At 37.3% G+C, this 70,170-nt stretch overlaps 5 protein-coding genes across 5 annotated transcripts; 3 read left to right on the top strand and 2 right to left on the bottom strand.

Annotated features, from left to right (window-relative positions):
* Positions 1 to 1,067: 1,067 nt before the first annotated feature.
* On the bottom strand, positions 1,068 to 2,381 carry LOC130591687 (uncharacterized). The gene is made up of 2 exons (XM_057395357.1): positions 1,497 to 2,381; positions 1,068 to 1,385 (listed from the first exon to the last, which is right to left on the bottom strand). Exons 1-2 carry the CDS (start codon positions 1,644 to 1,646, stop codon positions 1,083 to 1,085), a joined length of 453 nt encoding a protein of 150 aa, XP_057251340.1. The 5' UTR covers positions 1,647 to 2,381; the 3' UTR covers positions 1,068 to 1,082.
* Positions 2,382 to 3,824: 1,443 nt separating this feature from the next.
* Positions 3,825 to 9,328, top strand: LOC104893020 (hypothetical protein). The gene is made up of 2 exons (XM_010679059.4): positions 3,825 to 4,181; positions 8,599 to 9,328. The coding sequence occupies exons 1-2, from the start codon at positions 4,051 to 4,053 to the stop codon at positions 9,080 to 9,082; spliced, it is 615 nt and encodes a 204-aa protein (XP_010677361.2). The 5' UTR covers positions 3,825 to 4,050; the 3' UTR covers positions 9,083 to 9,328.
* Positions 9,329 to 13,166: 3,838 nt separating this feature from the next.
* Positions 13,167 to 16,500, top strand: LOC104893021 (dolichol-phosphate mannose synthase subunit 2). The gene is made up of 3 exons (XM_010679060.4): positions 13,167 to 13,323; positions 15,920 to 16,058; positions 16,141 to 16,500. Exons 2-3 carry the CDS (start codon positions 15,969 to 15,971, stop codon positions 16,291 to 16,293), a joined length of 243 nt encoding a protein of 80 aa, XP_010677362.1. The 5' UTR covers positions 13,167 to 13,323; positions 15,920 to 15,968; the 3' UTR covers positions 16,294 to 16,500.
* Positions 16,501 to 22,662: 6,162 nt separating this feature from the next.
* LOC125497847 (uncharacterized) lies at positions 22,663 to 23,163 on the top strand. Its single transcript, XM_048645547.1, has one exon. The coding sequence runs from the start codon at positions 22,663 to 22,665 to the stop codon at positions 23,161 to 23,163; it is 501 nt and encodes a 166-aa protein (XP_048501504.1).
* Positions 23,164 to 44,260: 21,097 nt separating this feature from the next.
* Positions 44,261 to 48,634, bottom strand: LOC104893022 (probable plastid-lipid-associated protein 3, chloroplastic). The gene is made up of 3 exons (XM_010679061.4): positions 47,766 to 48,634; positions 46,854 to 47,049; positions 44,261 to 44,845 (listed from the first exon to the last, which is right to left on the bottom strand). Exons 1-3 carry the CDS (start codon positions 48,500 to 48,502, stop codon positions 44,534 to 44,536), a joined length of 1,245 nt encoding a protein of 414 aa, XP_010677363.2. The 5' UTR covers positions 48,503 to 48,634; the 3' UTR covers positions 44,261 to 44,533.
* Positions 48,635 to 70,170: the final 21,536 nt, after the last annotated feature.

The raw sequence follows: 70,170 nt of genomic DNA on the forward strand, positions 1-70,170 counted from the left end.
TCCAATTAAGGTGGGACCAGGGAGGCCTAGAAGGAATAGGATTAGAGATCCATATGAGGATCCCAAGAGGCCAGGACAGCTAACAAGGCATGGCATGAAAATGACATGCACCTTGTGTAGGGAAAAAGGGACACAATAAGAGGGGTTGTCCTAAAAAGGATACTGCACAACCACTTGAACCCCCAGCTAAGATCAAACAAAGAGGAAGACCTAAAAAACCTACTTCAACTCCTATAGAAGCATCAACATCCCACCATTCAGTCACTGCACAGCCTACACAACTAGGCAGGGTTGGGAGGATGATATTAGGTGGGATAGGAGCTAGAGGGTCAACAACTGGAAGGGGCAGAGGTGGTGGCTATGCTGCAAGAGGGGCTACAATTGGAAGAGGCAGAGGGAGAGGAAGAAATCAGGTATAGCTGCACTAACTTCTTTTTTGTCAATTTATTAATTCATTAACTGTACTAACTCTTTGTTTTTTTTGGCAGGTACCAGTAGGTGTTGGTCTACTGACTATGGATGATGGAGCCCAGATCATTAACCCAACTAGATCAAGAGGGGGTGGAAGAGGCAGGACTGGTGGAAGAGCCAGAGGTGAAGGGAGAGGCAGATCCGGTGTGAGAGGCAGAGGCAGGGGTGCAGTTGGTGGAGGAGGCACAGAATGCACCCAGTTAAGCCAAGGATCCCAAGTTGTTGACCCAAACTCAGTAGAGTTGCTGCTTTGTGGACAAAGTTGCAATTTTTTGGAGTTAAATGTACTAGTTTTTGAACTTGCAATTGTTAAATGTATGAATGCTATGAATTTGCAATTGTTGCAATTAGTTAGGGATGAGACAAATTTAGTCACTTATGGTCTGAATGCTATGAATTTGCAATTGTTGCAATTTTTTTGAACTCATGTAAGTACATTTGCAATTAGCTTCCTGCTGGAAATTGAAGAAGACTTTCAAAGCAAATTTGAAGCACTACAATATTGTTGTCTAATTATCTATGCACTGAAATTTTGAACCAAAGGTTATCTTTATTAATACCATCCAAAATCAGCACAATAATACAAAGTACATTCATCCATCCACCAACCTCTACTTAAGGTAGTAAAAAATACAAAATAACAAGCACAACACAATGAGAGCAAATTTCAGATTCTTCTCATTTGTGGCACTTTGCACCAAGTTACAACGCAATTGAGCATTTTCTTTCTTCAATGCAGAAATTTCTAATTCCAAGCTATGCTTCTTTGTTTGCAATTTCATGATTTTATTGTCCTTAAATGTCTGAACAACCTCCAACTCAGCTATGCTAGTATCCTTCTCAAAAATCTGAAATTGAAGATCTTCATGGGCAGTGCTATCATCAATGATTTTGAACATTTCACATTTAGTATCCTACGAAACAACAATAGTGAATCAGGTTCCCAATTGAAAAATTAGGGAAAAATTAAGAAACCTACAAATTGACAAAATTAGGGGAAAAAAATTGGGACAAATTGTACTTACTGGCCATAAAGGACAACCATAGAATCTGGAACCAACATTAGGCCCATTCTTCACTGTTCGCACCACTGCATTGTTCCCACACTTGCATTTAACCCTCCTTGAATTGGAGGAGCATCCTGAGCCAAAGGAAGCTTGCTTCCTTCCTGACATAATTTCGAGGAAAAAAAGGAAGACAGAGGAGAAAAAATGGAGGGCGGAAGAAAATGGAGAACCGGAGAAAATGGAGAAATGAAGAAGAAAGAAAAAAAAAAGGAGAGAGAAAATGTTCAGTTAAAGGAGGGAAGGGAGAAAGGAGGTAGAAGGAGTTAAAAAGAACAAGAAAAAAAAATTAAACCCAACGGTCATGGACACGTCAGCATAATTACCGGATACAACCTGCATTTCCAGGTTAAGTAGTCATAAACCTTAATTATAGTTAATACTAATGTAAGGTGAACTTGAACATAAATAATCAAAAGTTAGACTTAAAATTGGAAGACCACGAAAAGGTTGACTTATTTAAAACAATTTTTCCTATTAATTATTAATATTGGTAAGTATTATTAATCTTGTTGCTACCATTATAAATGTCATTGTTATTATTATATTAAGTTATTTTGTTGTTATTAAATAATAGAAAATTAAAAGTCACGTGTTAAGAACATAAGATTGACGCAAAAATAAGAAATATATAAAATATGATATCTCAAATTCATGACAACGAAACTACTAAGTTCGGATTACATTCAAAATAAGCTAAGTGTGAGATACAAATTATAAATTTAGATTCGGTATACCTCTTCCTACCGAATTCCAAATCTCTCTAACTATTTGAAGTTGCACGATATTTATTTCTTTTTTGCTCAAGTCATAGTTGTTTGTATATCTTATTTTATTTTATATGGAAAAAAAGAGTTGAGTTTGCCGACTTCTCAAGTATGAAACATGTTTTTTAAGGAAAAGTGTGAAACCTTGTATAAGTGCTCTTATAAATTAATGACTTGAGTTATATAATTATTTTTAGTAATAATAATAATAATGATTATACTTATTATTGTTGTTCTTATAATAATGATAATAATAATAATTATTATTAATAATAAAAGTTGTGTAAAAGCTGTAATAGAAATAAAATGATAATAATAGTAATACTATAAAGAAGATCTTATAATGTATTGCATAATAATGATTTACAAAGTAATAATATAATAGTAATAATATATTTTATAAAAGATAAGATCTTGTAAATCAGATCATATCAGATCAGATCATAAAAAATAAGTTCAGATCAAATCATATAAGTTCAGATCAGAAAATTTCAGGTGAACTAAACATAGCCTTAGTGAACTTTGCCGCTAAGCCAAAATCATATTTGTATCCGAAAACACAGTAGCAATTAACTTATTCTTGATGGCTTAAGTTAAAATATAACAAATGCTTTCTATAGATACAAAGAAAACAAATAGACAACATCGTCGTAGAACTTGGAAAAAGAAATTGTGGCATAGTTTGAACGAGGACTTGAAATAAAATGCTTGCTAGATAATGAAATCAGTTATTTATAAAGACAAGAGGTAACTATCAACGCAAAATATAGCAAGATTAGGGAATGTTTTCATTGAAAACAAATTTGGATAAGAATAATTCCAATTTTACGTTAAAATCAAAAATAATTCTTGTTGTGGTCAAGAATCTAAATACCTGCCTAAGACTATTGTGAATGACTAAAAGGCCTTGTTCAAGCCATCGAGCCCAAAGAAGGGAAAGTGGAAGTAAATGTGCATAAAGGACCGGCCCAAGGCCTCTTTGGCCCTACTCGCCATTATATATAATCCATTTGGCATCAAATAAAAAGGTAACTTTCACTAACAAAACAAACACATACAATTTCACTCCACTCTCTTGCTTTTCATTGCTTAGCTGATTGACTTAAGCATCAGAGAGGATTCGTCCGAAAACTCCCGGATCAGTCTTCTTGTTTTGCAGATGACAACCCATTTAGAGATTTGATCCATCATTCATCAAACTTATACGCATTTAATAAAGTCCGACTTGCTACTCACACTCACATTGCTGTTTTCAGCCTAAACAATCCTAAATTTAATGAAGCCTCAAATAATTTTGAAATAAGGAAGTTTCATTTGGGATGGTTATGCACACAAGGACATAAAGAACCCAAAACTTTTGGGAATCCCAGTCCATCTTTAATGGAAACAACCCAAGGGCCGAAGCCTAATAAGTCCAATTACCCCAACAAATTGGAGTAATATTTCTAATCCAAACAACCAGCCCAGCAGACAAAGCGGGCCTCCTCTTCAAATAAAAACTAACGGCGCCTCCATCTTTGTTGAGAAATAAAAGTACCAAATACAATAGTACCATCCCAAATTCGAAACATAAATCGTGTTATTACACTGCAGAAATATGCAAGTCAAAAACAACATTTTCGACGAATTTTTCATGGCGGTTCCATTGAAGATTCTTACCTAACTTGCCAAAGGTTTTTTTAAAAAAAACAGTATTAAGCTTCTTCGATCAACCTAGAAATTAAAAAAAGAAGAGAGAGAATAGTAAAATGGTGCTATGGGAAATCACATTAGCGACGGCTTATTTCTTGGGATTGCGACGAACTTATAGGCTTGCTTTGAAGATTCAACGTCGTCTTATTCCTAAAAAGCACCTCAAGATTCGCCAATTTGCTCAAAGGTCTCGTTCTTTTTTTTTCTTTCTATTTTTACCTTTGTTTGATTTCTCATTCGTAGTTTTTATATATATTTTTGTTTATTGATTGAGTTTTTGTGAATTTTATGATCATAAGTTAGTGATGCTGTGCTAATATAATATATATTGATACGTTTTAGGTATTAAATTAGTGCAATTTGAGAAGATGCATTTGAAGTGATTTTTTAGGACTATGCTGCTTTTTAATATGATTTTTTTTATTTGCTTAATTTGTGTTAATGATCTTGATTAGAAGATGCTTTAGGGTTTAACTTCATTAGAGATTGTCTTGGGGTTGGTTGTGGGACCCATTGTTTGAAGGTCTCTATAAAACTGAAGTGTTAATTGATAGGGACTGATGAAGATTGTATTAGGTTTTACTTCAGAATATGCTCAAGGTTTATTGCTGAGGAATTATGAACCAAAGAATATTCTTTAGTTTAATTCTACTTTTCCTTCTTATATTGATTTGTTTGTTTGGTGTGCATTTTTGCTTGCTTAGTTGGATCGTTTTCTGAGTGAAGGAAACGGGATAAGGTGAAAGGCGAAATGATTTTGGAGGTTAGGGAAGTAGTATTGCGGAAGTGAATGGATTTTAAGAAAATGTGACTGCACCTATTCATCTAACAAACAAATAACCGAGCTAGTATTTTACAATCAAATCGGCCAATGGCCCTCAAATCGTAATGAATAATTACAATGAGATGTCATTAGCAAACCAATAGCCGAGAATCATGTGGGAGTCCAATGGTTGGGGTTCCCACCTCCCAACCTCATGGTCGGGAGTTCGATTCTCATCAACCCCATATTTGGAGTGTTTGTGTGGATTTATGCTTCTGGGTATAAATCCTCAGTTTCCAGTCTCTCTAGAAGTTTCCTTATGGGTTGGGATCCCCTTCTTACCCTCTAGCTCATGAGGGCTGAGCCTGCTTGGGCCAGTAAATTACCGAATCAAAAAAGAAAAAAATAGCAAACCAATAGCCTTAAGAAATAAAGATGCGCACATGTGAGAGCTTTACCAATGAGGAACTTTGAAAGGCTAATGTACGATTCTGAAGTAGCAGCATCTATTATATGATTTTGTTTTGCTGTGTAAGTTGGGATTTGGTGGAAATTTAATGATGGGGTTAAGTGCAGTTGGTATATGTTATGCAATTGATCTGCTAGGTAAAGGTCCAATTAGCCCGATTGGGTAAAGTCTAGGGTGCCATTTGGCACTTTACCAGATATAACACATACTCTAACTTTGTAGTCTTTGCCACATTCTTTAATGTACCTCTTTAATACACAGCAAATCATTTTGCAAACTTCGAAACATGTACTGGAATAAAAAATGTGTGCTTCTGAATGTTAAGTCTAAGAGGATAAACTGTTGTATTATCAAAATGACTATACACAGGCTCCAAGTTTTGTGTTCTTATGGAATTGTGGAATTCTAATGTTTTTGTGAACTCACTAATAAAAAATGGAGAGGATGCTTTAATCAAATTGTGCTCGTATGTGGTATGAACTGGACCAGAAAACTTGGAACAGAAAGATAGATTAAGAAAAACCAAGGGAAGATAGATTGTATTCAGCTCTGATGCACTGACACTCTCTAGGGGTCAACGTGTCGCGTTTCCGACACTTTAAACGTTTCCGACACTCCAGGACACTTTCAGACACTTTGAATTTTCCTTTGAAGATAAGTAGTGAATTTAAACGAGATCGGCATAGTTTTTTGTTACTAGAAAAAATGTTTTCTCTGGCAACCTTACTTTTTCCTTTCAATATCTCTGAATCTCTCAAAATATAGCCTAATCTACTATCAAAATTGTAAAATATCGTGTTCTCTAACGTTTCCCCCGCGTTCTTTCACTTTTAGAATTTGCGTTTCCCCGTGTCTACGTGTCAGTGTCCCGTGTCCGTGCAACTTAGGTATTCAGACTCCAAGGGGTAGCCAATACAACTCTCACATTCGAGAGGTGAAATCTCTCCGAATCAGTTACTTCTTTCTTCTAATTTCTGGATACCATTCACCTGACCTCATACACCTATTTATTACAAAATCCTACCACTCAAAAGCAGCCAGCTGTCCTATGGAAAGTACTAGATAGTACCAGCTGTCCTTAAGAGAATTTAACAGTGGACTCTACCTGACTCAGGTGTAACAACTTACTAACAGAAAATAGTAAAAGACTCATTTTCCCCGACTGTTTTCCTCTTGTTGTCCTTGCTTCTTCCTTCTCTTGTAACTGATCAAAATAGGAGTAACGGGCTGATTCTTTGCAGTATGTGAACCTTTTCAGCTCCATGGATGGTCAATGGAGCTGCTATTTTGTGACTTCTTTAAGTTTGGGTGAGTTGTGGATCAAGGAAATCATGCTTCCAATATGGACAGGCACATTTTCATATGTGTTCTGTTGAGCATCAGTGCGTTTAATCGGGAGTTGGTCAACTTAAGCAGATGTTTGGAGCAATGTCTTTACATTATGCCCTACTCATAGTAGGTATATCTCTCTAGTAGAGTGTTTTTGCTGGGGTAGTCCTTTTGTGTGATGCAGTGAAGCTGTTGCTGTAACAACTTTAGCTTGTGATAAAGGCAAGATCTGATATGGGGGATGCAACTTGTTTATACCTAGAGCCAAGTGATGTTAGGGATGCCTCTGGATCTATGATCCATGTCTCACAAGATAAAGATAAAATAACATGGCAAGCCGCAAGTGATAATTGCTTAGATGGAAAAATGTCTTTTGAATGAAGTGTTTGAAACTGTTTAATCTCTCTAATTCTAAAGGATGGTTTAGTGAGCGTAAGGCGAAGAAGGACAGAGGTACAGTAGGTTGTCCGCATCAAATTATAAGGTTATAAGACCACAATCCTGATATATGTGTAGTCGGTTTCACCCTCTATTTGAAGTAAACACTTCATGGAGATTCATTTAGTAATCTAGAGGTGAGAAAGTGTTTGAATAGCCAAAAGTGGTTGACTTTTTGACTCTGGATTGCTGATATGTTACATGTACTTTCTAAGATAGGGGTGGGAGGTTAGCATTTTATATAACAGCTCCTGCTCTGATTTTGCTATTAACTAAATACGATGTGGTTGTAATATGCTACATGCTTACACATTGCTCGAAAATTCTTTGCCTGCTGCAAGCTGACGCGGAGGAAGAAAAATTACTACTAGTGGAAACCACTTGCGTTCATCTGCAAAGTCGTCAAAACCTCATGAGACTCTTTTTATTGCTTGAATTTGTCTTACTTCCACAATGTTATTGTCTTGGGGCCTATGGTGTTCTGCCTGTTCTCTTTGGTAATGGAAAATGTGCGTACCTCATGGTTGAATATCTTTGCTTCTCTCTCGATGGATGAATACCTGATAATCACAGGAGCTGCATCAGTTACCTGCTAGTCTGTTACTTAATTCCAGCTTACTTTGATAATATGTGATTGGAAATTATCATATTGAACATCTAGTTATGTGGTATCCTGAAGCAAGAAGTGAGTACTTTCATGAGCATGTCAGGATACAGAAATAATGCTCTGTGATGGATGAAAGGGAGGCAGTTTGAGTCATATGGCCTTATTGTTTTCTTCAAAGACCGAGAATTGTCTTGCAAGTACAAATATGTTGATTCCTTTGGTGCTAATAGTCCACCTGAGATAGTAGTTCTTGTATTGCAAAGAGACTGACTGCTGGCTTAGAAAAGTTTCCTTTGAAGCTTGACCCCTTTTCTTGATCCCGATGACTAGGTGTAATTGGTTTGCGATTTGCCTGTCATAGCTTGACATATAAATAGTTTTTTTTGCTGTTTGCTACTCAACTCATGTTGTTACAACTAGAGTCCAAAAGGTGTTAACTTGTTATTGGTTTGCTGCTTGTTGTTTACTCTGGTTTTTGGGACCTTTTTCTTTTGTTTGCCTAATTAAGTGGGAACCCAAAATTTAAAGTATTCCTAATTTCGATAGGAATGTTTATTATAGATTACAAGCGTAACTTCTTTAAAGGATATGTACCTACAGGAATGGACTTTGTTTTCATAGGGCAACTTGTCACGGTTTTGTTTGATAATTCTTATCTTTGGACTTTGGGGTTCACTTGAGCTTATGATTGAGTGAATTGGGTCATTACCTTCATAATGTGTGAAATCGGAATAAAAAAAGACTGAAGACCTTCCTCTATGAAAAATTTGTATTGTTGGCTTACATTATAGTTCTGGTCCTTGTGGACAAAGAAGGGGCCGTTTCACCCCAGAATTCACTATGGTTTCTGGTGCTAACTTGGTAGTCTTGCCCTGCCAGGTTACTTAGCAGTTAGATGGCAAAACTGAGGGCGATGTAATCTGCATATGTGGTGCTAACTGCTAACTTCATAACTTGGTGGTTTTAACCATTTCTAAATTTTAGTTTCTTTTATCCAGACGAACGCGCACTGTATTTGATATAGCCCTCAAAGTTCATCGGAGTGTTCAAGAAAGGGACATAGAAGTTGGTCGAAATCTCGGAAACTGGATCCTCAGATGTCTCGACAAGATGAAACCATCAGCCAATATCCGTGGTGCCACCCACGAGTTGCCTCCAGGAAACCGCAACAATGGCGCTAGCATGACAAAACAGACTACAAACTATCAGCACAAAAATGATAGCAATACACAGAGGTCCAGCACGAGGAGTTTCGGAAAGGGTTCTGACAGGCATTTATTTTCTGCTACTAGACCTACATGGCCTACATCATTTCCCTCCATCACAATGATGATGCGGCATCCAAAGGTCGAAGGGAGTACCACAACCCAGTACAGGCAACTGTGTTTCAGCGGGCCTCAACTGTTGGCACCAAGTTATAGAAGTTTGGGCTTTAGAGGAGTTATTAGAGAGGATATTGGGCTGTGGATGCAACGGAAATAGTCTCCACAGGGTTTTTTTTCCTTACCATGCTCCTGTAGTCCTGTTGATATTGGTGTAGCCAGTTTCGCAGTTCAGAGAAAAAAAACTAAACTTTTTATTGCTGGTAAATTTTTGCCGAACGAATTGTTGTCTCAGGAAATGTTTTAACTGTAATTAGGAGTTTTGAGCGTTGTACTCATTTTCCTGTAGTCTATAATCGTGATGTCAATTTTCTCTATTGATATTTTAAGATGATGCTTTTGACAAGGAATTACCTTTTTTTTTTTTTTTTTTTTTTTTTTTTTTTTTTAAGGAAACGTCTCCATTTAATTAACCAAGAGACATTAAGTTCGAAAGTACATATGGGAAACCTCCGAAGGCAGTGGTATTCCCAAACTTATTCGACACCAAAGGGGATTAGTTTGGCAAGATGATGGGCAACTATATTCCCACATCTCTTGACATGAGATCACACAAGAGAATTAAAAGAGCAATTCAGCGATAAAATATCCTCTAAGTCACTATCCAAATCAGAAAAATAAATTATTGCTTTAGAAAGGCGGTTCACAAGAACTTGATTGTCCGACTCCAAGATGATAATGTTATAACCATGATTCTTAGCAAGTTTAATAGCTAGGAGGAGAGCTTTACTTTCCGCAACTTTAGGGGGCCACCATGCACGAACTTGACGAGTAGCCGCAAATAGAACATCTCCCTTTCTCTCCCTTCCGAAGCCGACAATTTGCGGACATGAAAAGTGCAAACTTTGGGGAATAGCAAGGATACGTTGTTGGTCTCGTTCATGAAAGTGCAAAGAAATTAGATCCACATTCCACTCCATCTTAGTCATATCAATGAAATCACAAACCTTATTGATACCTTTAATTTGCGGACATGTAATGAATCTCCCTTCTTTACCAACCACCCACGGATCACTCCAAATATTCACTTGCTTCCCATTCCCTATCCTCCATAAAACCCCTTTCACCAAATCTTTGCACTCCAAATATTACTCCAAGAACAACTCCCAGCACTCCCTAAAGTGACATTTAAGAAAGTTATATTTGGGTAATATTTCACTCGACCCATCAGAGACTCGGCATGCTCAACTAATCTCCAAGCTTACTTGCCAAGTAACGCATCATTTAAAACTCTCAAATCTTTAAAACCCATGCCACCCAAAAATTTTGGAGACGCATTTTCTCCCAGCTACTCCAGTGGATCTTGCGGTTTGGCCCAGATTGGCCCCAAAATAATCTCGCCATTACTGAATTTATCTTCTCTATAATCAGACTAGGCAGCTTGTATACCCCCATTAAATATGTCGAGATATCCTGAATTACTGATTTGAGCATAATTTCCTTCCCGACATGTACGAGACAACAACTTTTCTTTCCATTTATGTAATTTCTTCGATATTCTATCCATCAGAGCTTAAAACATAACTTTTTTAGAAACCCCCCCCCCCAATAGAGAGGCCTAAATATTTATTGTGTCTGTCAACTTGTCTCATATTCAGAACACCCATCAATTCTTCTCGCTATTTAGTACTAACTCCTCTGCTGAATGACACCTCTGACTTTTCATAATTAATTTACTAGTCCGGATGCTTGATCATACTGGTTGAGAATATCAACTATAGTTCTGCATTTTGTCGGGTAGCTTAAGCAAAAAGAAGACTGTCATCTGCAAAGAGAAGATGAGTAATCTCTGGACCATTTCGACTCACCTTAGTTCCATGTAAATTTCTTTCCTGCACTTTCCTCTGTAACGTGTAAGAGAAAGTATCAACAACATGAATAAACAAATAAGGAGAGAGAGGGTCTCGTTGTCGCAAAACCCTAGAAGGGGTAACTTCACCACACACTCTGCCATTTATGATGAATGAATTTGTTGCTGAAGAAAACACACTATCACCAAATTAACCCATCTACCATAAGAACCCACAATCAGTAAGAGCTTCCGAAGAAATCCTCATTCCACCCTATCATAAGCTTTACTCATGTCGAGCTTCAAAGCTATAGTGCCTATGCGGCTCCTACTTCGCTTTTTCATGGTATGGAAAAGCCCATGAGCAATAAGAGCGTTGTCTGTAATCAGGCACCCCGGAACAAAAAGACTTTGATTTTCAGACACAAGAGGAAGAATATGCTTAAGACGCATTACAAGAGTTTTAGTTACTAATTTGTACAACACATTGCATAAACTAATAGGTCTGAACTCCATCATTGTAGCGGGGGACTTAACTTTAGGAATTAAAGCAATATAAGTTCTATTTACATGACTCGGAGAAATTTTATCATGCTAAATATCACTAATATGACTAGTAACATCATTTCCAACTATATGCCAGAACCTTTGGTACAAGATAGCATGCATACCATCCGGCTTGGAGCAAAGCAGTATGAATTTCCTCCTTTAAGTATGGTTGTAGCAAACTCTCATTAAAAGCTTGAGTTATCGAACATGACACTTCCGGGAGCACGTTATGCAACCGAGAATCAGAGGGATTCGCCGTGTCAAACAATTTACTATGATACCGAACCACTACCTCCTCCTCCTCCTCCTCCCAAACCCCATTTTTATAAAGAATTACCTTAATGGTATTACATGTGTCAATTCTATTTTAGTATTTTATTTGGTGGACTCCCTATTTTCATTATATCCAAAATTTACATGATGCCTTTGTGATTTTGATAGCAATCCACAGTTTTGACTCAAAAACTTTTGAGCAATGCGATACTGACTCTTGTGGACCACCATGTTGCTCACCTTATCATAGGTGTTTTTTTTGCCCCTAGCTTAGAGGTTACTTAGCTTGTGGATTTAGCAAAGGGAAATTCTCAAATCATCAATACTACTAATTTTAGACATACGCAGACCTAGCTTTATGTTAATTTAAAATCATACTAGGCATGCTCCAATTGAGTTAACTCAACTTTTAAAGTACATATTAGAAAAGAAAAATGTTTCACATTGTCCAAAACAAATTTTATTGATTAAATTGTATTCATCTCGTCATTTAATGACTAATAATGCAAGAGGTTCAACTCAAATGGTGAGCAAATCCATCTTCTAAAGTTTCATCCAAATGTTGTTTTAGTATACACACTACCAATATACTCCTTTCGGCTGCCTCCGCTAGATTTACCCCTCCTACGTCGTATGGTTCTTACCCTCTTGAGATTACTGTAGGTAGGATTGCCTTTTAACATACTCCTTGTGTCTTTTGATTGTTGTTACGTTTGCTTTTTCACACATACCAAGAAAATGATGGGGGACAACTGTGCAGAGACAGAATCAAGGAAAAAGGAGTGTTATTAATGAGGTTGTAAAACTAGAGTAATTTCTCGTTAAAAAGGAGACTTGTCCCACATATTCCGAAACCGGCGATTCTTTTGAGTGGGAAAATTGTGGGTCCTTTACCAAATGTTAACTTTTGAGCCAAACCAACATTTTATTGGATTTTTATTTTCTTTTCATACCATAGGTGACTCAAGTTTTCCCTTCAACATTTTATTGGTGAATGTTGGCGGTGGTTAGTTGATGTGAGTTGTGATGGTGGTTAGTTGGTTTCAATGGATGGCACGGTGGTGGATATTGGGTTAGGATTTGAGGGGTGGCTGTTTGATTGGGGTGGTGGGTAAAAATAAAAAAACCAAAAGAATAAAAAAATACGTAAAAATAAAACATAACCTGTTGTGCAGGTTGTAAGTATTTTGACCTAATAAAAGAAAACAATCCTATAAGCATAACTCAATCAGAAATAATTCATAATTTGACTTATATTGAGAAGACCATGCAAAAGTTGACTTATTTAAAACACTTTTTCCACGCAAAGGTTGACTTATTTAAAACACTTTTTCCTTTTATTACAGATTCCCAGAGTTCATAAATGGGATTCCAATATCGATTTTCATTTATCTAACTTCCGAATCCTACCAAGTAGTACTTGGTTTAATGGTAAGAAGAGCACCCTTCCAACTTCAAGGTTGGAGGTTCAATCTCCACTAGAGGCACTCTGAGGGTAGGGATTCTCCTTACCCTTCCCTCGTACTCTCAAGTGTCTGACCCATTAAGATACGAGCGAGATCTAGGTCACTCCTTCTCACCAAAAAAAAATAAAATTCCCCATCCCCTAAAAAAAAAAAAAAAAACTTCTGCATTGAAGCAAGAAGGAAATGCTTGGCTTCTAGTGGCCAGCCGCCGGCATCACCTCCGATCTCCGTCGCTTCGCAGTTCTTCCTCTTCATCTTCTTTTGGTACACACTCTCCTCTTCTCTAACCCTAATTTTACCATTAACTGTTTGCACTGTTCGATTTTTGTTTTTTTATAGCTACAATTATTCGATCTAGTACTAGAACTAAGAATTGCCTTGTATAATTTTTTTTACCTTTCTGTTATTGTAAATGACGAAAAATTTATGTACTAAAGATTATAAAGGATGAAAATGAGAAATTCGTGTGTATTTTTTGCAAACCTTCTCTTTCTGCTGATTTATGATCGTCATAAAAATGTAGATGTTTTCGCTCTTTTTTTGCTCGTTGTATGATCAAAATGATCGCATACTGACAATTTAGTTTATTGATACCTTTACCTATTTTTTCCTACTATAAACTATATTGGTGTTTTGAGTTTATGACTTATGAGTGTGAGGATTCAGGATTATAAATTGAAATCAGTTTTTGGTTTCTGTCTGTATAGAGATGTGTGGTTTCAGATTTGATGAATTTCTCTATGTAGTTAAAATTATGGAATCAAGTTTAATTTCTAAATTTCAGGAAAGGGAAAATTTCTGGTTCCGCCAATTTGGAGAATACATTGAACATGAGTGTTTAATCAATTCAATTAGTATGTGTTTAGGCTCCATTTGGTTGGGTGTAAAACATTTCTAGTGTAAAATGATTTTTACGGAAAACAATTTACAATGAAAAACACTATTCCAAAATTATTTTTTTGTTGTTTGGTTCCATGTAAGAAAAATGATGAAATGAAAGGTTAATGAAAGGAAAAGTAAGCCAGTATGGAGGTAGTGAGATGAGTGTACAAGAGATATAAGAAAAAGGAAGGAAAACAAAAGGGAAAATGGTTTCCATCACGGGAGGACAATTTTACTCCTAAAAAAAGGGTTTTATACTCCTTTACAAACCAAAAAATGTAAAATTGTAAATAGAGGAAAACAATTTTTCAGGGAAATGTTTTACGCCCTATCAAACGGAGCCTAAATTGTGTAGCTAGAATAATCGAACGGATTCTATATTGTTCTGAACCGGAGTATCAATGTACTGTGCTTGTGTTTCTTAACTTGTAACTTTCAGTTCAGCTGATTTGGAGAATGCATTGACCATGAGTCTATGATCTTGTCAATGTGTATACTCCTAAAACACTTTGGATCTCCACAGATGAAAATTTCAGTACAAATATATTCAGACCACAACACGAGGACAAGACTTGTATATGGGATAATCTACTAATTATTACCACTGACCAATATACTACGACTATTCTGAAACACAGCCCCTCAAACGCCTATTTATGTTGGCTGTTAACTCCTGCTCTCTCAATTGTTGTGCTCTCACAACCTCCCGGACTACACTTGGCCTCTTATTTTTAACTTCTACTCATGCACAACTCCCTCAGCTGTGACTTAGTTCCTCCTTCCTTGTTGCGAAGTTGTCATTATGCATACCAAATGTTCTCAGGTCATCCTACATTTATAGGAATGAGTTACCATTACCACCATTACTGCCAATGCATGCATCGCTTGCCACCATTACCACCATTACTGCCAATGCATGCATCGCTTGCCACCATTACCACCATTACATTTATAGGAATGAGTTACCATTACACTTAGCTCCTTCTTCATTGTTGCTTTGACAGACTAATGTTACTGCCAATGCATGCATCGCTTGCCACCAAAGTTTCCCTCTTCCACTAAGAATTATCCATACCTTTATATTTTAGTATTAAGGAATTCCTTCCCCCACTCTTCGTTAGTCAATCAAAGAAACATAAGCCAACTTTCTCTTCCTTTTTTTGTTATTATATCTTTTTCTTCACCATTGATTAACGTATAGTAATTATATGTACGAGACTTTTGGAGAATTTTTCCCATGCTTCACTTATGAATTGAATGAATTCTAGAATGCCTTTAATAAGAGAATACAATATTTCGCTTGTGCTTTTGAACTAAAGATACTTTTTAGGATTGCTTGTAGTTTATACTTTATTGATTATCTCTACCGAGTTCCTGAGGCTAGTGGGGGACTTGGGTGTATTGGCACCAGTTGATTTCAGATAACTTTGGTGTTGAAGCATCTTGGAAAGAGTGATTTTCATCTTTTACTGTAAAAATTTGATACTTGCTACTGGCTTGCCGCCAGTGACTTGTATAAAGGGAAGGAATGCCGAGTCAACATAGGCCTACTACTTGCTGATATTTGATAATGTTCTGATGAAAATCAGATTTAATGTGCTTCTCGATCTCATTTAGTTCCATTTGCGTGGATGATTCAAGTTTTTCTCCAAATGCCTCCTGTTATATGAATGCAATATTCACACTCGCATTACACGATTTTTTCTTCTATAGTGGGAACTGGGAAGTGGGTGACTGAGATTGGGGTGTGTGGATGGTGTTTGTGTGACAGATCCTTTTGTTCAAGATTGCGACTAAACATCAAAGCATTTGGTGGTAAACAAGGTTGTGCAAAGACACATGTATTGTTACCCATTAGCATAATAAAAAGTATAAGATATTAATGTCCTTACAGTTTGTTGCTCACCATTAAATGGTTTGATGTTTAGTATTTTTTGTTCATTTATGTGTAAACAAATTCTCACGAAACATTCTGCAGGCAAATTTAGAAGGATATCTTTTCTGCTACATCTCAGAAGCATAAGCGAATGGATCTGGCAGACAGGGCAGTCGGTTTCCTATTGTGTTGTATCAGCTTATCAATATTCACGTACTATACATTCTGGGTTATCATCCTGGTGAGTTCAATTTTTGATTGATTCTAGAGTTAGTCTTGGTGAGGTTATCCAACATGACTAAATCCTTCATGGGTAATTGCAGCCATTTGTGGACAGTGACCACTTTATCCACAACTACTTCTTACCTCAGGAGTACACAATTGTAATACCTGTTCTTGCTGGTGTTACTCTTCTTTGCTTTCTGTGCGTCTTCATTGGATCAGTAATGCTGAAATCCAAAAGGAAGAAGGCTTAGCAAAATCGTCCGCTTTCATTTATATTCAATTTAACCTCTTTTTTCCAAAAGACCCTTGGCGATTGTCAATGTTTTCTCTTCAAAGTAAAGCGTTTGATGGGGTTTAAGAGTTGGTAGTTAAATGTTACTGGAGAAGCCTATGATATACCAAATTTTTGTGTAAGAATTTCTTTTCATTTAATTTATCATTGTCAAATACTTGTATTATGCCCTTCGATTCCGACTCCTCTTCTGCTGGCAAATTGAGTAGCCAATTAAGTCACATTTTTTTCTTGTTGTGAACAATTGTTTACAAGATGAGTACGAGTTCTATGTATTATTCTTGTGCACTCTTGAGTTTCATTTTTTGCTAAGTTTGTTTACAAGACAGGGGTATGCAAGGTGAGCACAATACTCCGCGTAGAATTACGATAAAAATGCAAAGTGTCAAAGTCTATTCGAAGGTTTCATTATGTTTTGCAGCACCTCTCATAATTAGCTTAATTACTTAAAAAGGAAAAAAAGTTTTCTTTACATTATCAACAGTTAAGGTGTGTAGTCTAATGAGTTAAGCGAAGCCAATTCTGATGAGGAGTAATCGGTTAGTTTTTTTTGGCAAGATTGGTGAACGAATATATAGCACTATTGTAAGAATAGTGCCTTGAATGTGTTCGTCAAAAAGGAGTTTCTGGGATACCGTCCGATCGGGTCGGGCGAAGTCGCCCGATCGGGCCCGTGACGAATTTGAGGACATCAGTTTTTGGGAAGTCGCTCGATCGAGCGAGCTCGTGAATTACGACTGGGCGAGTCTCGCCCGACCGAGCGCGCAACAAATCTGGAGTTAGTAATTACCACCCGATCGGGCGGATGTCGCCCGACGCAATTGGGCGGACGTTGCCCGGTAAACGCGGAAACGCGTTTTTCTGACGGGAGTATAAATAGGTTATTTGTACCTAATTGTTCAGACTACGAATTTTAGTCTAATTCTCTCTGTAATCTGGTTTTCTTCATATCAATAAAATATTCTCTCTCTCTGCCGTGGACGTAGCCAAATTGGTGAACCACGTAAATCTATTATCTGTTTTTCATTGTTTTGCATTCTTTATTTGTTTCTTTTTCACGTCTGTCATAACAAATTGGTATCAAGAGCTTTGTGTTTGATTCGGGTGAGAAAGATGTCTGGGATGAATTTGAAGATCTGAGAGGAATAGTTTTAGTCTGTGGCAAACCAAGATGCGGGCTTTACTGAAGCAACAGGGGTAGTGGGCACCGTTGGCAAAGAAGTCAACGGATTCAGTTACCGCTACGATGACCATTCTGGAGAAGAAGGCTCATTCAACGATTATGTTGTGTCTGGCAGATGATATAATCACTGGAGTCGCGAAGGAGGATACCGCATCTAGTCTGTGGTTGAAATCAGAGAGAGTGTATATGACAAAATCTCTAACGAACAAGTTGCTTTTGAAGCAACATCTGTTTAGTCTGCGAATGTAGGAAGGTATGCCTCTTACGGCCTGTTTGGTAAGAGGTTATAAATGGTGGGAATGGTAATGCATTACAGTGTAAATTTGTACTAGAAATCCAATGTCATTACCAATGGTAATGGTACTTAATCACAAGATATCCATTTTCTTCCTAAAATCTCATTACTATCCATTACCACTTGGGAAGGTGGTATTAGGTGGTAATGGAAATTTATAAAGGAAAACCCATGTTTTGTGACAAAGTTTCATTCCCATGGTTATGGACATATGAAATCTTTACAAATTTATACTAGATTTCATTACCATTACCACTAACCAAACGGGCTGTTAGAGATCATCTAGATCAATTAAATACAATTTTGCTAGAATTGCGTAACATTGATATGAAGGTGGAGGATAGGGATGCCGCTTTAATCCTGCTTGTTTCTTTACCTATATCGTATGAAAATTTTGTGCAATCTTTCATTGTTGGTAGAGATTTTGTGTCCCTAGAAGAAGTTAGATTATCTCTGCATACTAGGGAATTGCGCCATAAGGCATCTGGTGGTAGTATAGGTACAGATAATCAATCTTCTGGGTTAGTGGCCATTAGTAGTGGTAAAGGACATTGTAGAAAGAATTTTAAGAAATCTGAAAATTCTAAAGGGGGTCATGAACCTAATGATGACTGTAATTACTGTAAGAAAAAGGGACATTGGAAAAAGGAATGTCCTAAAAAGAAGCATCAGGAGAACAAATCTGGGTCTGGTTCTGATGAAAGTAAAGCGTTGATGGGGTTTAAGAGTTGGTAGTTGAATTTTACTGGAGAAGCCTATGATGTACTAAATTTTATGTAAGAATTTCTTTTCATTTAATTTATCATCGTCAAATACTTGTATTATGGCCTTCGATTCCCGACTCCTCTTCTGCTGGCAAATTGAGTAGCCAATTCAGTCACATTCTTTCCTTGTTATGAACAATTGTTTACAAGATGAGTACGAGTTCTATGTATTATTCTTGTGCACTTTGAGTTTAATTTTTTGCTCAGTTTGCTAGCCTCTTCGAAATTAAAGGCTGCTTCTATCCCCACCTATATGCAAGGTGAGCACAATACTCCGCGTAGAATGACGATTAGAATGCGAGTGTCAAACATTATGTTTTGCAGCACCTCTCATAATTAGCTTAATTACTTTAAAAATAGGAAAAGTTTTCTTTACATTATCAACTGTTAAAGGTGTGTAGTCTAATGAGTTAAGCGAAGCCAATTCTAATAAGGAGTAATAGGTTAGTTTTTTTGGTATGAGAAGAAGTGGTCCGAACCCCGTTCGGGTCTTAATGGGCCAGACACTTAAGAGTAAGGGGGAAGGGCAGGGGCGGATTTACAGGGGGGTACAGTGGGTATACATGTACCCCCATTCCCCAAATTTTTGAAGAAAATAAAAGCAAAAGGGTAAAAAAAAAAAAAAGGAAGTTACACTGTATACCTCTCTTCCTCACGCGTCGCTCTCTTTCTCTCTCCTCTGGGCTCTCTGTCATTCATAACGTTATTTTTCCCTCTCCCTCATACTTTTCCTCTCCGAAATCAACAATGGACACTGAAGGTTTATCAATAATCTGTGCCGGGATCGGTTCTTTTGATAAAGACGAAGATGGTAATATTGATTACATCAAGGAAGAATTTTGCTTAGGTAAAAATATGCTTTACGAAAAACCCTAATTTGTTTGTGGGGGCTGATTTTTGTCATTCATTGATTTAATTGTTTTCTGAATTTCATTTATTTGTTAGATAATTGGAAGGATTTGTTAAGGTATTTGCCCTGTGATGATCCGTCGACTAGGGATGGGGATATGTTTATATCCCTTTTTCTTTTCTGATTACGGCTGGAGTGCCGCTCGCCGGACACTGCTGACTGCCGCCTGCGGAGGCCGTCGCCACTAGCCCAAAACGGCAGAACGCCAGTCGCCAGAAGCCCAGAACGGCAGAACCCTACTGGTTGAGGTACTTTTTATTTCTGTTAATTTATAAGACTTTTCAATTTTTTTTGAATGGAATATGGAGATATGATGAATGGAATTTTGATGTGAATTGATATTTTGAATCAAAATAAGAAATTATGAAAATGAAATTTCAATGTTGTGCAATTGTGAAATATGAAAATTGAGATTACTTGAATTGAAATTAGAGATTAGAAATTGTGAAATTGAAATAGAGGTTGTGAATTGAAATTAGTTGAATTTGGAATTAGAGGTGTTGTGAAATGTAATTTGAAACAAGGGACTTTGGAATTAATATCTAATAATATGTTTACTAGATTTGGAAGATGAAAAAAAAGTTTACAATCTTTTTGGAAGAGAGGTGGAGGAAAATCACAAAAGTCTTTTAACTCAAGTATTGGCATTGTATTTTGATTTGAATTTTTAGTCGTAAATTCACTCTGATAATTTTGTACCCCCATCCCGTAATTCCTGGATACGCCACTGGGGAAGGGTAAGGGGAATTCCTACCCTCAAAGTGCCTCTAATGGGGATTGAACCCCCAACCTTGAGGTTAAAAGGGTGCTCTCCTTATCATTAGACCAAGTACTACTCGGTAGATTTTTTTTTTTTTTTGGCAAGATTGGTGAACGAATATATGCTAGGAAAGGTATAGGTTAGTTTTCTCGTACGAGAGTCACTAAAGAAGATGCTAATTATTGTTATTATATGTGAGGTGAATTATTGTGGAATACAGATCATCGGAGATTGACTATGAGTATAAAGCGATATTCGGGCACGCATTGTTCCTCCACTTTTTTTAGTATTGAATTTATGTCTATTGATATTAGAAGCATGTTTTGTATGATTTGCCTATAAAGGATTTTGTTTTGATTCGGAGTTTTATACAAAAAATAACTAGTAGTCAAATATGTTTAAAAGAGAAATTAAGGTTTTTTTTTATACGAAAAATAAACTTAGGAGCACTCCTTAATTAGGAGGCCAACCTAAAACATTCTTACGGATGATGAGAGAAAAATCAATGTTATAAGAAGGAAACCAGTATAACAGAGTGGGACAAGACTGTCCCTTTTGCGCCAAGAAATCAGCTGCACTATTTGCCTCTCGAAAGCAATGAGTCGCCTTCCACACCGGAACACCCTCTAGTAAGCAACCTGCATCAGCAATGAACTATCAATTTCCCAAGGAATATGCCTATTAGAATCAAGAGCATTGATAATAGCCAGATTATCTCCTCAATCCAAAGATTGGAAATCCGGAGAGATAAGGCAGCCTTAATTCCCTCCACCAAGCCCCAAGCTTCAGCCTGGATAACACTATTATTTCTGCCAATGGATTTGGCTCAAGCAAGCAGAACACTACCGTCCGAATTTCTAACGATGAAACCAAAGGAGGCATTGCCATCAGAAAGTCTCGAGCCATTAAAATTCAATTTAAACTCAGGAGGAAGGAACCAACAAAGATTCAAGCCACTCCGAGCCTTGGGAACGACTTTAGGATCCTTAGCCTGATTAGAAGAATCAACAGAATTATTAACATAACAAGTCTTAGACCAATCGATAACAAAAATTATAGATAACATAACTAGCTTTTCTGGAAGAAATTTGCTCATTATTGAAGATAAGCTTGTTTATGAAATACCAGGCAAACCACTAAATAACCACAAAATAGTTCATATCCAAAGTGGAAGAAGCTGAAAAAACATACCCCACTGTAAAAAAGAGCCAACCAAAGGACGAGTGAAGGTGCATACAAATATCCAAAACAAAAGCGCAGAGAAAGAAAAGACGGGCATCAAACTCAGATAAGCAGTTGCAGAAGACACATTGTTGTGGAATAAAAGTATTTTTTCCAATCTTTCCTTTGTAGACAAACCATCACTGCAATCTTTTCACATAAAATTCTTAATTTTAGGAGGCTGATTAAGTTTCTAGATCCACTTAAACTCTACGTCATTATTTTGCAGATGGGAGGGAGGAGCATTGAGCAAGAGAATCCCCCATTTTAACGGAATACTGACCATCTGAGGTGATTTGTCACAAGTCAAACGAGACGGAGTGAAAACAGAACAAATACTTTCTAATATATGAAGATGGACCACATTCTTCAATTTGTCCTTATCCCACCTATTGACAGAATTAATAAATTCAGTCACCTTAAGATCTATGGGATAAGCAGAAGCCTGGACAACATCAGACAAAGGATACTGAAACACCCAGTTATCCCACCAAAAACTAATTTTTTGACCATTCCCAAGTTGCCATCTTAAGCCCCTCTTAAGAGTGTCCCTAAGACGTATTAAGTTTTTCCATTGCCAGGAAGCAGATCTAGGGACTTTATGAGGTTGTAAATCTCGATTTTTGCAATACTTCCTTTTAACAAAAGAGACCCAAAGACTAGGGTGATCCTTTACAAGTTTCGAGAGAAGTTTCATTTGGAGAGCTTCATTGTGAGGCTTAGTTTTTCTAAAACCAAGCTCACCTTTGGATTTAGGTTGACAAACTTTATCACATCCGATAAGATTATGTTACGATATAATATTGTAATGTTCTATTTATGTGATATTTCCTATTTTGTGTATTTAGGTCATAATAGGATGTATATATATATTGTGAAGATGAATGAGAAGGGGAGAGTTTTGAGCCACATTTGTCATGGTATCATGAGCATAGGTTAAAACCCTATTTTTTTCCGCCATATTTGGGAACAACGACATCCAAGGAATTGTTATTCCCATCCACAGAAATGTGAGCTTATTATTGTCCATTCTTTCAGCATGGGCAAAGAGGGAGAAGATAAATCACCAAAGGTAGAACCTGTTGATCTTGACTACTACCTTAGTTAGAGTGATAGACCTGGAGTGGTGATTACTCCCATCAAACTACGTGGGGTATCAAATTATGATGAGCGGGCGAAGGCCGTGAAACGTTCGATGATTTCCAAATTCAAATTTGGCTTTGTAGATGGTACGATTGAGGAGCCATCGACAAACACAAATAAGAAAAAGCTTTGGCTAGCTGTGAATTCCATGGTGGTCTCGTGTATTACTAATACCGTTGAGGAGAGTTTGAGGTCCACTATCGAAAACTTTGATATAGCACATGAGTTGTGGACTCACTTGAAGAAGCGATATTGCGTTGTGAGTGGTACTCGGGTCTGTCAACTCAAACCGGTTTTGAGTGACTGCAAGCAAGGCGTGTCCGAAACCGTCACGGAGTATGCTGCAAGGCTGTTGAAGGTTTGGAAGGAGGTAGTGCAATATTCTCGAGTGCCGCGGTGTACTTGTGGCGGATGTAAGTGTAATCTTGCCAAGCAAGTAACTGATATTCGTGAAGATTACCTCCATTATTTTTTAATTTTTGATGATCCTTATGAGGCCATGCGTGCTCAATTGTTGGCGCAAATTCCTTTACCTTATGTTGATGAGGCTTAATAGTCAGTCATAAACACCGAGCGTTCGTAACAAGGATGAGAGTGACAAATTTTGTGCCCATTGTAATCGCGATGGGCATGATGAGGCGAGTTGTGATCAACTCATTGGACATCCGGAGTGGTGGGATGAGAAAAAGCAGGGTGGTCGAGGCCCTGGCAGAGGTGGTAGGAGCTCGGGGTCGCGTGGAGGCAGAGGATGACGTGAAAATGGGACCGATAGCAGTACCTCAGTGCGTGCGAATGCGGTGCAAAGTGGAGGTATGAGCAGCAACATACCCACACAAAATACAGCAGCTTTGCAAGGAGTATCCAGTGACCAAGTTCAACAAATTATTGAGCTTCTTAATAATAAATCTTCTCAAAAGTTGCAAGGTAAAATTGATGTGCCATGGATTGTTGATACATGATCTAATAGTCATGTGACGAGTGAGCTCTCATTATTGAAAAATATCAATACAACTACAAATAATCCGGTTTTGTTATCGGATGGGCAGACTGTGAATGCAAATCAACTGGGTTCACTGACATTGGAGGGTGGTTTATTTATTAATAATGTATCATATGTGCCACAATTGAATTGCAATTCAATTTCTGTGACTCAATTATGTGACGAATCGAATTGTTATGTTTAGTTCACTAACAAAATGTGTGTGATTCAGGACCAATTGAAGAGGACGGTGATTGGCGTGGGTGAGCGACAAGATGGACTATATTTTTTACGTGGTGTTCCGCGAGTACGGGTGATGGCAGTGGATTGTGTAGTTGATCTTTGGCATCAGCGTATGGGGCATCCGTCGGAGAAAGTATTGAAATTACTCCCTCCTGTGAGTAATTCTACTAGGAAGAATACTGCAGTTTGTGATGTATGTCCTCGTGCCAAGCAATGTAGAGAGAGTTTTCTCATCAGTAGTAGTAAGGCTAGTCATATGTTTGCTCTTATTCATGTTGAGTTGTGGGGTCCTTATAAGACACCTTCTTCTTGTGGTTCCAAATATTTTTTGACGATCGTTGATGATTTTTCTAGAGGACACTAGTAGAATAAATGCTTATTGCTGCGGTTTTACCTATACCCAGCAATATAACACGCAAAAATAAAAAAAAATAGAAATTGACAATGTTGCTGCGGTTCCCGCCCAAAACCGCAGCAATATTGTCTAACGGATACATTTTAAAAACATGTGGGGGCCCTGAACAGCTAATATTGTTGCGGTTTCCACGTAGGACCGCAACAATATATTAATTATTTTTTTTTTTAATATATTGCTGCGGTCCTACGTGGAAACCGCAGCAATATTAGCTGTAACTAATTACCAAAAAAAATGACGGGGGTTTCTTTCACACTTCACGAATACATTCTCACACACACTCCCTCTCTCTCTCCTCTCACACTCTCTCACACTCTCTCACACTCTTACCAAAAAAACCAGCGACCGGAGTAGGCGACTGGGTTTGGCGACATTGTCGGCGACCGGAGTGGGTCGTTTCTTTACTTTTTTCATTTTGGGTCCTCAATTCGCGTTTTGTATCTCGCATCTCCACCGTTTCTCCTCGCTCCTTCTCCACCGACACCACTCTTCACCGACCGACACCACTCCTTCACCGGCGCCACTTTTTCACCGGCGCTTCTCCTCCCACCGGCGAGGGTTTGTCATATTAGGTTAGTTTTTTGTAAATTTTTCTTATTTAGTGTTTATTAATGAAAATTTTGGCTTAAATTGTTGTTTAAAATGATTAGTATAAAGTATATATATGATTAGTTATAAGTTTTGAGTATTAAAAACTGATTTCGTGATGATTTTGCTTTAGTTTTTGTATGCCCTAATATGTTATACGGGATTGTTTATGCTTAAGTTATTGTGATGTTTTTGCAATTCTTTGTTTAAAGTGATATGCAATGCATTTATATTGGTAGACTCACCAATAGGAGGGGAAGGGAAATCTAAGGAATGATTTGGTACTTATTGTTTAATGTTTGATGATAACTTGAAATCGCTTGAATGCGATTATTGTTTGGTGAATACTTGGATTCGCTTGAATGCGATTGTTTTTATGTACATCATATTGCCTAGATACCCATTCAAGACTTACTCATTAGGAGTAAGTCTTGAATAGTCCCCGTTTTGGGACTGTTCTTAAACGTCATATCTCACTTAGGCGGTGAATGTGTGTTGATTCTTTGATTCTAAGTGAAATACGGTTAGTCATTTTCCTAATTTGTTCTCCGGGTACATATAAGATAAACAGTAATCTTTATCGTGTGCTTGGAGAACTGAAGGGAAATGCTGCCTAATTTTACTTAGAATCAAAGATGATACATGCATTCACTAGTGGGATTGGACGTTTAAGGATGGTTTAGGTTGGAGTGATAAGGACCCAATGGAAGCATTCATTGAATATTAGTTTGTTGTGTTGGATTTATGTGAATTTTAAATTGATAATAATTTGTATTTATGTGTTGGGGTTTTTAGAAATGGATCGAAGTTGGATGTATGGAAAGCGGAATACGTTGGAGTTCGTAGAAGGTGTGAATGAGTTTTGTAAACGTGCTTTAGAAATCAACAACTTACTTGCGAGGCTTAGATTTATTGTCCATGTGTTGATTGCTACAATGTGAATATAATTTATGATATTAGGACCATAAGGGATCATATTATTCGTCGTGGATTTAGGGTTGAGTATTATATTTGGTTATGGCATGGTGAGAAGGGAAAATATACTCAGGATAGGGTTAATGTTGATGTTGGCACTAGTAATTCATTAAAGATTGATATGTCGAATGTCGGGGTTGAGAATAAGTTGTGATAGAATATCATGTAGGATTGAAGGTGATGATGTAGTAGGTGATGAAAATGACAACAGAGATAATAGTGACAGTGAGGATGAAGAGTTTGGTGATCGATTAGCTGAGATGTTGGAAGGGGCTCGTGACCATTTTAATGAGCGACCACGAGTGTTTGACAGTTTGTCTGAAGCTGCTGGGAAATTTCTTTATCCAGGGTGTACAAAATACACTCAATTGAGTGGGATTTTAACTCTTTTCAACATAAAAGAGAAGCATAATTTGACTGATGTAGGCTTCACAGAACTCTTAGAAGCTTTACAAGATATGTTTTTTGAGGGTAATTTATTACCAAAATCTACCTACTATGCCAAAAAATTAATGTGTCCTTTGGGTTTGGAATATGAGCGGATCGATGCATGTCCGAATGATTGCATGTTGTATCGAAATAAGTATGCGGACCTTTATGAATGCCCGACGTGGTAAGTCCCGCTACAAAATGCCGGGTGGGGTTGAGCCCGGACCGGGCAATACTGGTCCTTCTGCGAAAGTGTTGTGGTATCTTCCAGTTGTGCCAAGGTTTAAGAGACTCTTTTCTATCAAAGAAGATGCACAAAACCTAAGATGACATGCTGATCGGAGAAAGCAAGATGGGATGCTTATGCATCCAGCAGATTCACCTCAATGGAAATCTATCGATTCCAGATATAGAGAATTTGGTCAAGAAGCTAGGAACTTGAGACTTGCATTGTGTACGGACGGAATGAACCCTTATGGTACTTTGAGTAGTAAACATAGTATTACTTGGCCTGTTCCTTTAGTTATATACAATCTTCCTCTATGGTTGTGCATGAAGCGGAAATATATTATGTTGTCTCTTTTAATTTGTGGGCCTAAGCAGCGGGGAAATGATATAGACATATATCTTGCACCTCTATCTCATCGAAGATCTCAAAACGATGTGGGACGAAGGTGTTATGGTGTTTGATGCGTATTCTAATGAAGATTTCAGGCTTCGTGCTATGCTATTCTGTACTATAAATGATTATCCAGCTTATGGGAATTTATCGATTCTGCCAGCTTTCACAAATCGCGGAAGTTAAAGCTTACAACGCCTATGATAGCGTAAGTTGATATACGTTTGATATGCTTTAAATGAATTGAGATTATAACATACAACAATTAAAGACTAAATCATTTGATGTTGTATTATCTAGTGCTTTTAGGAGGTTTCGGATGAGCGGCTCTAAAGTTCATCGGGAGAAGCTTTTGTGGAAAAATATTGAGGTATATATAATATAATTGCTTGATTCAATTAAAAGCTTACTTTATTCTCATTATACGGTAAATTTTCTCATTTTCTTAAAACTTTTGATAAAGTGCCCGCAACTATAAGGAGGCACGGAGTGCGGTAATTTTGTGATGCGATACATTTTTGACGTACCCGCTTCATATTTTGGTTCGGAGGATTTGGACAAAGTAAGTTAATATAATTATTCATTTCATATTTAATAAATTTAACTATTTGATGCTAACTTTGATAAATTATTTTCAAGTTGCTCAAACCTTTACGAAAGATCCTTATACGGAGGATCAAATCAATGAGGTGAAGAATAAGTGGGCAAGATACTTTATTGATGAGTGCATTGTCTAGGTTAGTTAGTTTATGTTAATTTTCTTTGTTTTTCTAAAGTTTAGACGAACATATACATTATTGCAACTTGTACCAACCAACATTGTAGTGATTTGGATTTCATGATATATATATATATATATATATATATATATATATATATATATATATTATATATATATATATATATATATATATATACACGTTGGATTTGCTAAATATTATTGTTGGATTATTGAATTGTATTTATGAGATTGGTTGTTGGGTTGAATATTGGATGATGGATGTTGGAGATAATGTTGCGTGGTTGTTTGATGGAATTTTGGATTTGCTTGGAAGGTGGATCTCACAGATGTTATTGGTTGTTGTACAAGTTAATTCCCAATTATGGGTTTATCCAATTTACAGACGGAGCTCTGCCGAAATTTATGCAGAAAATTTAATAGCATATTGCTGCATAGCTTCCTCAAGGTTGCATATATAGCTTCCCAATCAATATTAAATACAATAAAAAATTATAAAAAAAGAAGGCATATTTCTGCGATTTTGGGCCCAAAACCGCAGCAATATTGCTTTTATTATTTTTAATTAACAATTGCTGCGGTTTTGGGCCAGAAACCGCAGCAATATTGTTAATTAAAAAATAATAAAAACAATATTGCTGCGGTTTTGGGCCCAAAACCGCAGCAATATTCCGTGCTAACTAGATAATACATAAAAATTGTTGGGGTTTGGTTTTAATACCGCAACAATATTTGTATATATTGCTGCGGTTTAAAACCGCAGCAATATAATTAATACCTATTGCTGCCCCCTTAATTGCTGCGCGCCCAAAACCGTAGCAATAGGACACTTTTTGACCGCAACAATAAGCATTTATTCTACTAGTGGAAGTTTGGGTTTATCTGATTAGTAATAAAACAGAAGTTGAGTTAATGTTTCTTAATTTTATTGCTATGATTAAACGCCAATTTAATCAAATTATCAAGGTTGTTCGGAGTGATAATGGTACGGAGTTCAACTGCTTACAGGGTTATTTTTTTAAACATGGGATATTGTTTGAGTCGTCTTGTGCTGGGACTCCTCAACAAAATGGGCGAGTAGAGAGAAAACATCAACACATTTTAAATGTTGGTCGAGCTTTGCGGAGTCAAGGAAATTTACCTAAAAAGTTTTGGGGAGAGTGTATTTTGGCTGCGTGTTTTTTGATAAATAGGACACCTACACCTCTTTTTTCAACAAAACACCCTATGAAATGATATTTGGTAAACCACCATCGTACGACACTATTCGCGTATTTGGTTGTTTGTGTTATGCTTATAATCAACGTAGTAAGGGAGATAAATTTTGAGTCGCGTAGTCGTAAGTGTGTTTTTCTTGGGTATCCATTTGGAAAAAAAGGGTGGCAAATGTTTGATTTGGAGACTCGTGAATTTTTTGTATCTCGTGACGTCCAATTTCACGAACGTATTTTTCCATATAAGGATGAGGTTACTGAGAGTGTTGTGTCTCCTAAGTCATGTGTTGGGAATGGGCGTGTTGACGTCTTTGAGCATTGGCCATTGGATGTCGTGCCTTTAATTGTATCTAACATTGGTGTAGGGGATCTGGAATATGATGGCTTGTCTATGGCGAGTGAGAGTGAGCCAACAAGAGTTGGGGAATTGCAGCAGGAGGATGGGGAGTGTGTGAGTGGAGTCCCAAAATGTGGGGTGCTGAGTGAGGTAAGTGAGGCCCATCGTGTGGTGCAACAAGCTGCAGCTTGTGAGGCGCTAAGTGAGGAGATGGGAGTGACGCTGCAGCTCCAACAACGCTATGTTGTAAGTCAACAAAGTGAATTAACTAATGCAGCTAACTTGAGGAGTGAGGAACAACATGTGGGGCATCAAAGAAAAAATCATGAGGAGGATTTAGGGAGAGGTAAACGTCAAAAATTTCAGTCTACGAGATTGCAAGATTGTGTAATGCATATAATACGGAAAAAATATAGTCTATCTGAAAGCTCGTCCGCTCGATCATCTTCCTCAGGTACTCTTTATCCTATCACGTATTTTGTTAATTGTGAACGTTTTTCGTCAAAACCCAGAAATTTTATTGCAGCTTTGCAGACAGAAAATGCTCCTAAAACATTCAAGCAAGCTATGCAACATGAGGGTTGGCGAAAAGCAATGACAGCTGAAATTGAGGCTCTTGAGGAATAGGGAACCTGGACTTTGGAGAGTTTACCTATTGGAAAGAAAGTACTTGGGAGAAATGGGTGTATACGGAGAAGCGAGTTGAAGATGGAAAATTACTTAGATTAAAGGCCAGGTTGGTCTGTCTCGGGAATCATCAGGAAAAAGGGTTAGATTACATTGAAACATTCGCTCCGGTGGCTAAAATGACAACGATACATACTTTTCTTGCAGTTGCCGCTGTGAAAAATTGGGAGGTGCACTAGATGGATGTTTCCAATGCATTTTTGCATGGCGACTTAGAAGAAGAAATTTATATGAAGATCCCCCCAGGATTTCAGAAGAATAATGTTGACAAGGTTTGCAGAATGAGAAATTCATTGTATGTGTAATAGCCCTGTTTTTAAGAACCTTTATTTAAAAGCTAAAAGTGGATAAGCACCATCATTCTTAGTGGTTAAGAAAGCTTGTGGATAAGCACTATCATTCTTAATGGTTGAGAAAGGTTTTAGGAACCAATAGATAAGTTAGAAAGTCCTTGAGAGCCTTAAACATTAAGATTGTGAAAATCGTATGGAGATTGTTTTATCGGGTAACTATGAACTTCCAGTTAAAGAGCCTTTCGGGGTTGAATCCGGGCTCAGAACCTAACCAAACTTGATATATGACATGCTTGGGATGTCTTAAGGTTAAAAGGGTCATTTATGCCCAAGAATTACGTGTCTCAATAGGGTAAATTGCTTACATAGTAAAAACTGGCCAGCTGAAATTACAGCTCAGACCTATGCTCAAAGAAAGCTGCTTAGCAGCTACTTAAGTGTCGATCTCTCAAAATCCTTTGTATGCATGAAAGCCAACACCTAAGGCTAACAATTGTTTACAAGATGTGTACGAGTTCTATGTATTATTCTTGTGCGCTCTTGAGTTTCATTTTTTGCTAAGTTTGTTTACAAGACAGGGTTGCAAGGTGAGCACAATACTCCGCGTAGAATTACGATAAAAATGCAAAGTGTCAAAGTCTATTCGAAGGTTTCATTATGTCTTGCAGCACCTCTCATAATTAGCTTAATTACTTAAAAATAGGAAAAAAGTTTTCTTTACATTATCAACAGTTAAAGGCGTGTAGTCGAATGAGTTAAGGCGAAGCCAATTCTGATGAGGAGTAATCGGTTAGTTTTCTTTGGCAAGATTGGTGAACGAATATATAGCACTATTGTAAGAATAGTGCCTTGAATGTGTTCGTCAAAATGCGTCAAAAAGGAGTTTCTGGGATACCGTCCGATCGGGTCGGGTGAAGTCGCCTGATCGGACCCATGACGAATCTGAGAACATTAGTTTTCGTGAAGTCGCTCGATCGAGCGAGCTCGCGAATTACGACTCGGCAAGTCTCGCCCGACCGAGCGCGCAACAAATCTGGAGTTAGTAATTACCACCCGATCGGGCGGATGTCGCCCGACCCGATCGAGCGGATGTCGCCCGACCCAATCGGGCGGATGTCGCCCAGTAAACGCGAAAATGCGTTTTTCTGACGGGAGTATAAATAGGTTATTTATACCTAATTGTTTAGACTACGAATTTTAGTCTAATTCTCTCTGTAATTTGGTTTTCCTCATATCAATAAAATATTCTCTTTCTGCCGTGGACGTAGCCAAATTGGTGAACCACGTAAATCTGTTGTCTGTTTTTCATTGTTTTGCATTCATTATTTGTTTCTTTTTTACGTCTGTCATAACAAATTGGTATCAAGAGATTTGTGTTTGATCTGGGTTAGAAAGATGCCTGGGATGAATGTGAAGATTGATAAATTCACTGAGAGGAATAGTTTTAGTTTGTGGCAAATCAAGATGCGGGCTTTACTGAAGCAATAGGGGTTATGGGCACCGTTGGCAAAGAAGTAAACAGATTCAGTTACGCTGAGATGACCTTTCTGGAGAAGAAGGCTCATTCAACGATTATGTTGTGTCTGGCAGATGAGATAATTAGTGAAGTCGCAGAGGAGGATACCGCATCTAGTCTGTGGCTGAAATTAGAGAATTTGTATATGAAAAAACCTCTAACCAACAAGTTGCTTTTGAGGCAACGTTTGTTCAGTCTGCGAATGCAGGAAGGTATGCCTCTTAGAGATCATCTAGATCAATTAAATACAATTTTGCTATAATTGCGTAATATTGATGTGGAGGATGAGGATGAGGATGCCGCTTTAATCCTGCTTGTTTCTTTACCTATATCGTATGAAAACTTTGTGCAATCTTTCATTGTTGGTAGAGATTTCGTGTCCCTAGAAGAAGTTAGATCATCTCTACATACTAGGGAAATGCGCCATAAGGCATCCGATGGTAGTATAGGTACAGATAATCAGTCTTCTGGGTTAGTGGCCAGTAGTAGTGGTAAAGGACATGGTAAAAAGAATTTTAAGAAATCTGGACATTCTAAAGGGGGTCATAAACCTAATGATGTCTGTAATTACTGTAAGAAATGGGGCATTGGAAAAAGGAATGTCCTAAAAAGAAGCATCAGGAGAACAAATCTGGGTCTGGTTAGCAGCAGAAAATCTGAATTGTGAGGATGATCTTGCTCTAGTTGGTAATGATCAAATACATTGTAGTAATGTTTGAGTTCTTGATTCTGGAGCGTCGTGTCATACGAGTCCTCGTAGGGAGTGGTTTACTACTTATGAGCAGGTAGATGGGGGTAATATTTCAATGGCTAATAGTGCATTCTGTAAGACAGTTGGAATAGGCTCTATCAAGATCCGGACTCATGATGGTACTTTCTGCACTTTGAAAAATGTTAGGCATGTTCCACAGATGACTAAGAATTGGATTTCAGTTAGTCTATTAGATAGTAAGGGGTTCAGTTTCAGAGGTGGTGGTGGAGCTGTATATGTCTGCAAGGGTTCAAAGGATGTGTTGAAGGGGGTCAAGTGTGGTACTTTGTATATTTTACAGGGTTCTACTATCTCAGATTCAGCTGTTGTTGTTTCGTCTGAAATTCAGAAAGGGGATATGACCAAACTATGTCACATGAAACTTGTTCATATGGTGAGAGAGTATGCAAATCCTCTCCAAGGCTGATCTTCTGGGTGGCCAATAAGGTCACAAACTTGGAGTTTTGTGAGCATTGTGTTTTTGAGAAATTACATCGTAGCAAGTTTCCTAAGGGCATTCATAGAACAAAAGGTACTCTGGATTATATCCACTCTGATTGTTGGGGTCCTTCACGCGTGGAGTCTTTGGGAGGTCACATGTATTTTGTTTCTTTCATAGATGATTATTCAAGAATGACTTGGTTAATTGTCATGAAGTGAAAAGGTGAAACTTTCAAGAATTTTAAGCAGTGGAAGGCATTGGTGGAAAATCAAACTGGGAAGAAGATCAAAAGGCTACGAACTGATAATGGGCTGGAATCTTTTGTCTGTCTGAGTTCGAAGAGTTCTGTAAGAATGAAGGGATTGCTAGGCATCACACTGTCAGAAATACACCACAACAGAATGGTGTAGCAGAAAGAATGTACTAGGCACTTCTGGAGAGAGAGCTCGGTGCATGCTCTCTAATGCTGGCATGACTAGAAGGTTCTGAAGAGAAGCCGTCGGTACAACATGTTATCTGATCAATCGTGGACCTCATTTCGGGATCAATCTCAAAACACTATATGAGATGTGGTTAGGTAAGCCTGCAGATTACTCAGATATGCGAGTTTTCGGCTGTAATGTTTACTATCATGTGAATGAAGGTAAGTTGGAACCAAGGGCTAAAAAGAGAGTGTTTGTGGGTTATGGAGATGGAGTAAAGGGTTACAGAATTTGGTCTCCGTCTGAGGTTAGGGTTATACTTAGTAGAAATGTTGTTTTTGATGAAAATTCTATGTTTAATCCTACTATGAAGTCCATTGTTGTATCAGATAGTGGTAGTGTTGATAAACAGGTGGAGCAGCAAGTCACTCATGATGAGAGTGATCACTATCAACACATTGGTTCTGAAGAACCATCATCTTTCACATCAAGTGAGGAGGCACCTAGCCTAGCTCGGGAGCGTCCTATACGGATAAATTTTGGGAAACCTCCAAACAGATATGGTTTTGAAGATATGGTAGCTTATGCACTGCAGGTTGCTGAAGAGGTGGATGTCTATGAGGCATCCACATATAGGGAAGCAGTTACGTGTACGGAGTCTACCCATTGGCTTGCTGCAATGGGGGAAGAAATGGAATCACTTCATAAGAACGAGACTTAGGAGCTTGTGTCTAAGCCTTTAGGGAGAAATTTTTTACTTGTAAATAGGTTTTCAAGAAAAAGGAGGGGATAACATCTGAAGAGGGGGTCAAGTATAAGGCTCGACTGGTTGCAAGAGGGTTCACACAAAGGGAGGGTGTAGACTACAATGAGATTTTTTCACCTGTCGTCAGACATACTTCCATCAGGGTGCTACTAGCAATAGTTGCACAGGATTTTGAGCTTGAGCAGCTAGATGTAAAAACAACTTTTCTACATGGAGAGTTGGAGGAGGAAATATACATGGCTCAACTAGATGGTTTCTAGGTTCCGGAAAAAGAAAACTGTATTTGCAAGTTGAAGAAGTCCTTATATGGGCTAAAGCAGTCTCCAAGGCAATGATACAATAAGTTTGATAGCTATATGATGAAGCTAGGCTACAACAGGAGTTCATATGATTGTTGTGTGTATCACAACAAGCTGACAGTTGGATCTTTCATCTACTTAGTGCTATATGTAGACGATAGGTTGATAGCTGCTAGGAACAAGTCAGATGTTCAGAGATTGAATGAACTTCTCAGTGCTGAATTTGAGATTAAGGAGTTGGGTGCAGCAAGGAAGATTTTGGGTATGGAGATTTATAGGGATAAGGCTTAGAATAAGCTTTTCTTGTCACAGAAAGGTTATATTGAGAAGATATTGTCAAGGTTTGGCATGTCAACAACACAACCTATAGATACTCCAAGTGCTTCAAATAGTCACTTGTCTGTAGCTTTTGCACCTAAATCTGCTAAGGAGAAGGAGTACATAAGTCGGGTTCCATATGCTAGTGCAGTAAGGAGCTTGATGTATGCTATGGTTTGCACTAGGTTGGATCTTGCACATGCAGTCAGTGTGGTTAGTAGGTTCATGAGTGATCCTGGTAAGGAGCATTGGCAGGCGGTCAAGAGGATTTTTCGGTATCTTAGAGGTATATCAGATATTGGTCTCATCTATGGAGGTGATATGACATGTTTAGTTGTAGGATATTCTGATTCTGATTATGCTGGAGATGTGGATGGTAGAAGATCTATGACTGGTTATGTGTTCACTCTTGGTGGTTCTGTGGTAAGTTTGAAAGCAACTTTGCAGCTTACTGTAACTTTGGCTACTACTGAGGCAGAGTATATGGCCTTGGCGGAAGCAACTAAGGAGGGAATCTGGTTAAAGACACTAGGGGAAAAAAAAGGAAGGGCTGCGGAGGAAGGGCTGCGCTTTTTCTAAAAGCGCAGCCGTACTAGTGAAGGGCTGCGCTTTTGTACAAAAGCGCAGCCCTACACAACAGAAGGGATGCGCTTTTATAAAAAGCGCAACCCTTCACTCAGTAGGGCTGCGCTTTTAGAAAAAGCGCAACCCTTCTTACTTCAGAAGGGCTGCGCTTTTTCTAAAAGCACAGCCCTACTAAGTGAAGGGCTGCGCTTTTATAAAAGGCGCAACCCTTCTAACTAAGTAGGGCTGCGCTTTTGAAGAAAAGCGCAGCCCTTCTTAAAAAAATTTGAAAAATTCATCTTCGCGGGATTCAAATATTAAGCGAGATTCGTCAAATATATCCCTCATTCTTCTCTCTCCTCTCTCACATCCCTCATTATTCCTTTTCCTCCTTCTCTCACATCCCTCCTCCCTCTCCTCCTCCTCTCTAATCCTCTCAAAAACTCCCAGAAATGTTGCGACAAAAACGCTGAAATGATTTGCACGAATCATGCCGACGGAGTCCGATTGCCTATTGTGATACCTTTTCGGAAGCGGAACGAGCCAATGAGTCAAACTCACCGCTATGCCGTGACGTTTAGGCTTTTTAAGCCATCCGAGTTCGTTTAAGCCTCCAAATAGGCATTTTAAGTTTTTCTGAAATTTTTTTTTTTCGTTAAATTATGTATTAGGGTTTTGTTTTATGTATTTAAACATTATTAGGTTAATGTTTGGAGGTATTTCTTGTATTTTCAGATCTATAATGTTCTTATATACTTCTCTTTGTTTATATATTTTGATTAATGTTCTTGTATACTTCCTCTGTTTTTTTTTTTTTATCTTTCTCACTTTCCAATTACACATCTTCCAATGCACATTTTTGAACTTAAATATCTTTCATCATATATTAGTAAAAATTATAACGATTGAATATTAATAATGTACTAATTGAGACGAATCAAACAAGATCCCACATGACTATATTTTTTCTTATAAATTGAAAAAAAATTGAGAAGATTCTCTCTAAGTATGAATAGTGTCAAGATTCTAAGTGAGAACAATAAAAAAAACAGAGGGAGTACTTCTCTTTGTTTTGATTAATGTTCTTGTATACTTCTCTTTGTTTATTTTGATTAATGTTCTTGTATACTTCTCTTTGTATATAATTTCTTGTATTTTCATCTTTGTTTTGATTAATGTTCTTGTATACTTCTCTTTGTATATTAGTTTTTGTTCCTTTTTTTCATTTTCGTTTCATTCTTTTTTTTGTTTTGGGTTTAGTATTTTCGTTTCGTTTCTCTTCTCTTCTGTTTAATTTCAGAAAATGTGAGATTATGAGTAAAAAAATGTAAAAAAAAAAAATAATTTAGGAAGGGCTGCGCTAGTTAGGAAAAAGCGCAGCCCTTCTAGCTCAGAAGGGCTGCGCTTTTTCCTAACTAGTGCAGCCCTTCTGGGCTAGAAGGGCTGCGCTTTTTCCTAACTAGCGCAACCCTTCTAGCTTAAGGGCTGCGCTTTTCTAGCGCAGCCCTACTTAAAAAGTGAATGGCTGCTACTGAAAGGGCTGCTGTGAAAAAGCGCAGCCCTACAGGCCTTTTTCAGCGCAGCCCTTCTTCATTTTTCCACTAGTGCGGGGTTAATCAGTCATTTGGGTCTACATCATGATCAGGCAACTGTGTATTGCGACAGCTTAAGTGCAATATGTTTGGCCAAGGATCAAGTCCATCATGAGAGGACTAAACACATTGATGTCAGGTATCATTTTCTGAGAAGTGAGATAAGGATTAAGGGGAAGAAGGTAGGAACCGCTGATAATCATGTTGATATGTTCACCAAGCCGGTTCCGCAGAGTAAGTTTCAACATTGTTTGGACTTACTCAACATTCGTGATTGTTCGTTGCCCTTTATGGGCAATTCTGGGGTCCTTATGGACTAATCTGGTATGGTTGTCTTTTGGGACAAATCTGGGGTAGGGAGTTTCTGAGCGTTGTGATCAATGCATCTAGTTTTTTCTGGTTATTATGAGAGGATTCAAGTCAAGGTGGAGATTTGTAAGAATAGTGCCTTGAATGTTTCCGTCAAAAAGGAGTTTCTGGGGTACCGCCCGATCGGGTTGGGCGAAGTCGCCCGATCGGGCCCTTGACGAATTTAAGAACAGCATTTTTCGGGAAGTCACCCGATGTTATCGGGCCAGGTCGCCTGATTAGGCGAGCTCGCGAATTAGGACTGGGCGAGTCTCGCCCGAACGGGCGCGCAACAAATCCGGAGTTAGTAATTACCGCCCAATCGGGCGGATGTCGCCCGACGTGATCGGGCGAGCACCCGTTAAACGCGGAAAAGCGTTTTTCTGACGGGAGTATAAATAGGTTATTTATACCTAATTGTTCAGACTACGAATTTTAGTCTAATTCTCTGTGTAATCTGGTTTTCCTCATATCAATAAAATATTATCTCTCTCTCTGCCGTGGACGTAGCCAAATTGGTGAACCACGTAAATCTCTTGTTTGTTTTTCATTGTTTTGCATTTTTTATTTGTTTCTTTTTCACGTCTGTCATAACAACTATGGTTGGAAAGGTGTAATAGATTAGTTTTCTCGTACGAGAGTTACTAAAGAATATGTTAATCATTGTTATTTTGTGTGACGTGAATTACTCTCTCTGTCTCATAAATGTTACTACATTTGCTTTTTCACAGTTTACGAGATCCAACTTCAAACACCAATATCTTGAGTTACATATATGAAAAAAATATAAAAATTATATATTTGAAAAATACAAATTGGGATGAATCAAATAAGATCAAATATGACTATGTTTTTTCTTATGTATATCAACTAAAAGACAGTCAAAGTTACCAAGTGAATAGTGCCAACGGTCAATATATAGCAACATTTTTGGACAGAGGGAGTATTGTGGAATACAGATCATCATCGGAGATTGACTATAGGTATAAAGCGATATTCGGGCACGCATTCTTCCTCCACTTTTGTTACTGAATTTACGTCTATTGATATTAGAAGCATGTTTTGTATGATTTACTTATAAAGGATTTAGTTTTGATTTAGAGTTTTATACAAAAAACAACTAGTAGTTAGATATGTTCAAAAGAGAGATTAAGTTTTTTTTTTTTTTTGTTAAGGGAAATAAACTTAGGAGTACCTCCTCAATCAGAAGGCCAACCTAAAACATTCTTATGGATGGTGAGAGAAAAATCTATGTTATAAGAAGGAAACCAGTATAACATAATGGGACAAGACTATCCCTTTTGCGCCATGAAATCAGCTACACTATTTGCCTCTCGAAAGCAATGATTCGCCTTCCACACCGGAACACCCTCCAGTAAGCAACTTGCATCAGCAATCAAAGTATCAATTTCCCAAGGAGTACGCCAATTAGAATTAAGAGCATTAATAACAGCCAGATTGTCTCCCTTAATCCAAAGATTGGAAATCTGGAACAGTAAGGCAACCTTAAGGGTGCGTTCTCTTCAATTGAATAACCCTAAATTTATCTTAACTGAACTTATTGGACCTGAACTGAACTTCTTATACCTGATTAGACATGATTCAATTTATTGGGCCTGATTGAACCTTATTGGAACTTATTGGACCTGATTGAAACTATTGACATGATTGGAACTTATTAGACCTTTATTGAACCTGATTGAAACTTATTAGACCTTATTGGACCTGATTGAAACTTATTAGACCTTATTGGACCTGATTGAAACTTATTAGACCTTATTGGACCTAATTGAAACTTATTTGACCTTACAAGACAAAAAAATTGATGAGTTATAACATAAATATTACCCTTAGTGTAAATACTACCCCTCGAAATTTATTATGAAATAATAATTATTAAAATTCACCCTTTTAAAAAATAAGGAAAAATTGTTAGAAACAACCTTATAAATTATATTTTGTGAAAAACAACCTTATCAATTATTTTTTTTGAGAAACAACCTTTAAACCTTATTTTTTTGTGAGATGAAACCTTAGAGAGTTTTTCCGGTGCTGGCCACTGATTTCCGATGTTGAATTTTTATTTCTTCTAATTGCACTCTATTTCATTCCGAAACACACTCTTCTACCCATTTTCCCTCCAACTAACACCTAAAATACTCCACTCTCAAAATTAAACCCTCTCATCTCCCTTTCTTCTCTGCAAATCCCTTGCAAACCAATTGAATAAGCTGCAAACTCATTGAATGAACTTGCAGGTAATGATTACTCTCCCTCTAAATTATGCATTTTTTTCTCTTCTTTTACTGTTGAATTAATATTTTTCAGAAAAAAAACACCCAACTAGCATCTTAATTTTTGTTTTTTTTTATTTCTCTCTACTTTGTATCAATGGTTGGTAAAGGGAAAGCAAAGAAAGCATCTTTGAGAATTAAAAGGGAGGAGAAGGTCGAAATTGTCTACAAAACAAGGTAAATTTTCATTCCCCTTAATTAATTTCCAAAATTCAGATGTTTATTTGTAAGCTAGGGTTTATGGTATTAAACAATGGTAATGTGATGAGTGTTGATTTTTGTATGAATGGCTGCTATACATTTTTATTGTTGATTCTTGGAAAAATTAGAGTCCTAATTTTTGCAAAAGTTTGCTAATTTTACAAAAATTCATGTGCTTCTTAAACAAGAATGTTTGGAAATATGTTGATGATCATTGTAAGTTTGTTGTTGTGCTGGGCTTAATCCACAACCATGTTTCACCATAATTCTGAAACAAAAAAGAAACGAAAAATCAGGCTAACAGGTTGGGAAAAAAGAAGAAGGAAGTAAAGTGAATCAACAGATATGGAACAAGACTAATTAAAAAGAAGAAGAACCCTAATTTAGCTAACTGGAAATTGTTTTGCTATGAGGAATTTTTTTTGGGGAAATTATATCTACTTTGGAGATGATTAGAGTTTATATAAAGGAGGAAATGGAGGAAAATGATACATCTTCTGGTAAAAAAGAGAAGGAAATATAGTGCAATTAGAAGAAATAAGAAGTCAACACCTGAAATCAGTGGTCAACACCAGAAAGACTCCTTGAGGTTTCATCTCAAAAAAAAAAACGATTTTTTCACCAAATACCCCTGGGTTTTCACGAAATTCACCGAGCACCCTCGCACTTTTGAAAATACACGGGGACCCCTCAATTTCATAACAATATACCCAAATGCCTTAATGACTAACGACGGTTGACTCCGTTAACCATCGTTAGTCATTAATTGTTATTTTGTTGTTTTCAATCCTAATTAACCACTAACCATAAACCTAATCCAAACCCTATCCATAACCCTAACCCTAAACCCTGACCCTAACCACTAATTCACCACCCCTCCCAACCACCCCAGCATCCCCCACCCCTACCCCCTACCCCAGCAGCATCCCCCACCCTCCCCACCAACCCAGCAGCATCTCCTCGCCCTCCCCACCAACCCAGCAGCATCCCCCGCCCTCCCCACCACCCCGGCAACAACCCCCTTCCTCCATGTAGCCCTTTTTTCATGGCATCCCAGCAGGCCCCCACCCGTCCTCTACCCTCGCGTCCCCCTTCGATTTCAGAGTAACCCCCCTCCCCCCACCCTCCGCAACACCCAATCGCCCCCTTCAATTTCCACGAATTAGGTTGCACGGTTAATTTCTCTCTCTCAAAAAACAGAGGAAAGTAAAGAAAAAAAGGTAGCGGGGATGGGGAAGAGGTGGGTTGTTTTGTAATCGTAGGAGGGGAACAAGGGTGGGGGAGTGGTGGGGGCCTGCTCGAATGCCGTGAAAAAAGGGATGCGTGGGGGAGGGGGCTTCGGGGGTGGGGGACGGAGGTGATGCTGGGGTGGTGTGGAGGGTGAGGGGTGTTGTTGGGGTGGTGGGAGGGTGAGGAGGGTTAGGCTTTAGGGTTAGGGTTAGTGTAAGGTTAGATGTTAGGATTTAGTTAGGTTAATTAGGGTTAAGACTAACGACGATTAACGTCGTTAGTCATTAAGGGCATTTGGATGCATTTGTCGAAACTGAGGGGGTACCACATGTATTTTCAAAAGTGCGAGGGTAACTGGTGAATTTCGTCAAAACTCCGGGGTATTTGGTGAAAAAACCAAAAAAAAAAGGTTAAAACGTTGTTTCTCACAAAAAAAAAACGGTTTTTTCACCAAGTACCCCTGTGGTTTTTCAAAATTCATGAGGTACCCCTAATTTTTTTTAATGCACCAGGTACCCTTACTATTTCAATAAAATTCATGAAATTCCCTTAATGACTAACGATGTTATATTTCCGTTAGTCATTAACCCTAATTAATCTTATAATCCTAATTAACTCTCGAATCCTAGCCTTAATCCCTAATCCTAACACCATAACACCTAACCCCAACATTAACCACCCAACCACCACCTTCCCCTACCCCTTCCTCACCCACGCAACCTCCCTCCCCACCCCCACCACCCCAGTCAAATTCCCCCTCCCCACCCCGCCGAATTCCCCCCTCCCCACCCCCACCCCTACTCCCGTCGAATTCCCTTTGTTTATGTCCTTAATCTCTCTCTCCTCCTTCATTATTGATATCATGGATTTTGAAAAATGATTTTGAAAACTAATTTCAAAAATGATTTCAAAAATTATTTTCGAAAACGATTTCGCGAAAATGATTTCGAAAATCGATTGGGGAGGGTGAGAGTGAGGTGGTGGATGGTCTCGTGTCGTGATGTTGATGAGCGGCGTAGTGATGGCGGTCTGGTGCGACGAGAGTGTGAGAGGAGGTGATGTGGTGGGGTTTTGAGAAAATCGACAGGGGAAGGGGGCTGCTGCCTGGGGTGGTGGTGAGGGTGGGTTGACGGGGATGAGGCTTGTTGCAGGGGGCGAGGGAAGGAGGGGGAGAGGGTGGTGGTGGTGGTTGGGAGGTGGTGATGGGGTTAGGGTTTGAAGTTAGGGATAGGGTAGGGTTAGAGGTTAGTTAATTAGGGTTTAATTAGGGTTAGAGGGGTTAATTAACTCTAATGACTAACGGAAACTTGACACCGTAACTCATTAAGGGAATTTCCTACATTTTATTCCCAAAGTAAGGGTACCTAGTGCATTAAAAAAAATTAGGGGTCCCCAATGAATTTTGAAAAACCATAAGGGTACCTGGTGAAAAAAAACCCAAAAAAAATTATAAGGTTGCTTTTCACAAAATGTAATTTTTATAAGGTTGTTTCTGATAATTTTTCAAAAAAATAAAAATAATTATGGATTATCTCTTGTAATAAAAAATTACTATTTATATACTTGCCTATACCGCCACGAATATATCTAATAGTCTTGTTAATAGTAATATGAATAACAAAATAATAGATAATAATACAAGTATAATACTCTACATTGTGGTACTTTAATTAAATTTTTTAATAATAACATAATCAACTAATAGTAATATGCATAATTAAATAATCGATTTTTTCACCAGGTACCCCTGTGGTTTTTCAAAATTCATGGGGTACTCCTAATTTTTTTAATGCATCAGGTACCCTTACTTTGGAGATAAAATGTACGAAATTCCCTTAACGACTAACGGTGTCAAATTTCCGTTAGTCATTAGGGTCAATTAACCCCTCTAACCCTACTTAAACACTAATTAACTAACTAAGCTAACCTCTAACCCTATCCTAATCCCATAACTTCAAACCCTAACCCCCACAACCACCACCCAACCACCAACACCTCCCCTCCCCTTCCCTCTCTCATCCCCTATAGCAGCCCTCCTTCCACGTTGATTTCTCCAACCCACCCCCACCCCTACCCCCGGCAGCAACCCCCCTCCCCTGGCAGTAACCCCCCCTCTCCTGACAACAACCCCCCTCAAAACCTCACCCCAATCATCTACCACCTCACGTCCTCTCACACTCCCGCCGCACCTGAACCACTAAGCCATCGAACCCTTTTCGAAATCAAAGATATCACTGACGAAAGAGGAGAGAGAGATTGAGAACAGCATCGACGGGGGTGGGGGTGGGGGTGGGGAGGGGGAATTCGATGGATGGTGGGGAAGGGGTGGGGGAAGGTGGTGGTTGGGTGGTTAAGGTTGGGGTTAGGTGTTAGGGTGTTAAGATTAGGACTTAAGGGTTAGGGTTAGAGAGTTAATTAGGGTTAATGACTAACGAAAAAACTTAACACCGTTAGTCATTAAGGGCTTTTCGTGAATTCTATTGAAATAATAAGGGTATTTGGTGCAAAAAATTAGAGGTATCCCATGAATTTTGAAAAACCACAGGGGTACCTGGTGAAAAAACCCTAAAATAATAGACAATAATACAAACATTTAATAAAATAATAGACAAGAATACAAGTGTAATACGATATAATCATTGTGGTACTTTAATTAAAATTCTAATAATAAAATAATCAGCTAATAATGATATGAATAATAAAATAATAGACAATAATACAAATATTTATTAATCATTGACTATTTGAACCTTATTGGAACTGATTAAACCTAATTAGAACTTATTGCACCTGATTGAAACTTATTGGACCTTATTAGACCTAATTGGAACTTATTGCACCTGATTGGAACCTATTGGACCCGATTAGAACTTATTGCATGATTGGGCCTAATTGAAACATATCTGAACTGAACTAAACTTATCTGAAATGAACTTAACTTATCTGAACTGACTGGACTTGAAACTTAATTTATTAAGGTGAAGAAAAAGCACCCTTAATGCCCTCCACCAAGCCCCAAGCTTCAGCTTGGATAACACTATTATTTCTGCCAATGGATTTGGCTCCAACAAGCAAAACACTACCATCCGAATTTCTAATGATAAAATCAAAGGAGGCATTGCCATCAAAAAGTTTCGAACCATCAAAATTCAATTTAAACGAGAATTTAAAGGAGGAAGGGACCAACAAAGATTCAAGCCACTCTGAGCCTTGGGAACGACTTTCAAATCCTTAGCCTAATCAGAACAATCAACATAAATATCTAGTTGCACTTTTATGGGGAAAAAGTTGAAACCCTATAATTAATACAACTTTTACTTTTTGTCAGAGATCACAGTTTTACTCTTTGGCAAAAAATTGATTTATAAATAACAAGTGCCTGAAACACATAAACAAAGGTCGGTTTATGAATTACAAGTGTATTTAATACACAAAAAAGGATTTATAAATTACAAGATTATTCTCGATATTGGTCAGGCTGACCACTAGCTTATAGTGTTTCCCACTCCTTTCTAATGGCTTCAGACTTTCAACACTAGATACCTATTAAGCCACGTAAAGCATTGTGACAATATTGAAACAAAAATTAAGCTCTCTACATAATATCAGATACAGCACAACAATATATCTCTCCAATTGGACCAATTACGGGCACATCCACCCTACTGGTCAAGAAGTGGACTTCCTTCTCTGACAAGTACAAAAAGGCCACCATCTCCTCTTGAAATTCGAAAATCTTCATCAACATACGTGAAAAGCAACCAAGATGCAGTGCGTTCCCCTGGAATGGAAATTTTAAGAGGTGGGAGACCATATAAAGCGCGTGAAATACTAGTTGCTGCGTCCTGCAAGGGACTCAAGAACTGCTGCACAGGAGGAAGGGTTACTTTTTGTCCGAACACATCTACACTCTCTGGAAGATCAATTTGAGATTTGATCTGTGGAGGTTTGAAAGTGGCTTCCTTGAATCGAACCTGCACACAGAATAGCTAGACTGTTATCGTCGAGTAGTGAGGCATTTGGTACAAGTAGGAAACAGCAAAGGGAATCAAGAAGAGGGAGCAGGGGAAAGAAAGGAACCGAGATTGGATTATCACTCAATCTTATTTCCATTACTCAGTATTTGATCATCAATAAATTAGAAAAATCTCTCCCTTTCATTTCATGCACCCCTACCCAGAGTGTCCATCTCTCTCTGACCCTACTACCACATACTGATCATCATGTAAAGGTGCCACAAAACTTGACTTTTGGTTGTTAAATAGGGTCACAAGACACAACTGAAGATCTGGGTCAATGACCAAAAATGAGCAACCTACTCAGAAGAGAGCGATTAATGCAGGAGGGGGATTCCACTTCTTTTCCAAAATTTGAATTGCCACCACCATTAGCACGAGAGCTGGGAATGCCCATCTCAAAAGGTGGTATTGATAACCGTATATCTGTTGGATTAGCTGCGAGCCTTACAGCATTTGGCAGGCGAGATAAAAATAATAATGGGGGTGTGTTGAGATGAGAAAGGGGTGTTCCGGTCCAAGGGCAAGGTGGGGAAGTTTGTAATGGAAACACGGTCTGATAATGAAGCTGGGTACAGGTGGACTCGTAGTTTTAAATAGCAGGTAGCAATGAGATAGAGGGGGTGTGGAGTCAGTGGACTGTAAATGAGGTCTAAGGTTTTGTTGGGACAGAACTTGCACCCCAAGGCTCTGAATCACACGTGAGGGATGAGAAAGTATAAGGATTTTATGGTGCAGGCATGAAAGCAAAAACACAGAAAAGAAAATCTGAAAAGGAATAAGAATTGAGAAAAGTAATAGTATGCACACCAAGTGGAAGAGGGAGAGAGAAAGAGAGAGAACAAGGCAAAGGAGGTAAAAGTCCACCATAGTTTAAAATTTACTAATAAATTTATTCCATAAATTACTCCTTGATGAAGAGCGTAACATCCTCTCTTTTTTTAAAGAGGCAGAGGGCACTAGAGTCTAAGGAAGGAGTCTCTGTGCAATAGTCCAGGGAAAATTGCACCATCTAAGACCCACACCACTCCCCTGAAACACCCGCAAAAAACCCCAAAACAACACTCACCCACATGAACAGCTTCATTAAGGCATCAACTATGCAGTGAGGATAAGTATCATCCTGGTGCATCGCAACGGGGATTTCTGTGGATTTGTTAATGGGTAATCTTCACCTTGAATTTCACCAAAAGAAAATAATGATCTGTCTCCATGTCCCCCGTTTTCTTTGGGGAGCGGTGAGGAATCACATTTACACAAGAAGATAAGCTCACAGTACAACTACATATTACCTAAGCACTGTATCTAACAAGCAAAAAACAACATAGGTGAGCAAATTTCTTGAAATGATATATATATATATATGAGCAATTTCAAATGGTTACCAAATTCATTTATGGTATGTTTGGATAACAAGATTTCATTTCAAATCCCGGATTTGGATGAAATCTATTGTTTGGATGGCATGGAATTTGAAATTATGGAATTTGTCCAAATTCTTATCAAAAGCCTATATTAGTAGAATTTAAAATTCAAGCTATTACCTTGTCATTTGAAATCCTCTCCTCATACATATCCCAACTTCATGAGTATGTATATCCCAACTTCACTCATTCTCTTTCTAATATCTATTCCTCTCTCCTTTAGTTAACCCACATTTTCTCTCTCTCCTCTATTAAACATCTATTTCTCTCTCCTCTATTAAACCCCCTTTACAAAACAATAATTAGGAATTGAAATACAAACTTTAAATTCCAGATTTCAAATCCATTATTTGAAATGAAATACAAGTTTCCAAACACTACCTTAGCGATCTTGCAACAGTATCTGTAATACGCAGCTTAGGGACACTATAACACAAGGAATGAATGCGTCAACAAGGCTTTTAAATAGACCCCATGCATAACCTAAACAATGTCTAGCAACAGCCAACATACAATTTTCCAAACTGAGGTTTGTTAAATACCTGTATCCTTGAAGGACTCCTGACATCATAAGTAGCTGTTGCACTAAATGTGAACGTTGCAAAAGGACTGGACAGTGTTGTTGAGTTCTCTACAGTTTGGTTTGTGGTGTCAATGGCTTGAGATATTTGTTGAACCTTCAACAATTGTGTAGTTCCCACAGCAAGAAGAGGTAGCAGCTCTGAAAAGGCCGTGTACCTGATGATTTGCAGAGAGCGTCATGGATAAGACATGATTAACAGAATGTACATTTTTCCTGCTCCAACTTAAACAGATTCCTAGACAATGTATTAATGTCAGAGCATATTTACAATAATACGCAACAAAGCAATATTCTCCTAAAGCTCAAACGACACTTGATCTCTTAGTTTCTGGAGCTTTATGTTGCTCTTTTCAGCATCTGAAGATCCATCAAACATAAGTAGTCTCACAATAGCATCAATAAGAGCATCCACATCAACATACCACAGTCAGCCGCTATAAGTACCATAACTTCAAAATTATAAGAGACCACAACAGATATTACTTATTGTCCCCAATACGAAAAAAATAAGCACAGGGTAATAGTTGCAATATCCCAATTCCACTATATATAACATAACTTCATTGAAATACCTTTGCAATAGGTCTATCATTCCTCATTACTTGTTCTACGCACTTGGAAACATCCAATCATAAACCATACTGTTCTGAGAAGATGAAATCTCTTTGTCCAAACATCCCAAAAATGATATTTGACAAGTAATATAGCACTGATAAACAATCCTAATTCCCACATTCAAGCAAACAACATACTATTTCCTGTTAATTTGGTCGATCAAAATTCACACACAAGACATAAAAAATAAAATCATGACAAAATGCAATGAAAGACAATCATATTCATAATGTACTTATGATGAATAAAAGCTTACACCAAAATCCAGTTGCCATCAAGCAAGCCCGAAACCTCAGTCGGTTTCGGACTCGGGTTAACCGCCTCAAGCTGACTAACAAGCTCCGACACCTCAGCACGCACCTCAGCGGAGGCCCGGAAACCCAAATCCGACCCGTAAACCGAATCCAACAAGCACCTCTTCAACTCCCAGTTCTTCTGGTCAATTGTACTAGTATCAATACTAGTGGTAGAAGTAGTCTCACTCACATCATCAGCGTTGATGCTAGGTGGTGCCCACTCATCCTCACGGGTGGGCGGGTCGGGCTCGGTGAACTTGGACTCGGGTTCGGGTTCAGGCCCAGACTTCTCACCCCACTCGTCGGAAACAGTAACGGAGACATTGGATTGAGGAGTGATAGCGGAGGAAGGAGGATTGGGCTTGGGCTTGGGCTCTTGGCCCCATTCGTCATCGTCATCATCGTCGTCATCCTCATCCCATTCATCGTCTGGGCCACTGATGGTGAAATTGGGCACACCCGGGCTGGAGGAAGGGGAAGAAGGTTTGGGCTTGCGCTTGGGCTTGGACTTGTTGGGTTCGTCGTTGGAGCGAGAGGAGAATATTCGGGAAGACGACGAATGTAAGGAGGAGAGAGAGAGATGTAGGGTCGGAGAAGGAAGGGGGGAGAAAGATGAGAGTGGGTAATGGTAATGGTAATGGTAATGATTTGAGGTTTTGGGGAAGAAGAGGGAAGGTGGAGTGGAGAGAATCGACATTTTTGTGTGTTTTTCTGGGCTATTAGACTACCGTTTGAGTTGGTTTTTGTATTTCTAGAGTTTGTGAAGATGGTGTGAGAGTGAGACGCGAACACAAAGATCTCAGATTTTTGTTGATTTACCCAAAAGCTGAAGTTTTTATTAGGGGCTAAATGGCTAATATTTGAGGTGAATTGGGTGGACAATTGGACATACATGGCCCATTATTGTTTGTTCTTTCCTACTCTTCAGGCTTGAGCTAATAACGAAAGCATTAAGGTCGAGAGTACAGAGCAAAAGGTCGAGGAATTGCATTAGAAAGCCTTTTTCACGAGGGAAATGCTAATATGAGTAATATCTAGAAAGTGTGGAATTGGATGCATAATTTGTATAAGTTGTGGGTTGTCATGGTGACGATACTATGTAAATTACGTTAGTTAGTGATCCAGTATATAGCTTAATTGAAACTTGTCCAGAATTTCAATTTTCAAAGTGAGCAATATTAAGTAGATGGCTTTTACTATGTGATCGTGAGCTATCAATCATCTTGTCATTTCTTATTGACTACATTATTGATGAGGGACAAGTTGTCACCTTCAATGCAACTCTACTTATTAGAATCTCGTTCCACAACTAATAATATTCCTTACGAAGAATTATAGATAACTTCATAGGAAGGAAGAGGTCGCTTAGATTATAGGTGCACGTTGTTTGTTGTTGTGTGATGATTCCCTTAATAGCTTCTCAAGATAGTTATTGTTGCCTCTGACTCGAGCTTAACCTTATCATCAAAATTTAACTCAAGTCAATGTTGTGGAAAAGGTTCTTATGACTTCAATATGGAAGAAGTTGGATGGAAGGGGATGGAAGTGAAGATTGGAAGGTTTCAATGAGCTATCGACAAGTGGTTGTTAGTACAACATCAAAAGCAGCTTCATGTTGTCTTTCCTTGATATCAAATCTTTTTGAAACAACTATATGTACATATATACCATGATTTTTTTTTTGTGTTCGATACATGTATTTTTCTATCAAAAATCCTTTTGGATGAGTTCAATTCTTATTTAAATGCAATAGAAAGTACTGGACACCCAATATATCATGTGTCGTTGTTGTATAAATTGAATGTTTTGAGCTTTGTCTTTTTCAACTTTAAGGAGCGATCAAGTTAATATTGTCTAAATAATAAAATCTTATTACTAATACCTTGAGTAATTCCAAGTCATAATTTTTATAGACATATTAAACATCGAGAAGATGGGGTAACGATCATATGTGTTGAATGGATCGTTAGGAAGCTTGCTTAGGAATGCATCCTTGAGCATCCTCATTGGTCCATCTGTCGAATAAGGGATTTTGAATGATGCTAACATAGATATCCAGCGGGTTGTGTTCTGGGCGAAAAAATGAATCCACTTAGAGTAAAATATTGTCTATCAATGGGTGCACTACTACAAAAAAGGGAAAAGATAACACCGGTAAATTAACTCTTATCTTAGCAACTGTTATGTGAAGTCTAAATCTAACGTTTTGACATAAAATCTAATATCTTAGCTTGTATTGATAGTATATCAGTTAACACTTATCTTAATTTGTGTTATATTTGCCATAAAATTCTTATGTGGTACTTTCTTATTATTTCTTTGATGGGAACGTGGTGCTTTATTATTAATAATAAAAATTCTGTTAAAATAATTATGTTGAAAACTAACCGTTTACTTGGCTAGAAATTAGGAACAAATTTTTTACCCTTTGTAAACCCTTTTTCTTTTATTAACAATTTTATGTAACTGAAGTACTGAACCAAGAACTGTGCTCGGCTTGCTCAACGCCTTCGATTTCCACCTCCGTTCCCCCTTTTGGTTCCAAGTCCGGCTCTCATCTTTGGTTTCCCTTTCCAGCTATCATCATTGGTTCCCCCCTTCGGTTGATTCCAACAGACTTCGTGGAAATATTCATTGGAATTCACAAGTTTATTCTACCGAGCAAGTCGTTTTGGGAGAAACGAACAACCATAATCGCCATTGTTACCGGTAATTTAAGGTAATTCTTAATTTTCTATCCCTTTTTATTCCTAATACATAAAAAAACTGATTCTGGTGGCTTTATTGTTCAAATTTTGTTAATTTAATCAAATTTGACAAATTAATCTTCATTTTCTGCTGCTAGTGTAGTGTTACACTGATTTCACTAATATGTAAGTCTCTGTATTTAATCAGTTATTACAGTGCTGGTGAGTACATGAAGGTGGGTTATTTGTTCTTTACTATTATAGGATTTACTGTTATACAAAATTAGAATACAATCAATACATCAAATCCTTTCTACATGTTGATATGTAAAACTAACACTTCTGGAATTGAGTAGAAAAGGAAACATTTAGTGATATTATTATGAAAAGTAAATAAAAAATAATATAAAGAAGGTTAGATTGTAAATGGATGAAAGGAAAACAATTAGTGAAAAAGGCAAGAAAAAGATAATTTCTAGAACAGAAAAGATCAGTGTGCTAATAGGATTTGAACCCGAGGCTCATTGCATACAAGCAAAGAATCAGCTGCAATACTAGTGCTAAAGCAAGTTAAACATTCAGGTATATTATGCTACTTTAAGTTTACAACTTAATTTTTATGAGAGAGAGCCTTTAATATAAAGAGCCACAACTTGGGCCAGGGTGGTTACCCCCTCCCCTTCCTTATGCATGCAAGTAGGTAGCAATTTCTTACTTCAATACCGTTGGGTATTCCTTTTTATTCCTAATACATAAAAAAACTGATTCTGGTGGCTTTATTGTTCAAATTTTGTTAATTTAATCAAATTTGACAATTTTAATCTTCATTTTCTGCTGCTAGTGTAGCGTTACACTGATTTCACTAATATGTAAGTCTCTGTATTTAATCAGTTATTACAGTGCTGGTGAGTACATGAAGGTGGGTTATTTGTTCTTTACTATTATAGGATTTACTGTTATACAAAATTAGAATACAATCAATACATCAAATCTTTTCTACATGTTGATCTGTAAAACTAACACTTCTGGAATTGAGTAGAAAAGGAAACATTTAGTGATATTATTATGAAAAGTAAATAAAAAATAATATAAAGAAGGTTAGATTGTAAATGGATGAAAGGGAAACAATTAGTGAAAAAGGCAAGAAAAAAATAATTTCTAGAACTGAAAAGATCAGTGTGCTAATAGGATTTGAACCTGAGGCTCATTGCATACAAGCAAAGAATCAGCTGCAATACTAGTGCTAAAGCAAGTTAAACATTCTGGTATATTATGCTACTTTAAGTTTACAACTTAATTTTTATGAGAGAGAGCCTTTAATATAAAGGGCCACAACTTGAGCCAGGGTGGTTACCCCCCCCCCCCTTCCTTATGCATGCAAGTAGGTACCAACTTCTTACTTCAATACCGTTGAATGTTTTCTGGGCGGCTTCTTAGCTTCCGATTTTTCTAGGCTTGTTGGGTTGATTGGCTTTAACCCGGATGATATGTTCAGGTTGTTTGTGAATGTAGGTTTCCGAATAAGTGAATGATTTAAATTGGTCGAGTTTTCGAGGGCATAATTGTTGAAGGCATAAACCTAAATTAAAGACATAGAATTTACTGCTATTTTGAATTGAGGACATCAATAATCTGAACACAGATGCAGATTTACTACTATTTTGAATTGAGGACAACATTAATCTTGGTATGGAGCTTTGGAGTTATCAGAACTCCATTTTTTTTTTTTTGTTTGCTTTCCTCACTTTTCATGTCATGTTAAAGACTAAGTTTTACAGAGGAATGACTGTTATGTTTTCTCTCTAAATATTTCCTAATTTTCTGAATATAGAGTTGTATAACCAAGAATTAGTCTGAATTTTTGATGGGTTTTATCCAATTTATCCAAATTGTTGATGGGTTAGTGAATGGTAATGAAGATAGATAATTAATTTATTAAAAAAATTGAATCGATGAGTTTAGAAATAATTTATTTGTTTTGAATTGTACCAGTTGTCACTTGGTTTGTAGTAATGGATCGAAGTTGGATATGGATGTTAGAGTCAGGGGATGAAGAGTATAATGTTGGAATTAGAAAATTTATAACTTTTGCTATAGGAAATAGTGGAGGTCAATCTAAGTTACGATGTCCTTGCTTTATGTGCCATAATCTTATGCATCATAGAGTTGACCAGATACTTAATCATTTGGAAAATGGACATTTGATAGAACATATACGCGTTGGATTTGGCACGGAGAATCTAGGGAAGAAACTTCAGCTCATACTTCTAAACATAATTTTAATAAGGGCGATGTAATAGAGGACTTTTTGTCGTGTGTAAATGAGGATGATTACAATAGGGATCGTATTGCATTAGAGAGGTTGGTAAGTGATTCTAAGCAGCCATTATACCCAGGCTGTATATACAGAGATTATGGGTGTGCTTAAGTTGTATAATTTAAAGGCTAGTGGTGGTTGACTGATGCAAGTTTTAGTTCTCTTCTTGAATTGATGAAAGACATGTTTCCGGAGGAAAATGTCCTCCCAAGTAGTACATATGAGGCAAAAAAGGTATTAGGCTCAATGGGCTTGCCTTATGAGAAAATTCATGCTTGCCTAACGATTGCATGTTATACCGTAATGGAAGTGAATTGTTAGAGAGTTGTTATGTTTGCAATGCCTCACGGTACAAGAAAAAAGAAGTGCCAGCTAAGGTATTATGGTATTTTCCAATATTACCAAGGTTTAGACAATTGTTTTCAGATCCAAATACCGTTGAGCAGTTGACATGGATCCATTATGGACATAAAAAGGATGGAAAACTTAGACACCAAGTTGACTCACCCTAATGGAGTTTTATAGATGGTAAATTCCCCGAGTTTTGTAAAAAAAAAGGAACCTACGTCTTGCATTGTCCACTGATGGTATGAATCCATTTGGTTCCCTTAGTAGCACCCATAGTACTTGGCCTGTGATTTTGGTGACTTACAACTTGCCTCCTAATTTGTGTATGAAAAGAAAGTACATGATGCTTACTCTATTGATATCTGTGCCAAAACAACCGTACCCGAAAATAACATTGACGTGTACTTGGAACCTCTTATTGATGATTTGGACATCCTATGGGAACAAGGTGTGGAAGTGTTTGACTCTTATTAGAAGGAAAAGTTTACTTTAAGATCAATGTTGTTTTGCACTATCCAAGATTATACATCTTATGGTAATCTTTTGGGATATACAACGAAAGGAAAGACTGCTTGTCCTATATGTGAGGACGGTTTGGAAGAAATGTGCTCAATAGCATCTGGAAAGAATGTTTTCAATGATAATCCTCAATTTCTACCAGAATCATCATTATCGTAAGTTGAAAAAAACATTTAATGGTAAACAATGTTTTGTGGGACGTCCTAAGGTTAAGATTGGTGAGGAGGTGCTTCGAAAGATTAAGGATATCCATATTACATTTGGTATGAAAAATAAAAAGAATCCTCTTCCTAAACAGGGATACAAGAAGTGTCCATATTTTTGGCGCCTACCTTATTGGAGATTCCTCTTTGTCCGGAATTCACTAGATGTGATGCATATCGAGAAGAATGTATGTGATAGTTTGATTAGTACATTATTGAATGTCCCTGGGAAGACAAAAGACGGTGTTAAAGCTCGAGATGATTTGAAGGCAATGGGGATTAGAAGGGAACTACATGTTGTTGATGATGGAACTCGAAAAACTTACCTCCTGCAGCGTATACGTTGTCAAAGAGAAGAAGGAGTTTTGTGAGTGTTTAGCGGTGTCAAAGTGCCAGAGGGTTATTCGTCCAATATTGAACTGGTGTCGATGGAAACTCTGAAACTTGTGGGCCTTAAGTCTCATGATTGCCATATTTTGATGCAGTATTTGTTACCTGTGGCTATTCGTTCAATTCTGCCTAAAAAAGTTAGATACGCCATTATTAGACTGTGTCATTTTTTTCAATGCGATATATAGCAAAGTTACTGACGAGAAGAGTTGACTACGTTGGAGAATGATATTGTTGTCGTGTTGTGCCAATTGGAAATGTACTTTCCTCCATCATTTTTCGACGTTATGGTTCATTTAACGATTCACCTGGTGAGAGAGGTCAGATTTTGTGGTCCAGTGTATTTGAGAAATCAATATCCCTTTGAAAGGCAAATGAAAACATATAAGGGGTATGTGAAGAATCACCATCATCCGGAAGGTTGTATCGCGGAGCGGGTCTTTTATGAGAATGCTATAGAGTTTAGTGGTCGTTTTGTGGGATTGACAAAGACGATAGGGCTCCCTACATCTCGACATAGTGGAAGATTGGATAGAAAGGGGACCATAGGTCATAAACAACGTGACATGTCTCATGAATCATGATTCATGGAACATGGCACACACTTATATTCTTCATAATGAGTCGGAAGTCATATGGTATGTCAAACGCCACATGTCTTACTTAAGGGAACAACTCCCAAGAGTTAACACAAAATCGTTAGCAAGTGAACATTGCAAATCATTCAGTAGGTGGTTCAAAGATGAAATAATGAGTGAGCTTGAGGAATCTTCAAATTTGGTTTCTAATCGACTCAAGAGTTTAGCTTATCGGCCAAATTTCAATGCCTCTTTTTACTTTGGATATGTTATCAATGGTTACACATTCTACACATGGGAGCAAGATCAAAATAGTACAATGCAAAATAGTGGAGTAAGCTGAGAAGCTGAAGCTAGGCATTTTGCAAGTGCTAAAGATAATTGCCCCATATGTGATTCAATGCACCAATATAAAGTCATTGAAGAGATTTGTGAGTTGCATTACTCTTGTTTTTCGATACCTATTTTTAGATGCAAATGGGTTAACAATAACACTGGAATTGAAAACGATGATCTAGGGTTCACCTTAGTCAACCTTCAAAAGCTCAGCCACAAGGACGATCCATACATCTTAGCCAGCCAAGCAAAACAAGTGTTTTATGTAACTGATCTGGCTGATAAGAGAAAATCGATAATTCTAACACCGAGGTCTCATTATGACATTGATGAATATGATAATGATGAGTTGGAGGAAAGTCCATCTAGGAAGGTGCATATAGAAGATGATAGTTTAGATGATGCATCCGTGTACATACGAGATCACAATGAAGGTGAATGGATTCAAGAAAGTAAGAAAAGAAAAGCATCTCGAAAGCGGCGTCGAAAAACTTAATGAAGAAAAAATTGAGGTAGAATTTTTATATGAAAATTATAATGTAATTCGCAGTGTCATATGGTTTATAAATTTTATAGAAGACTCACTTGAAGTATATATGTATGCAACTGTTAAATTTATATACTCATCAGGTTAATTTGTTTTAGCAAATGACATGTCACAACTCCATTTTTGTTTCTCCTTCGTTCATGAGCAAATCAAATTATGAATTCTTGCTAATATGTATTCATCAGAGCTAATTTCATGGACTTTAAGGAAAGATTTGGGGATGAGCTATTCTTTGTACATCTGCTGTAGGTATTGATCAGAGGATTTTAAGGTAACATTTCTTCACTTCGTAGAGATTATTCATACCATATTCCACTTGTGTTGAAACTTATTGTCAGTAAGAAGCTGTTTGTACAATGTCCTCCAATGGTTGAACATGATCTCTGGTTTCTGTTAGTGCTTTTGGGGTTGTGGGCTTCTGAGATATAAGGCATATTGTAATTGAAATCTTGAATGGGAATGTGATAATTGAAATCTGAGTTGGGTTATGAGAGAGAGCTTGACTTGCTAGTATTTCATCCTGCTTTAGGAAACAACAAGCTCCTCATCTTCGGGAGCCTCTGCTACAGCAGCTACTGTATTTTTTGTGTTGTGAAGGTATTCAACCTTAATTCTCGTGAAATCTCAAACAATAACATATGTAAATAGGATGAGGTCTTTTTAGATGTATTAGCAAAGTGATTATTGATAGTTATAGTTTGGGAAGAACATACTGACATCGGGTAACCTTAACATAATCCAGAAACACTTAGTTTGAGACTTGCAAATCTTAAGGTTACATTGGATAATTTCCCTTTTCCTAAGAGATCACATTTTTTCTTACCCTCTCACAAACTTAATTGAAGAAAACCTTGCATACTAATGAATTCAAATCCGTAAAAACAAGTTGCAGTACTGTATCTTGTAGCACTTTTTCTGAATTACTATCATATAGAAGATATCCAATATAAATACTAATTCAATTTTCTCAACTGTCCATAACAAACTTGGGATTTGCGATATGTCCTAAATGACCAAATAAATTTTCCAAAAACATCGAAAGGATGTTCCTTTTTTCATTTATAAGAAAAAATTTCAATTTAAGATCATAAATAACTTCTCTCAGATAGAAGGAGAAATTGCACAACATGCACTTCTCACTTCCCTTACATATTCTACATCTATGCATATGAGGAAGGAATCTGTGAGGCAAGAGACTCATATACTTCATCCGCTCCAAAATTAAAGCAACACTTTTCTTTTTTGGTAGTTAATTAATTTAATGCAACACTTTTATATATGGAAAAAGATATACCTACACATGGGATCACTTACACTAAACAAGTCTTCCCTCTCCTTACTTTAACATAAATATTAACACAATACTCCACAATCAACTCCCTACTAAATCTCCATGCCATATGCAAGTGTTGCATTCTTTGTGGAGCGAAGGTAGTATATATGGTACTTAGAATTTGGAACAATATATTATAACTTTAAATACCCAATAATATGTGCCTGTTATTAGGGCTCAAGGCTACTCTTGAGAAGTATGATATAGTAAATGATGACCAACTCAAACATATTTTTTTGCAAATATGAGGAGGCTTTAAGAGGTGGGAAATTGTTGTTGCTGTGAAGGTATTCAATCAAGTAGTACCCACAGTCTGCATTTCCCTAGCATTCTGCACTGAGTCTTTCTCGCTCCCCATTTTCTTGCTGAGAGCCTCGACTGATCAAGCACGAATCTCAGCAAGATCATTCGTGTTCTGATAAAGGTTATGTTTTGCTTGCTTTAACTCCATCATTATTAGTCTAGTAGCAGACTCACTTAGTAGTGAACACAACAAAGCCGCTAGCTGAGTTAGTGACTTTCTCCAACTCTACAAAAACAAAAATAATTTTTTTTGTTGTGTTCACCACTGCTAACTGACTTAGTTAGTAGTTTAATTACCTCTGCAGTTTTTTTACTTTCCCATGAACTGGTTCACAACCTAGTTATAGGAAACCAAAATTGTGGAGGTAAATCGTTAACTAAGTTAGTGGTGCGCAAAGACATAACTGCTAACAGAGTTATCAGTGAACCTAAATCAGCCGCTAATTCAGTTAGCAGTTTTGTCTTTGAGCACCGCTAACTGAATAAGTTTAAATGAATGGTAAAGTGGACTTCCTCCTTTGATCCTAGTGCACTTTAAAGTTAAATATTTAATTAGAACTTTGATCAGAGGACTTTGAAGTTAAATATCTACATCATTATGATATTTAATTTTGTCATCGTTTCACGTTAATGGCAAAGGGGAGAAAGCGTGATATGGTACCTCAAGAGATTGCAACCTCGGATACCGAGTATGATGATGATGGTATTAGGACTGAACGTGAGGACCACAGAGGTTGCACAGTATGTGTAACAGTAGGGAAGACAATTCAGAAGGGTAGAAAAATTCCACTTGAATGGAATAGAGAAGAAAGGTTCCATGCGGGGATCGTCGAACGACATTTTGCACTTATCTTGGTGTACTTGTTCATGAGCGTGTATACATCAACTACCTACGGTGGGGTGATGTTCCTAAAGAGCTAAAGAATTCACTTTACGAGTTGATAATAGTAAGTAAATGTTTTACTTTGATCAATTTCTAACCACTTACTGTATATAACTTTATTACCAATCACGATTTCGCACGCATAGCCACAAATAGTTATACCAAAAAACTCTAGAGTTAAAAGTTAAAACAACCCTGAATCACCGAGATCCTCTGAATCGCTGATAAATTTAATGACAAGACTCAATTTTTTTATCACATTTGTAGCAAACATGACTTTCTGTTAATGAATGCCAAATTGCTTTAAAGCATCTGCATTGTGTATGATTAAAGATTGTGAAGTGATTATAAAAATATGAAGTGGTTAAAAAGAGTCAAGTAATTGATGCTACTATTGGTCTATTTTAGAAATTAAGATTTAAATCATCTGGTCTAACCTCTTGTTAGGATAAAAACGGATGCTTTAATGATATATTACAATGTCTGAAAATGAAAAATTCAAGATTGTGAAGTGGTTAAAAAAGTTAAGTCACTGATTTCCTCCATTTAAGATGTTAGAAAAATATAATCATTATCTTTTGAGCCGAGGATATATGTGTCTATGAGGGTTTGGACACATTATCAACTTGAACAAAATGTCCACAAAAAATGCCAAGGAGTGAAATAGAACTTCGATCCTATTCCACTTAACTTTCAGTTTCTTTCTTAGAAATCTAACTTATGAAACATTGCCAAATTTTTATAATTAAGTGTTGCACTTTTTTTCTTAGTGCGAAACTCATATCATGCACTTTTATCACGACAACCACATCTTCAAAATGACTGTAAATTATTTACTCCTTTGCTCCTACTTGTTCCAACTATATAGTTGCATTATAGCCAAATTAACTAATTGAAATTGATTTTTTTTACTCCAATTACATAAATTGATAGAGTTTTGTGGTTGTCATGATAAATTTCGCACAAAAGGATCGTATGATGAAGGTTGTCTTCCCTTGGTTTGTGGACATGTTTCCTTTAATAAGTTGTGCTTCCAATAACTCAACAATGGAGAACTTATGACCCTTTTAATATCCTCTTTGGAGTTATCCTGATTAAACCCCTTAGGCCTTAAGAGTGACAGAGTGTGTAGGTAAATCTTCACATTGCTAGAGGATTTCATCATTTTCAAGGTGAATAACAAGATCTAAGCATTATTTTTAACATAACAATGACACTAGGGTAAATTCCTCAACCTTTTAGAGAGATGATCTGATTGAACTATCTCCCATCATACTGCTTCTAATGGGTAATCTGGTGTGTTTCTTAATATGATGATTTGATTATTTGCTGCCTGGTTCTTTAATCTATGGTACATGTGGATTGTGGTTGTTTGCTTCTGGAGCATCTTTATGCTGGCGAGTTTTCTGTCAAATGGATCCAAATTTTATCGACAAAATCTGAATTAATTTTTGACTTTTTAACATGATTTATGTCAGTCTAAGTAGTTCAAATTTTCAGTTTTGAAATTGTTGCAATTGGAAGTTGATGGGAAGTCTGCTGGCATAAAAGAATAACTCATACTCTGCACCAATTGTCATTTGTGAACATCTGTTTTTCTTTGCTTGATTTTAACGTGTGATGGATCACTAAGAACATGTCAAACTAAGATCTTATCAGTTTGCGAATTAGTCTTTATTGTAATCCCTAATTATAGAAGCAGAACAATGAGTACGTGTCGTCGACTGGTCTATTTATATTCCTTATTGAATGTGCAAATTGAGAAAGAAATAGGTTAAAAGGATGTTGACGTAAATAGTAACTATGTGCTCTGTGCTCTGCGAGATGTACGAGAGTCTTGATTTTTTACATTTAAATGAGCTAAAATAAATAATATAGTAGTCGCAAAACAACCTCCTAGTTTTCCCTTCGGAACTAAAAAGCAAGCAGTATGCCAAGTATCTTCTTCACCTAGGACCAAAATGCTTCTTTAGTAAGTAGTAAATATGTATGAGCTCCTCTCTAATTGGGATCTCTTGTGAAGTTAATCAGCTTGTAAATTTATTCCCCTCTACCTCTTCTGCATTTTATATTTCCATGTCTTTTGTCTCATCATATGTTTAATGAAATAATATTGTTATCAGTGTTTTATATCATATGTATCTGAAAACCCTGTTACACATGGAATGAGCTAAAGTAAACTTCTTGTGTTCTGTTTTAGTTGCACTAATAAATGACCCTTGCATTATGCAGAAAGGATTCACAATAATAGAAGGTCGTAAACGTTATATCTTATCGCGAGCTTCTATTGCATTCCGCATTTTTAAAGCAAGATTGAGAAAGGAGTGGTTGTACACTTCCAATGGACAATTGGTGAAGACAAGGGTTATATCCATGGATAACTCAGGAAGATTGGGACCAATTTCTTAAAACACCAGTTGATCCTAAGTTTAAGGTTTCAATTCCTACAAACCTTATTTATAGCCAGATATTGGAATGTTACTTATGTTGAATCACATCATTATTTTTGTAGGAAATAAGTGAAAAAAATCGGAAAAAAGTGAAGGATAATAGAAAATCAAGATATCGTGGAAGACGACTAGGGTATCAACATTTTGAGGAAGAGATTGTACGTTTCAATCAACTCTAATTTTTCTAAACTATGTTTTCTTACCAATTTGTGACTTTTTAGGCTAAGGACCTTGAGAAGAAAGGGATAAACACACCTATAGTTCCTCAACATTTGACCTGGCTTAGAGCTCATTCTGATGTCAAAGATGGAACAATGATATTTAAGAATCCTAATGATTTAAAAATCACCAAATCAATCGTACAAAACTTTCTGCACATTTTATAAGTTAGATTATTATAATCGTAATAATATAAATTATGCTAACTTTTAATATAAAATTGTTCTTGGTGCTATCAAACTCTGGGGGCTCAACAAAGTAGAGGAGAAATTGTTGCAGATGGTCGAGATGATATTTTATCAAAAGCAATTTAGGAACCATAGCATGGTGGTTGTGTTAGGGGTGTTGGTTTAGGTGTGACAAACACAAATTATTTTGGATTTAACCAGCCACAACCACCTAGCCAAATGAAGGCTAAAATAAAGAATTTAAGATAAGAGTTGGGAGAAATGAAAAACACTCAAAATTTTGTTATGTCCTTCCTTACCACATGTTGTCAGATTAACCCAGAGCAGATGAGTCAACAAATGAGTCAATTCAAAGCAAATTGGAGTGGTGGTAATTGTAGTGGTGAATTGGGTCCTTCTGATGGGCATGAGTGTAATGGTAGCTAATTGATGTTTCTAATAATAAAGAATCTAATGGTTCTCAATTAGGTAGTTTGATTGGCCTAGGTGCTCAACAATTTCACCTTTAACTAGAGTCAGATACCAACATTTCTTCAGATCACAGTCTAATTCAATGGGAACTTGAACCTCATAACGAACAAGAGCATGATATTAAGTCCTACCATGTATTGTGGCCAGAGACAAGTAATAGCACTCAGTCTTCTGTTGTCGACAATAGACACGACTTCGTATGGATCGGATGTTGCAAATACTTTAATATAGACAATAAAGAATATTTTTGTGTATCAATATAATTAAATGAAAGCCAGATACCTCTCTTTGATTCAATCTAATTTTCAGATTCTTTTTAATCTTCTTGATATCTCTTCAATGGTACGTGCTAAATTTGATAATTCTCATATGTGATCATAACAAGTTTAGGCAAATAATAAAATAGTATATGAATAATAATAAAAATATTAAATAATCATTCAAGACAATAAAGAATATTTTTGTGTATCAATATAATTAAATGAAAGCCAGATACCTCTCTTTGATTCAATCTAATTTCCAGATTCTTTTTAATCTTCTTGATATCTCTTCGATGGTACGTGCTAAATTTGATAATTCTCATATGTGATCATAACAAGTTTAGGCAAATAATAAAATAGTATATTAATAATAATAAAAATATTAAATAATCATTCAAGACTTACTTATTAATGATATTTTTAGCAAATGGTCGAACTTCATTTCCTAATCCCGCTGGATCTAACCAATACAACAATCTGTTCCAAGGACTACTAACAACTAACATTCAATGTTTACTATATAATTAAATAAGTTAAGATGAAGAAAACAAAATCATTATAAATTTAAATAACATCATAACTTTTGTACTCAAATAATAATTCACATAGACTAAATACAACACTTACTTCTCATTATATGGTGCAAAAATGAGTTGATTGATATTTTTGCCATCATTAGATGCAAAGATACAAGCCAAATAATCATATCGGGGATCTCCTTATCTTGTTGTCGTTGGTGTCAAAGTACTTAGAACATTGGTGTCACAAAATCCATATACCCCTGAAATCCCTTGTTTATAACAAACTTCACTCAAGTACCTAGTAAAACTTGTAGGTGTTATTTTAGAAAATATCAAAGTATCAAAAATAATAAAATCAGTAGTTTGAAAAGGCCTACAAATGACCATATGCCTGATCATATTCATACCGCATCAAGTTTTCGAGGTGAACAACCTCTGGTTGATAGAACAATGTTGTAATACTCGACCAATCCAGAGTCGAGTCGATCTATCGTCAACAACGCATCAGGGCCAACAATTGTCCCCAATAACCAACATAAGTTTTGTCGTATTTTTTCCTCACTCATGCGCACCCTGAGAAACTTCCTAAGAGGTCACCCATCCATGAACTACTCCCATCCATGCGACTGAGCTTGTATTAATTATCCACACGATCAGCACGCGGTCACATGGTTACTATAATACTATTTGTAACACCATATTCATACAAAATCTATTTTATCATCACCAATGCGCATCCAGGGCCAACAACTGTCCTCAGTAACCAACACAAGTTCTTCCACTATATTTTATCCTCACTGATGCACACCATGAGAAACTTTCTAGGAGGTTACCCATCCCCGGACTACTCCTAGCCAAGCACACTTAACTATGGCGTAACTAAGAAATTGATCTTTCTAAAAAAAGATGCATCTTGTTGGAATGAATAGCATACTAAATCCCTTTAAAGCAATCATGAGGTATTACATACACCCAGGGCCGTCTTGCACGATTTAAGGGTCCTGTACGAAATTAAATTATGAGGCCCTAATAGATAAAAACGACGATGTCATAAATATCATACTTAAACCAAATGTCCATTAACTGATAGAAGTTTTTTTCTAAACAAAATTCAACAGTTTTAACTTATACTACATACAAATTCTAATTGAAAAGTCAACATATACTACATACAAATTATAAGACACTCAAAACCAATCAAATCAGCAACATGTCACCTAAAAAACAACAGCACCAACAAGTTATAATTAAAAAAAACTCAACAACACCTCCAATAATTCAATATAATAAAGAATGACAGTAAAAAAAATATCATCTAACTATATTAAAAAACTATTTTATGCCAATTATGTGTATAAATTGCAACCACTAGAAAAGGTGTACAATTGGATATTAATTAAGATACGAAATTGGAGAAGAAATAAGAAGTTGACTTACAAAAGTGAAGAATGTGACAGTAATCCCAATTTATTTCTTCCTTCCCGCACTTTGTTCCTATAGAAGAGAATCATGATTGCTTCTTCTTCCACTTTGTTCTTGTAGAAGGGACTATGAATGCTTCTTCCTCTGTTATTCTCTATCACCATCTTCTTACTTCACTAGTCCCTTTTTGTTATGTGATGTGCAACATTTTGGGTTCAATTGAATTAGAAAAGGAATATGAAAGTTTCAATAAAACTCACAAAAGGTTATTATTTTATCTTTTGAAGTTAGGGGTTAGAGATTCAGAGCAGTAATTGGAATTGGGAGATTAAAAATTTTGGGAGTCTCAGAATAAGAAGATAGAGGAACCGAGGAGTTGGAGTTCCTGGGAATCGAAAGAAATATGCGTGAGAATTTGAGATTACAACAATTACCTTTTTTTAAACATTGGGCAAACAAAAAACATTTGGATCCTTATATTTGGGGGCCTTGTGCAGTTGCTCACCCTGTATAAGGCCTCAGTCGGGCCTGCATACACCCCCACTTGAGGACAGCTACGTCCTCGTTGCGCCTGAGGACTCCACATATTTAACCATAATAAACTGTGGGTCGACCCAGCCTGAAAACTAATCATATATTCGATGCAGCCGGTGATATAACCAATAATCCTCCTCTACTAGGCGACTGAGCTTGTATTAATTATCCACACGATCAGCGCGTAGTCAAGGGTTACTTTGATACCATTTGTAACACTATATTCATACAAAATCTAGTTTATCATCACCAATGCGCATCTAGGGCCAACAACTGTCCTCAATAACCAACACAAATTCTTCCGTCGTATTTTGTCCTCACTGATGCACACCATGAGAAACTTTCCAGGAGGATACCCATCCCTGGACTACTCCTAGCCAAGCACACTTAACTATAGAGTAACTAAGGAAATGATCTTTCTAAAAGAAAGATGCATCTTGTTGGAATGAGTAGCATATTAAATCCCTTTAAAGCAATCATGAGGGGTATTACAAATGTAGGCAAGAGAAGTAAGAAAATAGATCAGTAACTTTGGGAAAAGGGTGGCTCTGAGGGCTGGGCACGAGGGTCCCAATCTCAAACCGATCGGTTGTGAGTGGACTGCTTGCGTGGCGAGAGCGGATAACTGCGTGGCGGTATTATAATTTTTGTGTAAATTAATTTTAATTTTTTCTAAATATATGAAGGGTTTTTCTAACCTATACCATCAACTATAGGTTAAGAGCATTATGATGCTGGAAGCAACAGGAGCAAATAAGAGTATTAAAGATGATTATAACAAATTGGTTTTTGAAAAGCATTGGCTTACTATAAGGGTTTTCCATCCTTTAAATTGAACAATGAAGAATGTAATTAAGATGAAAGTGCTAGCTGTTATTCCTAAAGATTTGGTCCTCAAAACTGGGATATGATGTTTATGGAGTCGTCTCGAGCTGTACCCTGTTTAGTACGAGCAAGCCTTGTTTGGATTAGCTCGAATCCTGCAAAATAAGAAAACCTACCTCGAGGGGTGACTTGGGAACGCCCCTCCAGCATTCAAGTTTAGGAATAATTAATTTTTCATAATATTTTTCAATTGAGAAAATATTTATTAAAAATATAATTAATTATCAGGAATAATTAATTGAGCTTTTCTGAAGCGAACTTTAAAAGTATATAAGACCACCATTTTACTTGCTTGAGATAAACCGAGCTTATCCATCTAAGCCACACACTATCCTGCTTTTGTGAAATAGCCCATACAAATTTACCAATGAATGCAGTGTTCCATAGTTCAACATCCATGAAGCTAGCGTAGTCCACCTTCTGATTTAGGACTACACAATCTCTCTCAAGCTATGGAACCAATATTAATTTATAATATGACAACTCATTGAACGACTATGAATTACTATTTGATTGATTTCCTACAGCACATTCTTAGGAAGTACAAAGACTTGAGCCTGATACATGTGAAGACTAAGTAGAAATGAGTTGATGAGTTGGAGTCTTGCTATATAGGTGAGGTTTCTTGAACTCCAGACCTTGATTCTCATTGTACTTTTCTTTATAAGAGCTTAACATTGTGCATTAGAAAATTTCTTTGCACATATTGGGACGCTTAAGTACCTAAATGACAGGAGATGTTATGAGAATCCTGAAGCATCAGCTATCCTCTAAGCATCTGTGTGAGCCATACCACATGAGTACATTATAGATTTACCGACATTTGCTTTCAATCCAGAAGTATCTGAAAAGAGTTTGAAAGCCCTCAATAATAGATATACAGAAACAAAACTCCCTTGCAACATAGCATGAGATCATCTGCAAAGCATAGTTGAGTCAACTTAATTTCTTTGCATCTAGGATGAAACTGAAACTGCTCTAGTTCTCCAAGTTTAGTCAATATCTTAGAGAGATATTCCATTTACAACACAAATAGCAAGGGTGATATAGGGTTCCCTTGTCTTAGATATCTAGAAGATTTAAAAAAATCCTCTCACTGTGCTATTAAACATGATTGAGAACATAGGGGTAGAAACACAAGTCATCACAAGTTCTCTAAAAGTTTCAAGGAAGTCTAAAGCTGATAACATCTCTCTTAGGAAGTCCCAACTCATAGGGTCAAATGCTTTTTGCAAGTCTAATTTCAATAGACAACTGGGCTTCACCTTCTTTCTTCTATAATGTTTTACCAAGTCTTGAAGCACCATGATATTATGGACATGTACCTACCATGGACGAATCCACTTTGATTTTCCATAATCAAATTTGGGTGAACTTGTCTCCATCTTCACAAATAGCTTTAGTAAAACATTTGTAAACTGTGTTACAGCAAGATGTTGGTCTAAACTCAGACACCTTATGTGAGCATTTTGTTTTAGTAACTAGTGTCAAGATTGTGTGATTCAGTTCCTTTAAATCCTGCCAACTTGAAGTGCATCCATCACTGCATCAATCACATCCTCCCCTACCATGTGTTAAGCATCCCTATATAATTCCCCTCCTCACCATGCCAAACCCATACGTGATATTGAGCCCTAAACCCACAGCGAAAGACATGCTCCTTAAGCAGATGTATACTACTAACCTTGCTCACATTTCCAATCGACCAAAGGATAATAAAAATCGACTGCTCTAGAGGATGCTTGATATTGTAATGCAGATTTACAGAATTTCGAGACCCCATTCACAAACCAATCAATTCATGACTACCATGCATCCAAGTACGATCCATATGATCATTCAAGAAGACCTGTAATAATCAAACACAACCAATAATTATAATATATCAATCATTATTTAGTACATACACATGCAAGAAAGTCAGATATTCAAATCACATAGAGACACATGCAAGCTAAGATAGTGACATGTTCAAATGTATGCATGCAGCCAAAGATCCTTATCACTCAAATCTAACCCATCCTTGAAAGTCTAATCTCATTAGTGAATATATGCCGACTTTTCAATTCTAAGGAAAATCCAACATTTTCCTATAGTTCCAAGTACATAATGTAGATAATTGCTTGTCTACATATGTACCCAGAGAACAATGTAGAGATACGATAAGCCAAGACTTTCCTTAGAATTGAAAAGAAGACACATATTTACTACCTAAGTGAGATCAAACGTCCAAGAACAGTCCCAAACCAGGGACTATTCAAGACTTACTCCTAATGAGTAAGTCTTGAACGGGTATCTAGGCATATGATGATGATGATTCATAGATAAATTAAACTACATTATTTTCATACGATCTTATATCAAGAAACATACATACATCAATAAATATAATAACTTTAATCAAATTGAAACACATCAACAACCAAATAAAAAATAAAACATGCAAAAAGATTAAACATTATACCTCTTAACACTAGTGACGAGAAATGAAAAGAGAAGAGATAGTTGGAACTTTATTTTATCCTTGCTTAGTCTCTTTTTCTACAATTAACAAAACCAACATTGCATATTTAATCAGATAATATCAACAAATTTTACTAAGAACACCCCATTCCCACCTTCACACACACCTTGCCCATCCTCCCACACCCCCTACCCACCCTCCCTAGCCATCCCCCACACCATCACACACCCCCTGCCCACCATCCCACAGCCCTGCCTACGCTCCCTAGCCATCCCCCACACCCACACACTCCCCCTGCCCACCCTCCCTAACCCTCCCCCACCCTTCCCCCACCCCGTGCCCACCCTCCCTCACCCTCCAATTAACAAAACCTGCAACTACAAAAGATGAAACTCACAACTATTAATGTTTTTGGAAAGTGAAAAAAAAATGAAAATGGGGGGAATTACCGGAAGAGGAGGATAGGAGAGAATGAAGGTGGCGCTGTGTCGTGGTGGTGGTGCGCATGCAAAAAAATGAAACCCGCAACTACAAAAGAGAAGAGGAGAAAGTGAAGGTGGCGTAAGTGAGTGAGGAGTGAGAGGGAGTAAGTGAGGAGAGTGAGTGAGAGGGAGTAAGGTGTGTGTCGTTGGTGGTTGAGTTAGGCCACCAGTGGCGAAGAGGAGAGGAGAGAGTGAATAATGAGTGAGGAGTGAGAGGGAGTAAGTGAGTGAGTGAGTGAGCGACGGAAATTCGTGTGTAGTTTTTAGTAAAAGTTATGCGCGCATTTTTTTTGTCAAGGAAGGGCTGCGTTTAGCCATTCATCACTACCCTTTTAAAGTGAAGAGCAGTAGTTGTTGGTCCAAATGTAGCCCTTCATGTTATTGAAGGGTTGCGGGCGTCAAAAAACTGCAGTCCTTCATTTCAAAGGGTTGCGGTTAATTGGGAAACTGTAACCCTTCATATAAAGGGTTGCGTATGGCCTAAAAATCATAGCTCTTCGTATCAAAAGGGTCGCGTTTTCTTAATCACCGCAACATTCATACTTGAGGGATGCGTTTTCTAAAAAACGCAGCCCTTAAAGCGCAACCCTTCCAGTTTTTTCCTCTAGTGTAAGTTGGACATCAATCTGCTTTCTTTTAATTACTATATTATCTTTACTCAGAGCTTTTCATGATAAGCTAAATAACTAAAAGTAGAGTAGTTTGTGTTATGAAGGAGAATAATTTGAGACGCTATACAATCTGGAATCACTCTATATATTGCCTGCAAAACAGAGCTAGTCTACAAGAGGATATCTACAAGCAATTTAATTATCTTTAAGATAATATGTTAGCAGATAGGTGCAAGCAACTTAAATTAGAATATAATAATATAATGATGCAAACTTAGACTCGCTAAGTGTAACACTCCTAGGTGTCCAGGAGCCCACTAGTAGATACTGTCCTCTTTGGGCCTTAGCCCACAAGGATTTGATGTGGTGTAGAACCGAAATCCTACCCAAAAGGCCTCTAATAGGTTGAGGTGATCTGACTATCCCACATCGGAAGTTGAGAAGAACACAACCTTATTTGATAAGAGTTGGACAAGTACAACTCAACCTAGTAGAGGCCTTTTGGGTAGGACATCAATTCAACATCAAAGCAAATCTTTGCGGGTTAGGGTCCAAAGAGGACAATATATACTAGTGGGCTCCTACACACCTAGGGGTGTTACACTAAGAATGCATGAGACGCTATGTAAGATCAGGGTTATGAAGAGCTAAGAAAGATGGATAAATTGATGAAATGCTATGCAAGGTCAGGGTTATGCAAAGCTAATATAACTGAATTGGTAGTGATAAATTGATTTTTGAAATTGATTTGATGAAAAATTGGGGACCACAAGTGAGATTCGCTAATTACACATCTTTGGGAGTTTGATTTGGAGGAACCACCACATATATATGAAGCCCACAATTTGGGAAAGTTTGTCTTGAATTAGGCATTCAGACGTAGATTTGAAGAGTTGAATTGAGCATTTTGAGTTATTAACTTGAATGATACTCGGAAGCATTCACAGTGTCTTCACCGGAGAGTCAATGTAGGCAAAGTCAGATATCGCTAGAGATTAAGAATGTATTGGAGAGTCTTTCAGGGACAGGAGTTGGATTGAAAAATAAAAGTTGTAAATCTGTGACTTAAGTAGATATAGGTGGGAGAAGACTTGACGTGGCTACCTTCAGACTTGATTCCATGTCAAGTTTAAAAAGAGCATGTTTTTGGATTTTATAGAAAGTCAAATCAGGAGACCTTGATTTATTTTATTTTATTTAAGTAGACAGACTCCGAGATGAGATTTCCTACATGTCCTTGCGAAATCAGGCCATTCATAGTTCTTGATCTAATATATATATTTTATTTTTACTTTCTGTTTATGGTAATTAAGCTTTTTAGAAAATATCAAAGATAACTTTGTACTTCATAAATTTCTTAAACGTGGTATTAATCATATTTTCTAGTTAAAACTCCTGTTAAAATCAACCAATA

Source organism: Beta vulgaris, chromosome 5 (genome assembly GCF_026745355.1).
Source record: "Beta vulgaris subsp. vulgaris cultivar EL10 chromosome 5, EL10.2, whole genome shotgun sequence".
In the NCBI taxonomy this organism is placed as follows: Eukaryota; Viridiplantae; Streptophyta; class Magnoliopsida; order Caryophyllales; family Amaranthaceae; genus Beta; species Beta vulgaris.

Bases quoted from the DNA above. Each gene is read 5' to 3' on its own strand.
- LOC130591687 (XM_057395357.1), bottom strand. From the start codon at position 1,646: ATGTCAGGAAGGAAGCAAGCTTCCTTTGGCTCAGGATGCTCCTCCAAT. The intron at 1,386-1,496 runs GTAAGTACAATT...GTTGTTTCGTAG, and splicing joins ATGGTTGTCCTTTATGGCCA to GATACTAAATGTGAAATGTT.
- LOC104893020 (XM_010679059.4), top strand. From the start codon at position 4,051: ATGGTGCTATGGGAAATCACATTAGCGACGGCTTATTTCTTGGGATTG. The intron at 4,182-8,598 runs GTCTCGTTCTTT...TCTTTTATCCAG, and splicing joins ATTCGCCAATTTGCTCAAAG to ACGAACGCGCACTGTATTTG.
- LOC104893021 (XM_010679060.4), top strand. From the start codon at position 15,969: ATGGATCTGGCAGACAGGGCAGTCGGTTTCCTATTGTGTTGTATCAGC. The intron at 16,059-16,140 runs GTGAGTTCAATT...GGGTAATTGCAG, and splicing joins CATTCTGGGTTATCATCCTG to CCATTTGTGGACAGTGACCA.
- LOC125497847 (XM_048645547.1), top strand. From the start codon at position 22,663: ATGATTTCCAAATTCAAATTTGGCTTTGTAGATGGTACGATTGAGGAG.
- LOC104893022 (XM_010679061.4), bottom strand. From the start codon at position 48,502: ATGTCGATTCTCTCCACTCCACCTTCCCTCTTCTTCCCCAAAACCTCA. The intron at 47,050-47,765 runs GTAAGCTTTTAT...GCAAATCATCAG, and splicing joins GATGGCAACTGGATTTTGGT to GTACACGGCCTTTTCAGAGC. The intron at 44,846-46,853 runs GTATTTAACAAA...TTCTGTGTGCAG, and splicing joins GGAGTCCTTCAAGGATACAG to GTTCGATTCAAGGAAGCCAC.